Genomic DNA, 72,089 nt, shown 5'->3' on the forward strand with positions numbered 1-72,089 from the left:
GAGGAGGACTGGGAAGGGAGGTCCCAGAAAGTAACCATTGACTGCAGCAGCTGAAAGCCAGGCTAGAGACATGAAATGGAGCATTCACTTAACCTCAGGAGGAAGAGGACGAAGTGCCAACTCAAGCCGATTGCTTTAGGACAGACATGTCAAACACAAGGCCCGGGGGCCAGATCCAGCCCGCAAAGTGGTTTCATGCGGCCCGCAAAGCCATCCTGGAAACAGTGAGGGAACGGCCCCCACTGCCTTGGCCCTGGCCCAGAGACCCTCCTTCTGCCAGAGACCCTCAGATCTGTCCCACTCCTGCCCAGGCCCCCATAGGCACCCTTGATGCGAACGATGTAGAGCTGGCCATGCCCACCCAGTAGGCCACACCCACCCTGGCCACACCCACCCGGCCCCCTGAGGGCAACCGCAATGCTGATGCGGCCCTCAATGAAATTGAGTTTGACACCCCTGCTTTAGGAGGAAAAGGCAGACACCTGCCAAGAGAGACTGGAGGAGGAGGCTGGAAGGGGGCCTCCAATCCAGGACATCTGCCAATACCACAGATACCATGGGAGCCATGACAGCAGCAACAACCCCAGCTCGAGCCTCACCAGCCAGTGGTGATGGCCGCAAAGCCCCAAAAAGCGGACTCACAATCATGAGCGTAAGACTTCCCTCCTTGGCATGAAGTACGATGGGGACCCACAGCAACTGGGGTTCTTTCAGGAGTACAGCTGACAGCTTCCTAGTGAGGGTGCCTGGGTCAGGGTCATTACCCTGACCCTGGAAGGACTGGTGGCTCGGTGGATGGTGACTCTGCACAATGCCGAGGCACCCGAACTTCAAAACTTCAATTGATTCATGGCAGTGCTGAGATGGCGGTTCAAAGATCCCTTGGCCAGCCAGAAAGCCCAGGATCACATTAAGACAGGCAGGAGGGCCGACGTCCAATCCTGGTGGTGAATTTGGGGATTCGTGTAAAGAGACTAAAGAAGCCAATTTAATTCTGTCAATTAGATGGGTCTATTGCTGGGGGCATCCCGGCCACCCTCACCATGGTACCCATGAAATTAACCATGGGGGATCACACTGAGACTTTGACTTTTATCGTGACTCCTAGCATGGAGTGGCCCTAGTCCTAGGACTGGCCTGGTTAAAAAAATGGAACCCATGGGTGAACTGGAGAATGGGAGGCTTGAGATTTCTTAAGGGAAAACTCCTCTCACCCGATAGCCATCACAGCCCCAGAGTGAAGCCTAAGCACAATTAGGTGGCAAAGCAGTAGTGGCACTCAACGATCAAGAAGTAGAAGGCATACCCTGAGAGTACCAGGACCTGGCTGAGGTTTTTAGTGAGAAGGGCTCTGATGAACTACCCACCCCCAACAGTCCCACAGACTGTGCCATTGAAATCATCCCCAGAGCTAAGTTGCCCAAACCCAAGCTCTATTCGATGACCCCCCTCCCTCTTTACATGTATGGTAGAGAGGTGTAGCTATGAGCTGCAGTAGCAAACATTAAAAATCGGTCAAATAAACAAATCCAGGAAAAACATTTTCTTTGAATAAAATAATAAATCAAACTAAAACAGAGGCCAAGCACTCTTGCAATAAAGCAAAAGAATTTAAAACTGTATATTCCTTTAGAAATACATTCACAATAGACCTCACTACAGTTATCAAACACATATTTTTTCATTGCTGCAGTACAACCATATCACAGGTACTGTAATTTTAAAGGATGATAGTGCTATCAAAATTGCACTTTGATCTTGGGCTACAATTCTTCAGTAGTATCATGGGTTTTGGGGGGGGGAATTTGAACTTAATGGGACTTCAGTGTCTTTTCTTAGGAATACCATTTGGTTTCAAGAAATATTATATTAGCCCTTGACCTCAAGAGCTAGAAAAATAATCATTTTAAATATGAATATCATGTACTAAGAATCAATATCTGTCTTTGTCTCACCAATATGCCTGTCCTCTTTTCCTACTAGAAGAAAGATCTTGGTGGTGCATCAGACATCTTTACAAATTGCAGTTCCTTATTCTTAAGTGCAATAATAGGTACGTTGCTAATATATCATCCAAATTGCTATTTCAGTGGAGAAAATTATTGTTCCTTCCTGCCTTGGGACAGAAATAGTAAATCTGATGGGCATATGAGGGTTCTGGGGCACAGGGGAAAATGGCAAGTTTTCTAACAAAACCTGTCCCTAAGATTAGTCTCTGTGCTGAAGAGCAGTCAGATTGGTAGACCAGAGACAAATGTACTGTGTCCATTGTAAACTACAGGAAAAGAAAGGGATGTTTTACCAGAGATTTCAACCAATGTCTTCCAAAGACTTTTGAAATTAAGCTAAATGTTGCATAAAATTGTTACCAATAACTACAGCATTACTAAGGTGGAAATTGTTTCAGCACAGCTATTCTAAAGATAGATCCTGCCTCATAAACCTTTTATGGAGCAATTCTATACCCACTTACTTATGAATAAGCCTCAATGGAACTTGCTTCAGAGTAGGCAGGTGTCCAATGGTACTGTTCATCCTTTGGGGTAATCAGCCATACGGATAATGGTACCAGTAGACGATGGATTTTCAGAAAGGTTTTGATTAAATTCTTCTCCAAAGGCACCCAGAAAATGTATCAGTTGTGAAAGAAGAGGAGAGCTCTTCTAATCTAGTCATCAGCTGAAAACCAGAAAGTAGGATGAATAAATAGTTCTCACTAGAGAGGGGAATAAAAAAAATGGATATGTTGTGCCTGTTTTTTAATTTATTCTAAAAAATAACTAAAGTTAATAATGAGCAATGAAATGTCTACTAATGCATCTATATATTGTGAAGGAGAGGAGAAAGGGAATCAATCTACATTTTAACTTTTTTACAGTATTGCTTTAATATAGAAATATAGAGCAGAAAACTATCAGCTAAATGCAAAAAAAAGTTGTACAAAGAAAAATAAGAAAAAAAAACCCCAAAAAACATGTGTGAAGGGGAAAAAACTCAGTTCTTAATAGCAAATTAAACCTCAACTGCATAAGAATCTTTGAATTTTCCACAACATCAGTGTAAAGTATCTCTCATATAAAGACAGCAAATATCTTAAATCCATATTTTAAAATAAAGTGTAGCAGACAGTAAGACTCATAATCTAGAATGTATTGGCTTCTCCAATAGTATGATATGTCAGGATTGTTTCTGGTGTAAAAGAGATACTCTCATATATCCAAGTCAAGTGTTGATCAGATAGATGCTACATCACAAGTTCACCTGATATCTGCAGCCGTAGACTAAAATCTCAAGCATCTAATGGTCATTATTTAATAATTTCCCTGTTCCACTTGATATTTTCTTGCAAAATATATAACGAGGCTCTTACAAAGTATGTAAAGAGTTAAAAATGAAAAAAGTAATTTAATAAAACTAGGACGATTTTCAGCCCAGAAGACCTTTCAGACATGTTTCTTTTATGTGATTAGTTACTATACTTTGTATTTGAAATAAATCACATCTTCTTTACAGAAAAATAAAATTTACCAGGTGCTTATTTTTGTGACACACCTTTCTCCTTCAATCTGCTTCAAAACTCTACTAGATGTTGCAAATTTTCATGTATGGGGGATCCAGTATCATCAGGATGTATTACCATGCATGAAACCTCTTGCACTTCATAGTTCTGTAAAAGACCACAGATGTGAAACAGTCATCAAAAGATAACCACTGTATGTGGATGTTAACATATTGTTTAGAAGCCTTGTCTATTGTGAGCTACTGTGAGCTATGACTGAGATTTAAATATGGGGATGGTTAGCCTCCAGTCCTGCTGATGCTTCTAAGACATCTTCAGCGTTGAGGAGACAGCATGGATGTGAGGGCGATCTGGTTGCAACATCTGTCACCCCATTGATTGCCAGGGTTGATTTGGATGATCTGACTGGCTAGGCGGGTGTCCCCTTCCTCCCTCACCACTCCATGTGCATCCCTCCCAAAGCTTCGCGCTTGGTGAAAGAGGACAACCATCCCAGTTAGAAGGAATGTACCGATCTTCGGTCAGGGGTATATGATAGCTGCACTCTCCTGATAGGAGACAGCATTTGCTGAAGTAGTGCTGCTTGACTTCCAATTAGAAATCACACTATGTGTGTCCAAAGACATCTCATATACAAGAACTTCCACACAGTCTTAATACCACTCATTATGGCTGGTCATTATGGTTATGGTTGGTCACATAGTCAGCCAGATGTTCAAACTGGACTTGCATTTTTATCCACCTATTTAGTTTTTCCCAATCATCTGGAACAGACAAAGGTTGTTGATTGATGGCATTAAAAGTATTATTGCAGGATATAAGCAGATCCAGGTAAATTATAATTATTTAAATGTGTATACCACTCAACTCTGTGTGGTTAACAAGTAAAAATATAGAAAAAATTAAAACAGTACAATAGTAAAAATAGGAACTGACACGTCACAATTGTGTTACTTTTCATTTCTAAACTTGTGGCCTTTTATATAGGTTTCTCTTCAGAATTTGAACACCCTTTAGGAAAATATTAATTTCCTCTTCAAGTTTCTATTTATAAAAGGTGTCTTTCATGATTTTGAAGAGTGGGGCTTTACATACTTTTAGCAGATTTATGAACAAGGAGGATTATTGGTACTTAGTCATAATGATTACATAGTGCCTTCAAGATTAATGGCAGAATATACCAATCTGAAAATGATCACCCCGCTCAAGGAAGAATAAACAACTCCTCACCCCATTATTGTCTCCATTACTAGATTTTCAGCAAATCTTAAGTTGACTCTCCTATTATAAAGATAACTTATTTTGGAAATCCTCTTGCTTCCTTTTATGTACTTGTAGCATATCCATGGAGAATTTCAGTGGAAACACTCTCTCTTATCCTATTTATGAGTATCCTAAGATGCCCAGTTGGATACCATGGAAAAAAGGACTCTTACCTAAATAGAGCTTTGTTCACATCCAGCTTGATGAATTTCTTGGCAATATTATTCACAAAATAATTAAAATAATATGAATGATATTATTGTCAGTTCTCCAATGTAAATCAGATTACAAAACCAAAGTCATGTAAACTAGTACTGTCTTACTTTATTATAAGGCTAAAATAATAGAATCTTGCAAGTCAGAATGCATTTCGGCATTTCCTTCCTTTATGTGAACTAGTGAGGATCTCATAGGAGATGATTACTCAGATTATAGTCCCAGACTCAGATTTTTTTAAAAAAAATCTGACCATTTATCTTGGTTATAGCTCTTCTTCTTGTTCCTCAAGATTATTCTTACTACACAATACAATTGTTATGAAGGTGTGCTTTTCCATTACCGGTATTTACCAAAGAGAAATTCAAGAAACAAAATGTTGATAACCTATTTGCAGATACCCCTCTATACACCAGAGGGAATTAGCAATAGTTTAACAGCAAATTATTAGCAGTTAGCTATGGATTGGCAAATACACTTCTCTTTCCACCAGAGTGCAAAAAGTTGCTCTGCATAATTAGATGCAGCTTGGATGACTATTTTTTTTATCCCATTTATATCCCGCCCTTCTCCGAAGACTCAGGGTGGCTTACAATCTAAGAAGCACAAATCAATGTGCTTAGCAATAGCCTTCATTCTATGTATATCCCTGCTTATTAGGGCTTTCGGGGGCCCCAAGCAGCATTTTTACAAAGTCAGCTTATTGCCCCCAACAATCTGGGTCCTCATTTTACTTACCTCAGCAGGATGGAAGGCTGAGTCAACCTTGAGCCTGGTGGGACTCGAACCTGCACTAATTGCAGGCAGCTGGTGTTACTTAAGGAGGCATTAGCCCACTGCTCCACCAAGGCTCTTATTGCTTTCAACTAGGAGGCAAACGTTCTCCTTGTACTGTATGTCACTGTTGTTTAATTACACTGTAACTACCAATCTGTTGCTCTGCACCCACCACTTAGTGCCACTCTAATTACAGACTCCTTACCATTCTCTAGGAACAAATGAGAGTCCACCAACATTGCTTCCTGTAATTGAGCACCATGATGGTGGAAAACACCATGCTGACTTCCTTATCACTTTGCTAGTTACCTTATCATTATCTTTAGGTCTCTCTACTGTGAGAGATTTGACACATCATTATGTGAAGACCAGGGCTCCTGTCAAATATCTGTGTGTCTTTTGTTTAATCTGGTAATACTATTTTTAAAGGCTATTAGCTAGAAAATAAGGCAATAATTTTCACCCTTTTAAGAGGATGCAGACCACAGAGTCAGCTTAGTTTTAAAATGATTTATTTTGCTTTGAGGGTAAAACAATACGTTCTACCTAGCTACTCAAGATTGGTTACCGCTGTCAGCTCTGCCAAGCCTGTAAGACCTTGAGGAACAAGAATGCTGAGTCTGATGCTATGATTTCAGGACAATGTCAGAACCGATCTGCAGGAACAGACAGAGCACAGGCTGATTTCATAGATGCCAGGTCCGAGGCTGCAAGATATATGTGCTGAAGAGAAAAACCTGAATATATGCCAATGTAACATGGAAATTAAGTCTGTAGAGTAAATGCAATTTGCTGAAATCTCTTTTTCAGTTGCTTCTGTACTGTGGACTAAAACAAGGAAGGATGAATGATGCTTTGGAGAAATAGGCAGAGGGCTTCAGGCAATAGGACATTAAACTGATCCTGCTGGTGGCAATTAAAGGCAGCATCTAGAGTAAGTCAGCTCTCCATTCCATGATTGCAAGAGGTACATCTGGGATCCATAACCAGGCAGAATAGTGCCATGGTGAACTGGACCTAGGTTTTAACCAGGAGCATGCAGCCCACATATTGAGGACCCATGTAATTAAAAATGCCTATATATTGCCATTGTTTTATGGCAATGAAGGATTGGGGTTTTTTTTATATCCCTTGGCATCAGATAGCACTAGCATTAGCACTTAGATTTATATACCACTTCATAGTGCTTTACAGCACTCTTTACAGAATCAGCATATTGCCCCCAACAATCTGGGTCCTCATTTTACTGACCTCAGAAAGATGGAAGGCTGAGTCAGCCTTGAGCTGGTCAGGATTGAACTTCTGGCAGTGGGCAGAGTTAGCCTGCCATACTACATTCTAATCACTGCACCACCACAGCTACTTAAGAAAAGGGAAAAATGCTAAGATATCTCATATATTCTTGTGCTTAAAACCTTTGGTGCCAATCTCATGCATCCAGGGATGTGCATCAGGATACACAACTGAATCCTAAACTTTCCTTCCACTCTGCCTTCCTTCCTCCCACCTTTTCAGTGTCAGATAGAAACCCAATTTTCCATTGCAGTGCCCTTTTTTGCAACAGTGTACCCTAATGATTAGAGCAGCTATAAACCCTCTAGCTTTTTGGAAGACCATTAAGACCCCCTATAGAGGATGACTTTTGCTTCTCCTGGAGATTTGGTCCCTGTTGAATACTGTAGTTTGATCAGTCTTATCTGTTAATTCTGCTTTGTACGAGCTTTGTAACCTGAGGACTGTTTATGCAGTATAAACTGTTAATAAATAATGGCAATTGGAGAGGCATATATAAGACTAAGCAAACAAATAAATGAAATTTAAAGCCTATTTAATCTTCATTAAAACACAGTAATAAAGCAAGCAGCCTCCATTCATCTCATCAACCAAAGGAGATTATCTACCAAAGGTCAGACTGAATAAAATATGAAATACTCCGAGAACATCCAGATTCAAACCTGAATGTTTAGGATGAATATAACTCTACTCAATACATTTAGACTGACTATTTGCTGTTTCCCCTTTTTCTGAGCAGAACCATCTCCATCTTGTCTGGATTTCAAGTTATCTACTTAAAATATCTAAATATCTATTTCATTATTTACAAATTTAGTTGCAGATACAAATACACTTTCCTACCATTATAAGGAATGCTGATATAATAACTATCAGGACTTGTGAAAGACTTTCTATAGCTAAGCTGCCCTGTAAACTAGCTTGCAAACTTTTTTTTTAAATGCAAATTGGCTAGAATCAGTTATTGATAACTGGTTGGAGTCAAAGGTCAAAGCTTTGAATATTTCAGATGAGCAGAAATCCAGCCTCTACTCTGGAATCCAATTTGCATTCATATGTGCATTTTAGTTAGCCTATCATCTCTTAGCTTAGCTTCAGCCAACATTGCAGCCCTGAGAGTTGATGGAAATTTGGTGGTATGGGTTCTCCTTCAGTCCTTCAAGAACCTTTGTACACCCAGGGCTTTTTTTCTCATAGAACGCTCAGAACGGAATTCCGGCACCTTTTTGGGATGGAACCTTGTAGGCTAGGCAAGGCGGGTTGTATGGCATGTGTGAGTTCCGGCACCTTTTTCTTATACAAAAAAGCACTGTGTACACCATTAAATATTGTCAGAAATTTATTTCTGTTCTAGCAGTATCCAAGGCTGACTCATGTAACTAATTACATTCAAATATAAACTTTCCTTCCATGGACCTTCTTGTACAATATAAAAGGAGACTGCTACACAATGGTTATGCTGGGGCTGGGCAGCAACTTGCATTAGAGTTCATTAATAGTAGCAATAAGGCAAAGTGTTTCAGAGTCTTAGCACTGAATTCATAGAAATAGTCTTTTCTTTCACCAACAGATATAATGGGTATAAAGGACTATTTTTCTAGCCTGCCTGTTAATTAAGTGATAGCTATGCAAGGCATTTTCCCTGAAAGGAGTACAGTTAATTTGGGTTTTATAAGGTGTTCTTTTCTTCCTTTTTTCTTTCATTTCTATTTTTATTATTCAGAAAGAAAATGCAGATGATCATGTAGAAAAGATAGAGAAAACTGGCTACTTATATACAAAGGAAAAAGAGGGAAAAACTAAAAGTTAATAAAAAGGCTGTTAGGTAACTACAAATTATACTCTTCCTTCCCATTATACCCTAGGTTGAGATTTGTTGGGGGCAATAAGCTGACTTTGTAATAATGCCGCTTGGCGGGGGCCGAAAGCCCTAATAAGCAGGCATATACATAGAATGAAGGCTATTGCTAAGCACATTGATTTGTGCTTCTTAGATTGTAAGCCGCCCTGAGTCTTCGGAGAAGGGCGGGATATAAATGGGATTAAATGGGATTATAATAAATAATAAAATAAATATATTTGCAAGCATTAGCATGGGACAGAATTGTTATTGCAATGACAATTTCATTATTTATTTTATATCTTTCTCTTAAATTATAGCTTTGTGCGAATTTTATTGATTTTTCCATTGTTCCTGTGATTGTTATATTATGCTTCCTCAATTTTTTATTTATCATGCAGTTTTTTATTTGTATATAATATTTTAATAATAGCTCATATATATATCGTAGCAGGTGGTCTTGATTCTGTAAAAGTGTTTCAAATTCTGTCATCCTTCCTAAAATTCTATCTCCCAAGATCACTTTTTATTCTTCTGGCAATTTTAAAGTGCATCAATCAGTTTGGGTTGAAATTGGCACCATTTGAAATAAAAAGTTCAGCTTAAGTAGTGTGTTTATTCTGATAGTAGCAATTGTTCCTAATCTTGGGAATTCCATATATTCCATCTATCAAGATCTTTTAGTTTCTCTCCAAAATATGATTATTTTGAACTATATTTTTAGTGCTACCTGTCAGTTACAGTCTCAAATATTTCACTAGATCTTTGTTATCTCTTGTTATCTTCTTCTCAAGTTAAATGTCTTATTTTCTTTGGCTTTTCTGCACTTATTTTTTTATCCAGAAAAGTCAGTGTTAAATAGCGGATTCTTTGATGCAGGAATGAAGACGAAGGATAACTCACTGTTTATTTCGTGCTGGAACTGTACTGGGGAAATGTCTGCAACTAGCCGCAATATATAGTCTAGCCCCTAGGCAGCAGCCAATAGGTTTGAATCAACCATTGCCACCTGGAGATAGCCAATTGCAGCACAGGAGACTTAAAGTCTGAGTTGCTGGAGAGCCATTAGCTGCTTCAGCAACCCACGTGGTATATAACAAGAGCCCAGTACATAACACCCCTCCCCTCTTAGATCAGACTATGACAATGCCAATTAGTCCCAACAATTGTCAAGACTCATTATTCAAACATACTAAAGTAAAGTGATAATAATAAAAAGTAAAAAAAAAAACAATGTAGGTTACAATGAGATTAAACAATGTCTCAATAATCAGGCTTCTATTTGCAGTAATAGACAGTTACAACATAGTACTAGTTTCTGTAGTCTAGTGGCAACAGATTTTACAACAATATATAGCTCTTTATTTTACAACATAATCTGCAAGATATGAAGGAGGCCTGTCTTGGAGTTCCCGTCACTTTGTGGTCTACCAGCTTACCCAGTGGGCTGGTTAGACTTGTGTCCCTTTGTGCTCCTGAGTCAAGGGGATTCGATGCACTCTGGCTGGCCTCTCCAGGTTGGCCCACCCCAGAGTCAGACTGTTTGGCAGAGTAGGCACAGCGGTTGTTGATGTTCTATTGGCTTGCTCTTTCAGGGGGTCCATGTTGTACTCCAGAGCTCCCCAGTTCTCCCTCTGGTTCCACCTCAGTAAAGAAGGAAAAGTCCTGGTAGTCCATGTGAGGGCTGGCTTGGCCACAAGTTTGAGGACCTTGAGAGGGACTTATGATGCAGTCCTTGCTTAGTGGCCATTCTGGAAACCATTTCCTGAGCTGATCAATGTGTCATCTGACAACTCACCCTCCCTCAACCCCCACTTCATAAGATAGGGGTCTGGATGCCTTGGTGATTTGACCAGGAACCCACAGATTCCCATGACCATAGTTCCTGGCCCAAACCCAATCGCCCATGTGCAGCCCCCTCGGGGGCTTTGGTTGAGAGGCTTCTGCTGCCACTCTATCTGGATGCAACCTGTCCAGTTTAGTAATCAAACACGTCCCCCAACGTAGTTCTTCAGGACTTTTATCTGTAGCAGTGCAGGGTGTAGAATGCTGGCAGAGTAAAAAATCTGCCAATCTGTGATGCCAGTCACCTGTAACAATGCGCTTGAGTGCTTTCTTCATTGTCCTCACCATGCGTTCAGCTTGGCCATTAGAAGATGGATGAAAAGGCGCAGACGTTGCATGTCTGATGAGATTAGCTCTAAGAAAGGCCTGAAATTCAGCAGCAGTGAATTGGGCCCAATTGTCTGAAACTAAAACATCTGGCAACCCATGTGTGGCAAAGAGTTTTCTCAGCACCTGGATGGTCCTAGCAGTAGTCATGTTAGGAACTGGAATTACTTCCAGCCATTTTGAGTGGCTATCCACTACTATCAGGAAGAACTGCCCCTGAAAAGGCCCAGTGTAGTCTATGTGAAACCTAGACCAGGGAGTATGCGTTTCCTCCCACCTGTGAACTGGAGCCTGTGGCATTTCAGGCCTAGATTGCTGGCATGTATAACAACCATGGACTTGACCCTCAATGGCCTTATCAAGGCCAGGCCACCAGAGGTAGCTTCTAGCTAAAGCTTTCATTCTGACAATGCCTGGATGGCCTTCATGTAATGATTGTAAAACCCTGTCTATTAGGGAGGTGGGAATTATGACTCTGTTCCCCCATAATATGCACCCTTTATGTGCAGATAACTCATTCCTCCTGACAAAATAGCTTTGAAATTCTGAGCCTGGACTTTTTTCCAAAAAGCTCATGTATACCCATGACAACACTCTACTAAGTATTTTATCTGTGGCAGTTTCAGTAGCAATGTCCCCTGCATGGAGGGGAAACTCAGGTATGTCCTGTATGGACAATATTTTAGCAGCAGGAGCCAGATCTGGATCCATTAGTGGCAGTGGTAGTCTATTGAGGCCATCAGCACGGCCCATTTCTTTGCCCGGTTTGTGAATTAATTTAAAATTGTATGCAGATAGGAAAATAGACCATCTCAGCATTCTTGGAGATAATATGTCGGGGGTTTGTTTGTCTGTTGTGAAAAGTCCCAACAGAGGTTTGTGGTCAGTGTAGACCATGAAATCCCTGCCATATAAATAGTCATGGATTTTTTTATTCCAGCAATGATGGCTAGGGCCTCTTTGTCAATCTGAGCATAGTTGCGCTCAGCAGAAGACAATGTCCTTGAGTAAAATGCTATTGGAACCTGTTTCCCATTTTTTCTATATGACTTAAAACTGCCCCCACCCCATAGGGAGATGCATCACATGCAAGACATACAGGTTTAGACTCTTTGTTGTGAGTTACAGTGGACTTTTCTGACAATAGTGCTTTTAATTCCTGGAAAATTTTCCATATACATTACTCCATTTCCATGGATCTTTCTTATCCAACAGCCTGTGGAGCGGGGTCTGCTATTGCAGCCTTATGAGGTAGAAATGTGTGATAGAATTTTAGGAGACCCAAGAATGCTTGTAGCTCTCCTTTTGATTTGGGCCTAGGAGCCATTTTAATGGCCTTCACTTTAGAATCAGCAGGGTGAATGCCATTAGCATCAATTCGGAAACCCAGGAATTCTGTTGAAGAAACCCCAATACCACACTTGTTCTTTTTTAATTTGAGGCCTGCTTCATGAAGCCTCTGCAAAACAGCCTTGAGCCTACTGGCCAACACTTCTGGGCATTCCCCTGCAATAAGAACATCATCAAAATAGGGGCAGACACCCTGAATATCCTTGAGTGTATACTCCCTGATTCCTGAAAAATTCCTGGTGCAACACTGACTCCAAACTGTAAGCGTTTAACTTTGAAAGCCCCCCTGTGAGTCACGATTGTTTGAGCCGTGGCTGTGGCATCAACCGGCAATTGCTGATAGGCCTGTGCTAAATCAAGTTTAGCAAAAATACAGTAGTTCCCCCTTGCAAAGAGGCTAAAATATGGTTGACCACTGGGACCAGGTAAGCATGTTGCTTGAGGGCTCTATTTAGTGTGCATTTATAGTCAGCACAAATGCAAACTTCCCCGTTGGCTTTAAGTGGGGTGACTATAGGAGTTTCCCACTCCCCACCATCAACAGGCTGTAACACGCCCTGTTCAACCAGCTTATCAATTTCGGAATCAATTTTATGTTTTAAGGCAAAGGGAACCCTACGAGGCTTAACCCTGATTGGAGCTATGTTGGGATCAAGCTTAAATGAGATAGGTGGGCCTGTGTATGTACCAAGGATTGAATCAAAAACATCCATGTATTCCTCACACACTAACACAAAGTTTGTGTCTGGTTTATGCCAGTAATCTGAATACCTAAGGCATCAAACTAATCAAGTCCAATGAGACTCGTTCTCTGGCCTCCTACTATTATTAGATCCAGGTGCCCCCAAAACCCTTTAAACTTAACCAACAAGGTGTCTTCTCCATTAACTTTAACATGCATGTTTTGGAAATCTGTTAGGATTATATCTGAGGGTCTTAGTTTGTCCCAATTGTTACTGTGCCTGCACACGAAGTTAAAAGTGTCTTGAGAAATGATTGAGACTGCAGAGCCAGAGTCCAATTCCATCTTACATGGAACTCCTTGTAGCTCTACCATGAGCTTAAGTTTGGGCTTGAGTGGGCGGTGAGCCCTGGCACAGCATACACTTCTACAGCTTCTGAAGAATCCCACACTAACTGGATCCTGGGCCCCAGTACCTCTCCTAGTTACTTCTTCCGACTGGTGTTTGGGTTGCCGGTCTCTCTGTCGGGCTCTGCAAACCACCGCGATGTGGCCTGTCCGTCCACAAGCTCTGCACGTGGCTGATCGAAATCTGCAATTGTCGCAAAAATGGTTGCTGCCACACACCTTACATCTCAGTAAGAGAACTGCCTTGTATCTGTCCTCTTCCGGCTGGCCATTGCGGTGTGGCACGTTGGGTTGCTTTTGAAGTCAGTTGATTTCAGATTCTTCTTCCTCGGAGGGTTCTTCGGTGCATTTGGCGTCCTCATGGTGGAATGTTTCTTTGAACTTTGTTGATTTGTCAGGCTGTACAGTTTGAACGGCACCCCCAGCAGCTTCGTCGGCCATCACCTCATCTTGTGCTTTGGAAAACGTTAAATTAGGCCTAGCAAATAGTCTCTGCTGAAGCATTCTGTCCCGTAGGCCACAGATGAGCCAGTCTCATAGTCACTCTTCTAAATTTGAAAACTTGCATAGGCGTGCGGCCTGCCTTAGGCCCACTATGAACTCTGATGCTGACTCCCTGGGAAGTTGCACTCTCTTGTCGAACTTGAACCAAAAAGCCATCTCAGACATCTTGGGCTGGAAGTGCCTGGTTAGCCTCTTTTTGAGATCTGTGTAAGAGACCGCTTCGATTGGTGTTGGCACGAAAAGGTTCTTAGCTAAGTCAAAGGTAGCTGGGCCGCACACAGAGAGTAGCGTTGCAGCCTTCATTCCTTCTTCCGCAATCTGGTTGGCTCTGAGGTAGTTTTCTACTTGTGATAGATATGATGGCCATTCCTTCGGGTGTTTCACGTCAAACTCTCTCAATTTGCCAACCTTTGGCATTCTTCTTTCTGGTTCCTGCATTTTCTGGATCCTGCTTCAGGCTCAGGGAATGAGTCCACTGAGCACAAGATCACTAGTGTAGCTTGCTAGCTGACCTTGAGAGGGGGGGGAAGTGCCTCTTCCCTCTAGCGAGTGCTGCCTTTCCCTCATATACTTCAGCTCTTTAGTCGGTGAAGCAGGATCCCATCCTCGTCGCCACTGTTAAATAGCGGGTTCTTTGATGCAAGAATGAACACATGGAACAGAGTACAGGATAACTCATTGTTTATTTCGTGCTGGAACTCTACTGGGGAAATGTCTGCAACTAGCTGCAATATATAGTCTAGCCCCTAGGCGGCAGCCAATAGGTTTGAATCAATCATTGCTGCCTGGAGATAGCCAATTGCAGCACAGGAGACTTAAAGTCTGGGTTGCTGGAAAACCATTAGCTGTTCCAGCAACCCACATGGTGTATAACAAGAGCCCAGTATATAACAGTCAGCATAACCAAAATATAATTGTTTTCATTAGTTGTCTTACTGCACTTTATTCTTTCATGAACTATATTGTGTGCATAATATTTTAATTTATATTCCTCTCCTTGAATCTTGATACCTTCTATTGCTTTATCCTTTTGAATCTTGCCTGCTGATACTTCTAAAGCAATCACAAATAGTACAGGAGAAATAAGGCATTCTGGCACTACAGTTTCTCAAAAACGGAAGGAATACTTAAATAAAATGTGCCCACTCAAGCCAAGATCTCTTTGTTCATACATCATCTTCCCAACAAAACTCTGGCACCAGTGGCAGCGCAGAGGATACATTTGGTAGCATGAATAGAAGCAGTTTCTAGAACTCCAAAAATAAACAGCATAGAAACTGTTCAGGGCTGCATACCTGGTATACATTTTTCATATACATTTTTATTTATTTATTTTATTTTATTTTAATTCCATTTATATCCCGCCCTTCTCCGAAGACTCAGGGCGGCTTACAAGCTTAGCAGTAGCCTTCATTCTATGTATATGCCTGCTTATTAGGGCTTTCACACACACCCCCAAGCGGCATTGCATTGCATTCTGTAGAGTACAGGAAACCTGACTCTGCCCCAAATGGATTACTGTCTAAAAACTGTCATGGCAAAACTATAAAAGAAAGGAGAGAGGGATAGAAGCAGGAAAATACCATTCATGCCCTATGCTTATTATTCCAAAATTGTACAGGCAATCCCCATGTTACAAACGAGATCTGTTCCGAAATCTATCTTTTGGTCATATTTGTAGCTAAGTTGGAACAGATACACACGGCAGTGTTAACAACATTATTTGAATTAAAATGGAAGATGGCGGTCTCCTTTCTCAAACTGATGAAGCTGTGCAGAAGTCACACAAAGTTGTCATGAGTGTCATGAGCATTTAACACAATAAACTTTATGGCAGTCTGTTTGTAAGTATGGGTTGTCTTTAAGTTGGACGTTCTTAACCCAGAGATTGCATGTACAACTCATTAATAAGGTTCCATATTGTGAAAGACTGCCCAACTACCCATAATTCTCTGAGTTTGAAACAAAGGCAATTTCTAAATGTATGTGAAGATAGTAGCTTAAATTAGGGCCTGTTGCATATTTGTGCTCTGTATTCAAGCTACAACTCTCCCCACAGAGTTAGCATGGAAAGAATGTGTAATTATTTCATTTAATGCAGGGCTTTTCAACCTTTTCACTGACTGTATCACTTTTAGGATATGGCAATATCCGAGTACCACCAGTCGCCTAGCAAGGTGTCAAAAACTTGACCAAACAAAAAAGGAAAAAAGTGATAAAGTACAGGTAGTCCTTGACTTACAACAATTTGCATAGTGATTGTTCAAAGTTACAAGGGCACTGAAAAAGTGACATGACCATTTTTCACACTTATGACTGTTGCAGCATTCCCCAGGATCATGTGGTTTACATTCAGATGCTTGGCAACTGATTCATATTTATGATGGTCACAGTGTCCCAGGGTCATGTGATCCCCTTTTGCAACCTTTTGACAAGCAAATTCAATGGCTGGGGTGTGTGGCCAGATCAATGTTGCTCAGGTCGGGGGGCACCTGTGGGAGGCAGGCAAGGCTGTGGGGGGATCAGGGAATCTCCGGTGGAGGGGATGGGTCTGGGGTGGGCATGGTCCACCAGAGGAGCCTTGCTGTCCCTCTTGAGGTGCTCTGGGGACTCCCAGATGGTGGTGCAGGTTGTTCGGAGCTCTGGGCAGTGGAGGGCAAGTGCCCAGCCTGGCCCTCGAGCTCCCAGGGCATCAGGACCCAAAGCCCAACCCACCTCAGCCCAGCCTTCCCCGAGGGGTCATGCAGCTGCACTTACCTCCTTGAGTCTGCTACTGTTGTGCTCACTCTCGTTGGCCTGATTGCTCATGGTGGGTGCAGAGGGCAAAGGTCAGAGGGAGGCCCACTCCCTCTCCATGCAAGGAGACCCAGCTTTGTAACCAAAGCATCCTCAGCAATAGGATAGGAGACCACCCAGGAGAGGCCAGGAGGAGGGGCCAAGGGGATGGCTAAAGGGCAGCAGGACTTCCCTCAGACCCTCCCTCTCATTCCAATCTCCTTCCTTCCTTCCTTCCTTCCTTCCTTCCTTGTTTCCCTTCCTTCCTTCCTTGTTTCCCTCCCTCCCTCCTGCCTCCCTCATTCCCATCTCCTTCTTCCCTTCCCTTCCTGTTTTCCTCCACCCATCCTTCCCTGCCTCCCTCTTTCTCATTCCCATCTCCTTCCTTCCCTTCCTTTGTTTCCCCCTCCCTCCTTCCCTCCTTCCCTCCCTCTTTCTCATTCCCATCTCCTTCCTTCCTCCCTCCCTCCGTGCCTCACCTCCATCCGATGGTGCCTTTCTTCATTCCTTGTGGAGGGCGACCCCTCCCCAGCTACATTTCTCCCCAGTTTTTCCCTGCCATGCATGTGCGCACCAGGCATGCATAGCTGCCACAAAGTTGTAGATCAGCTCCCAGCTGGCCTCTTTTATCTACTCTCCTATCTCTCCCCTCCTTCTTTTCTCTTTGGTGCCGGCACAGCTGATTCCTCCTCCCAAGGCTGCATCTTTTTTTTATCTCCCTCTCCCACCAAAACTGCCTTCTTTTATAGCCTTCCCTCCCACGTATTTCTCTTCCGGTGTGCTGGAAGTTCCTTTGTCTAGGCCCAGCAGCCTGCAGCTCCCGATGGTTCTCTCTCAGGGCTTGTCCTGCGCTGCGCCACTTTAGCTCGTTCTCTCCCACCGCTACACTTGTCTAGGTTAGGCAGGGTTGCCTACCGCCTGCCAGGTGCCAATGTACCACCAGTGGTACATGTACTGCTGGTTGAAAAGCCCTGATTTAATGAATTGAGGATGATTCTAGTGTCACCTGTTTGTAAATACAAAATATCCATCTTGAATATTTATATAAGAACAAAAATCTGATAAACGTCAGCTATCCAATCCCACAAACAGTTTTGTTAATTTGGAACCCATAATTATGTTTTTTGTTGATTTGGGGGAAAAAATCATCTTTATTGCAGTCCAAGATTGCAGATTGTTACATCTGCAGAATGTTGTTGCTTCTTTTTTAAAAATCTGGCCTCAATTGGCCATCATTCAACTTAATTGACTCACTCTAGGCCCAATAACTTTGAAAGAAAACACTTTCCCCATCCATTTTTATACTAATATTATATCTCTCCATTATTTCCATATTTCTGTGTCTTTTCTTTAAACGAATATGCTTGGTGACATTTACGGAATTCTAAAAGGTTAATGAAATAGAAGTTCCCTTTGCAGAATCTATGCTGATTCTCTATGTTGTTGTTATTGCTTATAAAATGTGCATGGTGCTAAATCATTCCAATGCTGGACAGTTTATGATAAATATTTCATGCAATCAAGTAAGCACTTTTTTAAAAATCAAAATTTCATTATAAGAAATGGGAAAAAGTAAGCAATTAAAAAAGTACTCCCCTGCCCTCATTAACACCTCAGTAAACCCAAACCAATAAAAAGTAGCAATTAACATAATAAAAATAAATAATGATGGTGAAGGATCACATTCCAGATATCCTCTATAAGAATTCATCCTTTGCTAGTTTCCAAATGGAATTACTGAGGCGGGCAATCCATCTAGTCAGAGGCTATCACTGGGAAAAAAAAAAGCCCATAGGTTTTAGCTTCAGGCCAACTCAATTCACACGAATGGGGCACTACTGCATTTCTCAGGAAGATCTTCTTGGATGAGTCAGTGCTGGTTCAGGCAGCCAGTCCTGCAAATACTTTGGTACCAAACGTTATAAGTAGAAACAAATATTTAAAATTGGACCCCCAAACATATTGGCAACCAATGTTGATATTGTATTGTAGGTACCCACAAGCAGGATTGTGCTTCAAATTTAATTTCCAACAGAATCCTGTAACAATAGCAGATTTCAAAATGAATCCCATGGAGCACATTCCAGAAGCCTAACTACATGGTCATAAGGGGATGAGTTACTGCAGATTGCTGCTTCCATTCCATGAAGGGCTGCAACTGATGTACCAGAATTCTTGTAGCATATGTAGAAAACATATTTCATAAGCATAGGTCCCCATTTATGTTTTCCCACTACCAACAATATTCAGGAGAAAAATGTCAAAATTTAGCAATGACACATTTGTTGGTGTTCTTTAACAAGTGATAATTAATAATCCATTAACTTATTTAATTTATATCTGACCTTTCTGCTCATTAGCCTAAAAAAACACATAGCCCTGACTAACATTAAACAATGGCATATTTATTTATTAAACTTGTATGCCATGCATCTTGCTGGAGGCGACAATCACCAAAATGATTCCCTGGAACATCTGCAAAAATTATCATGTGCTAACACTGAAAACTGGTGGGAACATAGAGTTGAAAAAGTAGTTGAAAATGAGCAGGTTAAAATATTGTGGGATTTCTGAATACAAACTGATAAAGTATTAGCTGATTAAACTGTGGTTGAAAAGAGGAAAGTGTAGATAATTAATGTGGTAATACCAAGGGATAGTAGGATAGAAGAGAAAGAATTGGAGAACATCACAAAGTATCAAGATCTGAAAACTGAAATTAAAAGATTGTGTGTTATATTTTATTTTTTTATATTATGTTTTCTTTCTCCATTTCTTTTTTCTGCCCTTAATTTCCTATTTTTATCTTTTTTTGTATTTTATACATTTATAAAACAATAAAAGTGATATAATATGAAAGATTATGTGTTGTGACCCAGGTGGTTAAGGCAAAGCAGGCCTCTAGAGAGTCCTTTATTTATCTCAACAAATGGTCCATCAAATTCCCCTCCAACTATCAGTAAGTCTCCACTCCCATGCTATCCTGAAAGCAGCCACCCTCAGTCCCCCAAATAAATAAAGTCCCAGAGTAGGAGCACGCTTATAGGGCAAAGTCCAGGGTTCCATGTCCAGTCCACAAGGCAGAATAAAGGCACAAGACAATGGCAATCCTCAGGGCAAATAAAAGGTCCAAGGCAAGAAGCAGTTCCAAGGACACAGAGAAGCAAAGGCAAGGCAAAGAGCAACCTTTGAAGCAAGGCAAGGTAAGCAGCAACAGGTAGAAGCTGAAGCCGCGGGAGTGGAAGCCAAAGGAAATCATTGTTCCTGGCAAAGACTAACTTCCCACGACTTCTCCTTAAGTTGCTCCACTCCAGGTATTCCTTGTGAGGAGGGTTGGGGTGACCTGCTTCTGAGTAGCCTTGCAGCCCTTCTCTGGGCTTGGCTATGCTCCCTTGGATGGGGTGGAGGAGGCAGCTGTTCCTCATCAGAGATCTCAGCACCACTGCTTGTCAACAGAAGCCATTCCTCCCCTGTGTCTGTGCAGGCAGGCAGCCTGATAGGCCTGGGATAGCATCGTCCTCACCCCTGGCCTCTCCAAACATGCCAAGGGAGATGTGCCATCCCTGTCAGACGGTCCCAATTCCAACTCCTTCTCCGAACCGGGATCTGATGGGGCCATGACATTATGGCATAAACTGGCCATTTAAATCCCAGGATTATTAACCCACTGAATGGCACTTAGGAAATCTTCACATCGACAAAAAAAATCTATCAATTACACACTGCTTGGATCCACATATATTCTACACCAACACATTATGATATCCTAGGTTTTTGGGAAGAACTAAATTCATATGAAAACCAATATGAGCTAAGGAACCGGCACTGTGAGTTCACATTTTTGTGTATATAATACTAGTAACAATGGCCTCTGGTTGCAAAATGATTTCCCTGCTCTGCTTTACATCAACAACAGTATCCTATACCAACAGCTTCTTTGCAGTTGGTTGATACTTACTGTTTTAAATTTCAAGGAAGGGACTTTTCTGACTTCTAGCAGAGGCATATTTAAGTGGACCCAGCACTGCCTCAACATCTTTTTTTTTTGAGATAAAAGTTATGACTCTAGATTCAGGCACCATTTGCAAAATTTCCCAAAACCTATTAGTAGGATGGGAATTTTGGAGAGACTCAATTGCAGATAGAAGGCAACCAGGCAAGACTGTAAAGGCAGCAATCTGTGGGATCTGTTGGCAAAATCAGTGTACTTGCTTAGCCAGGATGGGAATCTTCCCAGGCAGTTAATTACATTAGATAAATCTTAGTAGAGGAAGAAGTTCAAAACTATTGTGTGTCCATTTCAAATCTCCAAAATGGAAATGATGGCAAACTGTGGTTCTCCCCATCCCACTCTCCATAAAGCTACTTTGCATTTCAGTATTTACACAATTAATTACAGCTCAGATACTTGATGATAGGGCACTGCACTGTCCTACAAACAGAAAAACATGTCCTCTCCTTAGGGGAGAATACTAACATTGTTCTGTTTGTATTTTGCACATCTGAAGATTTTCCAGTGCTAATGTATGATCAAGAAAAGAAGGTAGAATTTCATATACCTAGTTTTCTCTGGGGACTTTCTTCTTTCCTTGCTCCCTCCTGTACACATTTTCCATGGGTAAATTTCACTAAACTCAATAGGATTTACTCCAAGTAGACTTTGCAGGATTGTACAATGTACCCGGGACTGGGTTTTGATCATAAATGCTCCTATACCCCGATTTCCTAGTCCACTTCCTTAGGGTTGGAAGGCTCCCCATAAACATGGAACATTTAACTCTACTCTTGATTTATAATTGCCTAGGAGACTGAGGAGCTGAAAAACAGTAAAGCTTTTCCCTCCCATTTTCTATTAACACACTTCCAAATTAATTGCTGCAAGCAGCAAATCAAGATTCTAACAGAAGGCTAAAATTTAGGAGCTTTATTTGGCACTGCACATCACCTTGCAGCATTTTCCTCACATTGTAGAACCATGAATCCTGATGGCAAAGCCCCTGGCCTGGAATACTGTTTTGAAATTGCTAATTCTCAGTTGAAAGTACTCAGGAAGATTTGTTATGGTCCTGACAGGGGAAGGTACCCTCATACGCTTTGTATAGTGTGTGTGTGTGTGTGTGTGTGTGTGTGTGTGTGTGTGTTTTATATAATATCTGCTGTACTGCCTTGATAATAGCATTTGGAGAAAGGCTGAACCAGACTGTATCAAGATGTCATACTACACTGCCATCTCTTCTACTGACATATAGATTGCAAATTCCTTGGGACAAAAACCTGGCTTTTGTCTCACTCTTACTTTCTCCCCTACAAAACAACATGGTTGGATTCAAACCTAATCATCTTTAGAATCAGTTCATTGAAATCAGTAGGGCAAACTAGTCACAGTACACTTCCATCCCATTGTTTGCTATCAGATATGCTAAATAACTTTGTATATTGTACATTGTCTAATCCTTTGTACATTGATACCCCCAGTGCTTTTTTGTAAAAGAAAAAGGTGCCGGAACTCACACATGTCATACAACCCGCCTTGCCTACCCTACAAGGTTCCATCCAAAAAAGGTACCGGAACTCCGTTCTGAGCGTTCTATGAGAAAAAAAGCCCTGGATACCCCTGTGTAAATCATTCCAGCAATATAGCATGCCAGCAATATACATACATACATACATACATACATACATACATACATACATACATACATAGTTGAATGGTGTGCTAAAGGTATAGTATTGAAAAGAAAGTTCTAGGATTTATGTATAAAAGGGGTTGGGAACTTCCTTGGAATTGTAATCTGGGGACAGTGTTACACTGCAGACTTCTTTGTGTTTTATTATTAGTTTAACTTAACTGTTTCTTCTACAAAAGTATATTTGAAATGGGAATGGGTAAAAAGCTTCTCAAAGATTCTGCTGTAGATTCCCAAAGCAGCAACTGCCTTTGTTTCTGAACTTACTGAATGGCTCACAGTCCAATCTATGTACAATTGTACAATCTATGATTTTTCTAGATGCAATTTTAACTGCAAAGCCCTCTATAAAAATCTCAGGTTGCTTATGAGAATTAGTCCCAGTTATTGATGGAGAACACATTGCAGAGCAGGTGCTTTTATTATTATATCACAATTTATTGCTAAATAAAATCAAACTCCTCATTAGGTAAGGCTGAGGGTATCATGATGCCCACACTACTTGCTGTTCTGCTCAGCTGCTCATTCCAGGTCAATAGCTACTGCCTCCACTAGAAATGCAGGAGAGCAGCATTTACCAACTCATACCATGGGCTGTTCATGCAGCCCATGCGAGGCAATTGGAAAATGTGGCTGTTTACCAGAAGAAGATTGACAGTGATTACTATGCAGCAGAAACTTTATTGGCACACAGATAAACAACTAAAAATCAATTCCAAAGTCAATCAAGAATCTCCTTAGGAAATCTGTACTGCAAAGGATCTTTTCAACTGCCATCTTTGGGAGTATCAAAATGACTTGACAAAAAGCATGGAAGAAAAATGTTGGGGACAATTTTTAATTGGTCACCGGAGGCTGAAGATGTTAAATGAGATGGACAGGAGCCATTTTCTCTGCTGCTGTGTGAATAGGATGTGCAAGGCAGGTAGAACTGCTGAAACATGAATGGAACATATTAGCATAGAGTGGCTAATCTTAGGGCAAGGCATCATTTGTCTGCATCCCATAAGGGAATGGTTTCTGCAATCTCTTCACTTATTGTTAAAATCATGTTTTCCCAATATTTTTTAAAGCAAATTCTATGCAAGACTATCCTTGGGATACATATATTTGTAATGTCAGGTTTTACTCCTGAAATAGACATTAATCCTGATAAATAAAGATGGTTTTTAGAAATATATGCAGCCTGCTTTTCACAAGCTACAGAACAGTTCCTTAGTCTCAACTTACTGCAGTTATCAGAAAAAGTGGGCTAATTATGGGAATTAAGGAGATAAGATATGGGAATGAATTAATCTGTCTTGTTCTCTTTTGTCAGTTTTTACATGTGTTTTCCCAGACATCTAGCAACTGTATTTTTATATTGATCCTGTTACAGAGTGAGACAGAGAGAGGTCCTGCATGCAGGTTTGTAAGTGGAGATATGTAAATGCAAATTGTTCATCATATTTCAATTTGCACATTTCCAAATTTGATATTTAAGAGCTAAGGCTAATTAGGATACTTCATATTTTCATGGGCCTGGAAGCCTGTTGGTTGCCAGTGAAATGAGGTCAACATAGATGTCATTCCAAAATAATGGGTTGATGCAACCACTAATTTAACTGCTGCATTTTGCATCAGCTAAAACTTCTGGACTGTCATGAAAAGAAGCCATAGGCAGAATATGTTGCCGTTCAGCATCTAGGTGTAATCAAAACTGGAGTCACTGTTGATAAGGCTTCATCATTCAGGTCAGGGTATAGTTGGCAAAGTGGGGAAATGGCCATCCACTCACAACTTCCATCTGTTGTTTTAGCAAGACCACTAGAGGCACCTCAAATGTTGGACTGGCAACAACTATGTAAAGAGGAAACATTAGGACCAATATTACTGGATAGCTATGATATTTTCCCCAATCACAAAATGATGCCAATGTCTCTTCTGAGATGAACCTCTAGGATGCAGTGTCTAAGTCAGAGAAAACCTGGCTTTGCTTTAGGAACTACTACGGCCCTATTCTTCTATGTTGCAGTGCACCAAGAGAACAAGAAATCTTATTGATGCCCTCATCTCCTTTCATGCTTTCTTGCTTACTCCTGAATGTGGCAGAATTCAGAGGAGTAGGATTTCTAACAACTTTCTAGCTAACATGAAAAGTACCTCTACTTTTCTCCATGTTCCCCATGTGCAAGGCAGAAAGAAATTTATTTTCTGAAGACCAGGTTTTTCATTTAAAGTAGACTTGGCAGATTTAGTCATTGTTTTTCAAGTGCACATGTAGCCTTATATCTAGTTCAGCTAATACCTGGCCTCTTGTCTTGCAAATTGAATGCAATAGTTCCTAAATAAAACTGCTATTTATTTATTGCCCTACTTTTCATTCAGGAGCAAGTGACATTCTTCTCTTAGTTGTCTCCACAGTAATGCTGTAATAGAGGTTGGGCTGAGAGGGAGCAAGTGAGCACAAGTCACCCAATGAGCTTCTATGGCTGAGGGAAGATTTGAGCCTGTGTGTCCTCAAGGACAGTCCAACATCTTAAGCATTACATTGACTTACTTCCTAGCCTCCTTTTAACATCCTCATTGGATTTACCTTTGAGTAAACCTGCAGCACATACAGTATATACCAGGGGTGTCAAACTCAATTTCATTGAGGGCCGCATCAGCATTGTGGTTGCCCTCAGGGGGCCGGGTGGGTATGGCCAGGGTGGGCGTGGCCTACTGGGTGGCCGTGGCCAGGGTGCGTGTGGCCTACTGGGTGGGCATGGCCAGCTCTACATCATTTGCATCAAGGGTGCCTATGGGGGCCTGGGCAGGAGTGGGACAGATCTGAGGGTCAAGGCAGTCGGGGCCGTTCCCTCACTGTTTCCAGGATGGCTTCGTGGGCCGCATGAAACCACTTCACGGGCCGGATCCGGCCCCCGGGCCTTGTGTTTGACATGTCTGGTATATACAATATCTATTCTATCTATCTATCTGTCTGTCTGTCTGTCTGTCTGTCTGTCTGTCTTTCTAGAATTCCCACTCTACACCCTGTCTAGATTGAAACAAAACGTTGGTGCTATTTTATCCATACTGCATTAAAAGAAGCCCACAGAATGGCCAATAATGAAGGGATATGGTGCTGAACATTTGTAATCTGGATCCAACTTGACCTAAAAAAAAACTATGCTTATTATTCTGCAAAATGGTCCAAAACTTTGCTAGTGTGGAAAACCATTTCAGCCTCTTACCATTTTTTAAAAAAAAAACACAGAACACTAACATTTAACATTTGGGGCAGTTTGGGTCAAGAAGATCTGGGGCTCCAGATGACTAAATTAACTTTTTTGATTAGAGAAAAGATAATTTAGTGTTAACTGGAAACCCTTTACAGTTTGTTTGTTTTTGTTTTGTTTTTGCATGACACAGCAAAAAAATGAACTTTTGATTTAGCTTTTGATTATTAGAAAATATTAAGATAATAGAAAAGGGGGGGTTGTAACCATAGACTGATAATTTTGTCATTATCCTTGTATTTGCTGCAAAAGAAATCGGAAGCTTCCTCTATTTCTTTCTATCTTTTCTTACTGTTTGTTTGTCCTTTTCTTTATTTCTGCTTTTGTCCTTTCGTTTTTTTCCTTCCGTACTTTGCGTTGGTTTCTGTTAGTCTTTATCTCCACTCTAAAACGAGAGAAAGGGAGAGAGAGATGTGGGGCTCCAAATCTAATGCACATCTTGTTCTCTTTTATACTTCTATTAATTAATTTTCCTTCAGCAGCAGGCAAGCATTTGCAGGCAGGCTAAATCCATATGCCACCCCAGACGTGAGCAACCTGGAAACAAACACAAAACTCTGTGCAACAATGAGGGAGCCCTGGGGAAATTTTCTGTGGCCCCTCGCTTAGTTCTCCAGAGTTCTGCCTCAACATGCAACTGCCTAAGCTGCTCATCAATCACCTCTGCCTCCCAGAGCTACTTAGCAGCTCTGAGCTGTTCTGCCTTTGCTGCCATCTCCTGCTTTTCTTTCCCTCCCATCAGGTAACAGGATAGGGAAGCCTGCTAGGCCATGTGATGCTAAGAAAGATGGAGCGGGGAAGCCAATATCTGCTCTCACTGGGAGCAGGATATGCACCTCTCTGGAGTACAACCTGCTGCACTCATGTCACAAAGAGAAGATAAACTAATGCCACCATAATCATATTGTAAGGCTTGAAGCTCAAAGTTCCTGTCTCTTGATCTCTGCATGGCTTATAGCAAGCAAGAAGAGCAGATATGTAGACCAAGGCAGGCATTACGGCACAGTACCCTGCAACTGTTGTGCCATTTCAATTCTTTTTATTTCAGAGGTCACAGATTTTTCCTCCAGTGCAGGCTGGCACAAGTATTTCTTGTGACAAAGTTTTCCAAGACCGCTCAGCTGTTAACCTCTTGACTGTTTAGCATCTAAGCTGATATTTCATGCAGATTTCCATGTATTGCAGGTCCACTGTGCAGGAACAATTCTACTCATAAATACCATAAGGCTGAAATCAGGTACTGGGAATGCTGACAAGCTATCCTTTGGGATCCCAAGTCGGCTCAGTTTTAGATATTTCTGCATAACTGTAGGGAAATACATTGTTCTGGTTCTACAGCTTCCTCTTCCCACTGTTGTTAGATTAAAATTCTCATTATCCCTCATGGTCAGAGGACATAAATCTTTTTTCTCAGCAATCACTAGGGAATAATTGGGAACCATTGACCAATAAAGTCTCAGATCAAGGAACACTGATATGTTGAGATAAATATTTCCACTGGTTGTAGAAGGAGGGGAAAAAGATTATTAATGTTATTCTTGGCTAAGGAAAAGCAAATTGGCATCGAATTAGCAAAAGTGTGCAGAGGATATCTTGCAAAATTTCCCGACACCTTTTTTTCCTTTCTGATTGATATCAGTCAGTCAGAACAGAGCTGTAAGAGACGTTGGAGATATTGTAGTCCAGCTCCCTGCTCAAGCAGGAAACCCTAGTTTCAATAATCATTATTTTAAAGTAGAAAGGGGTTCTGTGGAAATCCTTTAAGATAGGTTAGTACTGTGGTGGCGAACCTATGGCACGTGTGCCACAGGTGGCGTGCAGAGCCCTCTCTGTGGGCAAGTGCGCCATTGCCCCAGTCCTAGGCCTTCAGCTAGGTTTTATAAAACCTTTTCGCTTTAGGCCTTCGCCTCCTTGTGCAAAAAAAAAACGTTTCAATCAATCAATTTCAACTTCTCATGGGAAAAAAAAAGATCTCGCAATGTTGGAATTGATTGATTGAACTTTTTAGTCCCACGCAGTCTGCCATTACCACTACAGCCATGCCCACCCAATGGGCCACACCCACCCAATGGGCCATGCCTTCCCGGTACCCGACAATACATTTGTGGGTTTTGGGTTCCAGTTTGGGCACCCAGTCTCTAAAAGATTCGCCATCACTGTGTTAGTAGTTATATAGATAGCTTCCCTTGAACCAAGATAACTATTTCTACAATAATCAAGGAAGAATTATTATTCTTGATCAATGGTGGCATTCCCATTACAGCAGCAAGGGACATTCTTTTTTTAGAAAAAAAATGGTTTCCAGGTGCTTAAAAAGTAACCTTCATGAGAAAGGCTATATATTCTGGAAATTAGAGCCTCATTTTCCTAGATACAATAATGTGTAAAGGCACGTAAAGTCTTCTAGCACTATAAAGATTATAATATATATTATGGCATAAACTTCTATAACCTACAGACTGTATGATCAAATATTGGTTATCCTCAAATGGCTGATAACAGAGTTTATTAAGGAGAAAATAATGTTTGAGAAAATAAATTTGAAAATAAATTATGAAAATAAAATTTGGAGACAAAGGCTCTGACATGCAAGAGGATTGGCAGGGATACAAGAGTAGAAATGTACCCAAAGCATGCATTTCTGTGTAATGAGCCTGCTTTACTATTGAATAACTAGTTGTTTTGCTATTCATGCAATATCTCTGGTTGCCTTATCCTAACAAGAATTTCTGAAGGCCGAACTGCACAGCCTGAATCTGAGTTAATTGAAAATACAGAGAAGTTGGCTGTACTGAATTGGTCATGTTGGCTCAGGCTTGAAGGGAATTAGAGGGCATTGAACTACCTAGCCTAGCCTAATAGCAATAACACTTAGACTTATATACCACTTCATGGTGCTTTACAGCCCTCTCTAAATGGTTTACAGAGTCAGCATTTGGGTCCTCATTTTACTGACTTCTGAAAGATGGAAGGCTGAGTCAACCTTCAGCCGCTCAGAATTGAACTCCTGGAGTGAGCAGTGAGTTAGCCTGCATTACTGCTCTCTAATCACTGCTCTTCCAATCAAAGGTAGATCATATCAGTTCTGCGACTTCCATTTTCTTTGCTGCAGAGTTCTTTTTTAATGAGTGGGAAGGAGGAGAGGGGAGGAGGAGACAAAAATAGAAAAGAGAAGAAAGTGAAAAAAATGAGACTTGGGGGGGCGGGCGGAGAGTTGACAATCATACTGAATTGCAAGGTGAGGTTGAAAGTGTGATCCGAATATGAAAATATTGGATACTAAATAAGTTGAACATATTGGAAACACAAAACCGTAAACTGAACCTAAATGTTATTCTGGATTTCTTCCATGCCAGCCATTCTCAAACATTGTTTTTCATGGTTTATTATTATATTACTGTTCTCTGTGGAGAGGTTTGACATCATGCCAGCAGAGCAAAACACAGAATTTATTCTCTTCCTTCCATTATGACATGTTTTATGTTTGCTTATATGTCCATACAAATTTTATCCCATAGCAGATCTATACCAGTTCAAGGGCTCATGTTTTTATTCAAGGGCATGTCTGAGGGCCAGAAGAGCTAGTCATTTTGCTGTGGCCCCTCCCCATAGTGCCTCATAGTGCCTCATTTCATTTTTTCCAATAAAGAAATTATGATATGGGAGGAATGGAGACTATGAAGCAGTTTCCCAGGTCAGGTATCCTTCTCAGTGGATATATTTCTCCTGCCAAGCTTCCCCTGCTATGCATTTCTGGAAGGGACAACTGCAATACAATCTCAAACAAACTGGGAGGCACTAGTTTAGGAAGGTTTATAGTAATGTCACATGTACTTTGGTGATGGTACACAGGTAGGAAGAAATAGTGTTCCCACTCTGGTGTCCAACTTCCAAGCATCCTGAATCCCAATCTGTATATGAAGACAAACACAAGCTACACGAACACACACACATTCTACTGCATCCATTTATCTGACATTTGGATCATATAATTGAAGACCATGCATCTTGAAGATGACAGTTAGGTGATGAAGCCAGCAAGTACAATAGGCTGGAACTGAACCTCCACAACCTCACATTATAGTGTACATTTGCCCATTCTTACTATTGTGTACTGGGTTCGTTGTGCAGGAACGAAGACGAGGTGAGTGAGTTCAGCAAAGATCATGGTTTATTGTTTGCAGTATCTGAACTAGAGAACTGGGCTGCAAATGCAGCAATTTATACCCCTGGCCCCTAGGTGGCAGCCAATAGGGTTGAAGCAACCTATTGCCGCCTAGGGACAGCTGGAGACAGGTTGTCTGAGGTGCTGGGAGCCGTTAGCTAGCTCCCAGCTTAAACAGCCTACCAGCCATTACCACGTTGTGTTACAAGGGAGCCCAATACATTACACTTACATTGCACTTCCTTCATCTAGGGCAGAGGTTAGGGAACCTTGGCTCTTTTATGACTTGTGGACTTCAATACACAGAATTCCTGAACCAGCCATGAGGACTCAGGAACTTTGGGAGTTGAAGTCCACAAGTCACAAAAAGAGCCAAGGTTCCCTACCCCTGATCTAGAGGAGCTGTGGTAGCCTTAGGACATTATTCGAAACCTGGGGATAAGAGGAAAATGTGCGCTGGATGAGTTGGTTCTCATAAGAAAACTGGTTTTCAATAATTTACAGGTGAAACTTGAAAAATTAGAATATCGTGCAAAAGTTCATTTATTTCAGTAATGCAACTTAAAAGGGGGAACTAATATATGAGATAGACTCATTACATGCAAAGCAGGATAGTTCAAGCTGTGATTTGTCATAATTGTGATGATTATGGCGTACAGCTCATGAAAACCCCAAATCCACAATCTGAGAAAATTAGAATATTACATGCAATCAATAAAACAAGGAGTGTACATAGAACAATATTGGACCTCTGAAAAGTATAAGCATGCATATGTACTCAGTACTTGGTTTGGCCCCCTTTTGCAGCTATTACTGCCTCAATGCGGCGTGGCTATCAACCTGTGGCACTGCTGAGGTGTTATGGAAGACCAGGATGCTTCAATAGCGGCCTTCAGCTCTTCTGCATTGTTCGGTCTCATGTCTCTCATCTTTCTCTTGGCAATGCCCCATAGATTCTCTGTGGGGTTCAGGTCAGGCGAGTTTGTTGGCCAATTAAGCACAGTAATCCCATGGTCATTGAATCAAGTTTTGGTGCTTTTGGCAGTGTGGGCAGGTGCCAGGTAGTGCTGGAAAATGAAGTCAGCATCCCCATAAAGCTCGTCTGTGGAAGGAAGCATGAAGTGCTCCAAAATCTCCTGGTAGACGGCTGCATTGACCCTGCACTTAATGAAGCACAGTGGACCAACGCCAGCAGGTGACATGGCTCCCCAAATCAACACAGACTGTGGAAACTTCACACTGGACTTCAAGCATCTTGCAGTCTGCGCCTCTCCATTCTTCCTCCAGACTCTGGGTCCTTGGGTTCCAAATGAGATGCAAAAGTTGCTCTCATCAGAAAAGAGGACTTTGGACCACTGAGCAACAGACCAGGTCTGTTTTTCTGTAGCCCAGGTAAGAAGCTTCAGACGTTGTTTGTTGTTCAGGAGCAGCTTGACAAGAGGAATACGACATTTGAAGCCCATGTCCAGGATCCGTCTGTGTGTGGTGGCTCTTGATGCACTGAATCCAGCCTCAGTCCACTGTTTGTGAAAGTCCCCAACACTTTTGAATGGTCTTTTCCTGACAATCCTCTCCAGGATGCGGTCATCCCTGTTGTTTGTGCACCTTTTTCTTCCACACTTTTCCCTTCCACATAACTTTCTATTAATGTGCTTTGATATAGCACTTTGGGAACATCCAACTTCTTTTGCAATTACCTTTTGAGGCTTTCCCTCCTTATGGAGGGTGTCAACGATGGTTTTCTGCACAGCTGTCAGGTCAGCAGTCTTCCCCATGATTGTGATTCCTACTGAACCAGACTGAGAGACCATTTAAAGGCTCAGGAACCCTTTGCAGGTGTTATGGCTTAATTAGCTGATTAGAGTGGGACACTTTGAGCCTAGAATATTGCACCTTTTCACAATATTCTAATTTACTGAGATTGTGGATTTGGGGTTTTCATGAGCTGTACGCCATAACCATCACAATTATGACAAATCACGGCTTGAACTATCTTGCTTTGCATGTAATGAGTCTATCTCATATATTAGTTTCCCCTGCATTACTGAAATAAATGAACTTTTGCACGATATTCTAATTTTTTGAGTTTCACCTGTAGGTGGAATCTGGGTAAATCAATCAAAACTTATCAAAACCCCAACATTTACTGTAAATGGTAAATATAACACCAGAACTCCAGTAAACATTCACATGTTCTTTTCAGAAAAAGCATATTTTTTGTTTTCAACATGGCCAAACACAAGTTGTTTTGATAGAATGATTGGTGGGACATAAGGAACAAAAGATTGAGAACCAGTGCTCTATTCTCATTGAGGTATTACTCTCCTTTCCAGGATACTGTTATTACCATTACACTATACTACTACTATTTGTGAAGGAAAAGCACAAATAAGATGTAAGCAGGAGATGTATTCTTCTTCTGAGCTGTCTTTTTATTGGCTGAGTGAACCTGAGCATTCAAGCCATTAGGACACATTTTAATTGGAAGAACGGAAACCTATTTTTTGTGTTTGCATTCCTTTCCATAAACCATAATATATATTTACATTGTCTAATCTGTGGAGCACTACATATAAACGTGCAGTTTTTCATTTTGTAGAAAGTTATAGTATTTAATACTCATTTTTCCTATTATTCTTATAAGATGGATTTTATTGTAGTGGCATTTTGTACCAAGAAAGCAACATGATATTTTGAGATCATATATATCCCATGCCAGCATTAATATCTCTTTCTTTGGGCATGTTTTTTCTTCAGCAGGAATTTCATTCATTTGTGTGTGTGTGTGTGTGTGTGTGTGATGCAGAATGGCTGAAAGAGTATAGGAGAACAGGTCCCCCTGTACTAAGGAACCTTACGAGCTAGAAATTGTGACAAAGGCTTTGTGGTGGAATCACACTTTTAAATGCAGTTACAATAGGGCATAGGAAATAGTAAGCTATGCAATACTAGAAAATTCTGATCTGCATTGATTCATATATTACGATTTGAAGCTGAATAGGAAAAACATCTTTCTGCCCAATGCAATTAATAAAATATAGACACAATTGCCATAAACTGAATGCCACAGATATATTTAAGTGATACAGATTCTTTTTAATCTCTACATGGACATGAGGCTGTTTTAACACTGGTAATTCACAACGTAGTTAATTTACCCTTTGAAGAGGTTAACATTTTAAAAATAATTGCTTTGTTTACACTGATATTCCCATTTAATAAAATTAAATATAATTGATAATACCGCTTGCCAGTTGTGCATTTAAACATTTGCCCTATTTTAACCTTAAAAATTACCGCTTGATAACTTCCAAAGGTCTCTAAAGCTGCAGCAAATATGTTTGGAGCCCAAGCCCTGGTTGTACATCCCTTTTCTAACTAAATCTACATTCTGGTTATGCCAGTTCACCTCACATCTGGGGACTCATATGATTAAGATGAGCAGAGCAAAGTAAAGTAAAGTAAAGAGAATTGTCATTTTCTTATCATCCCACCTTTTCAGAATGTGGAAACAGTTCACCGTGTAAGTCCTGACCTGGTTGCAATCTAAAGCAGTATAATCCAGATGTAAACTGCACTGATTAAACTTTAGCTATAGACTAAAACCTGTCATTTTTGAAGCATTTTTCTCTTAAAGCCAGAACTTGACAAACTGAGAGCTGGTATTAGAAATGAACCTCCTGAATCAGTTTTTTCCTCGTCCTCTTTAAAACTCTTCTGCATATCATGACATCATTGCTTTATGCTTCTGCCTACCCATCAGCAACAATTATATAGTGGAAGACCCCCAATTTAATGAAGTCATCGCAAGTGGGAGAACTTAACTCAGGACTACTGGTTTTGGTGGTAGCCTAGTGGCCTATGTAAAGTGAAGTTCTGCCCTCCATTTGTAAAGCTGAAAACCTGATTATCTTGGTCTGATTGATCTAGTCTCAGCCAAGCATACTGATTGCTTTTATTAGCTCTGCATCCTTTCCTGCTGCCATGTCTACTTTAGAGTTTTACACACTGCTAGCCCTCGGGTTAAATTGCTCTGTCACATTTCAGCACAGCCTGTGTATCTTCAGCACTGTTCCATTATCTCTTAGCAAAATTCATTTTCCAGCTGTGATACAATCAGGAACCAAGTGCTGTGTGTTCTTTTACACCTTAGGGGACATATATACATTGCTCACATGATAAAAAAAAATCCTAAACCATGATGAAATGTAGACATCTTGAAAGAGTTTTCTTTGGGGTACAGCAGACGAAATCACTTGATATTTCTGGGAATGTAAAAATGGACAATCAAATTTTAGAAGCTCTTTTTCTTTACTTTTTCCCAGCACAAACCAACATATCTAGCATATATGCAACACTGAATGTTATGAAATTTCTCAACTCCACTTTCTTCTAACAACTATTGCTAAATTCTGATTTGCCATTAGAAATGTAAACTATAATTAATTTAATTTCAAGTTTAGTTTCTGGCTCAATTCTCCTGAACCATCATAAAAATACTACTGCTACATGATGTCTGGGCGGTGATCTTTTTTTTAACTATTAAAAGGTTAGAAATATCTCTTGGATGAAACCAGAAATTACTTGTATTTATATTCTTTTGAATATAATTATTTTGTATGTGAAATATGACAGATAAATAATTTTACTGTTTTATTTTTATTTATTTTATTAGGTTTGAGTTCTAGTCATGTCTGAGAAGCTTTGAAGCCTCCAGAATGCTAATAAGTTTAAAAGCTAAACAAGAATATAGCAATGTTACTTCCCAATCGTCAAACACTATTTGAGAAAAGGAAAGCCAACCACTTCCTCCTTACGCAAAACATTTTAAGTGCTTATGTTTAAAAATGCTAAAATAGGATTGCTCTCTCTCTCTCTCTCTCTCTCTCTCTCTCTCTCTCTCTCTCTCTCTCTTCCCGTCCCGCCCTTCCGGGGCTTCTTATATCTAATAAGAAGAGAGCAAACAGGTACAACATGCTTCACTGGGAATAGTTGCCTGGATTGAACTAAGCAGTAGAGAGTGCTTATAAGAACTTATTTAATTATAAGAACTTCTCAAAAATCACATGTTTAAAAAAGTAAACAGAGGATTCAAAATGGAGAAGAGATAACTATTCTAAGACTAGTTAAAAGTCATAGGAAGAGCTTTACTATCCAGTTACAGGTCACAATCTTCTCCATAACAGACAGACAGACAATGATAGATGATAATTTCAAAACTTTAAATAAATTAGTACATCAAATTTTACACAAATCCACGACTTCCAACTCTTTGGGTTGGGGGCAATGTGTAAACCATACTGTAAATCTAGATAAGGGATCGGATCAGAAAACCTTCTTCTCTTCCCAATGCAAACCAAGGCAAAGCTCTCCCATTTAGCCCTGTGAGATTGGAAAACATAGTCAAAGCAGCATGGCACAAGCAGAATTCCTTTGCACTGTTTTTACTAACATCTAACTGCTTATGTAAAAGGAACGAGGTTTGTTTGTATGGAAGATTACTCACAATCAGAACTCACATCTGCAGCCTGAAGTGGCTTCTGTGGCTCTTCCAGTGGAGCTTGGCAAAATGAAGAGTCTTATTAATAAGCAAATACTTTCTCATTCAGACTTGATACTCCAGATCAATTTCCCCAACATTTCAGGAACCTTTGGGAAACCATTGATATATGGTCTTATTGTGTTTTCAACCCTGTCCTGTACATGGTCCTATCACGCAGCCTTCTCAACACATTTAGCTAGATTTGGCAGCTTTGTGCCTCTGTTCCAAACTATTTGCCAGTGGCTTTTGCACTCCTTGATATATTTCCCTGGTATAGCAGTAGAGTATGTGACTGTTGCAGAAATGAATTGCATCAGCACTGCAACTGAGGTACAGCTAATCCCATATCAAAGACTTCAGGCAGCTGTACAACAACTGTTTTGTTTGTTAATTGCCTCAAGCTGGAAGTCATTATATACATTAAGCTTAAGGAATGGCATTAAAATAGGCCCAATGCAGTGGGAAAGGCCTGTGATTGAATAAGTACTGTAATCCTTGCACTGACTAGTGTAAGTCATGCCATAGTAGTAATCATCATGTCAGAGATCTGTGATGAAAATGCTTATGTCTTAGGCAAGGGAGCCATTTCAGTTTCCATGCCAACTTAATACAGATGTTGTCATTTTAGTTGCAGGAAATAAAAGTTACACCAGAGGGGGGGGAGATATATGTATATTACTTGAGAGCAGTAAAACTCCGCTCTAGACGTTATACGGAATTGCTCTTTGACATTATAAGTAAAACACATTTGACATATGATGAAAAAAGGCTACAGGGAATAGCCAGCACTCATTCTTTGTTCTCTGTGTTTGCTTCTGGGAAAGAGAAAGTTTCTAATCTTCCAGAATGTGTTCCACACTTTGACATTCTGAGTTGCATTCGCTATTTTGGTTAAGATGCTAAGCAAAATAAATAGAGGTCAGAAGGCCAGTTCTTAATAAATAAGTCTACAGTTTTAATATATGACATTGGGCTACTCAGGATAATAATACCTTAGGGTTTGAGTCAATAGGGGAGATCAGGCTCCTTGGAATGTAAAGGTTTTTTCTTATGTAGAAGTATGTAGACATGATCATTCTCGTGCTCTCACTATAAAAGATTGTTAAAATGTACACTCATACTACCCAAGAACCAATTTTAAAAATAAGTGCATAATAGGAAGACATGCCAGAGAAAATATTACTCCATCCATTGTGCAACTCAAAAGTCATAAACACTTCACGTCTCATGGCATTTTGAATGGTTCTCATCTAAATATCTGGTCTTTTTTTTTAAAGAATTTTGACATTCATAGCTTCTCTTGTGTTTTTATTTCACCGTGGAACAAGTGTTGGATTTTTTTTTCTTCAGGTGTTTGGCACAGTTAGGGTTATGTGCTGATGATATGCAATCCATGAATGGGATTGGTAATGCAAAGGCTGACATACATTTGCATACAGGGAAAAAAAACCTAAATCTTATTAAGAGAAATACGGGAGTTTGGAAGAGGGATTTTTCTATCTGAAAAGGAAATGACCTTTTGTCTGCTAAGACTTAAGTTGTCTTATAATTCCACTGAGCTCTCAAAAAATTATCTGTATTGAGACAGCATGCACATTTATTTGTCTTTGGTCTTTATTACAACCTGAATCCACAGTGCCTGATTCTGAATTTGTCTCCTTCCACTATTTTTAGCTCAGTGTTAACAGTTATATTTCAATGAATATAGAAAATGTGTAAGAATTTTAAAATTAATGAAATTCTTTTAAGTTCTGGAAGCATAATAAAACACATTAAACATGAGGATTGCAGATGGGCATTCAAGGAATAGAAGTCAGCTAACAGAGGGAACCCAACTTAGTAAATTGGGGTCTGATTGGAATGGTACCAGGAAAGATGGGCCATCCAATGAAACAAAATAATGAAAGCAAAATGTGCAATTTCAGAGAGAGAGAGAGAGAGAGAGAGAGAGAGAGAGAGAGAGAGGGAGGGAGGGAGGGAGGGAGGGAGGGAGGGAGGGAGGGAGGGAGGGAGAGATCCAAACAGGCCAGCCTAGATACACACAGAACTCTCTAAAACGTTGAAGAGAAAAGGGGACATAGAAGGACCTCAGCAAAGCCTTTGACAGACTGTCTCATCTTATTCTCCTTCACTGAATGCCATAGTAGGAAACGTACGGTACTATTTGTCAGATGGTCATTGCTGGCTGAATGGATTACACTCAAGGAGTGCTCATTAATGGCTTGGAAGGAAGCATCAAGTGGAGCGTGATATGGCTGTTCAACTTTCTTATCAATTATTTGAGTGAGGAAATTGAGGGGACACTTAAAATTTTCAGATGACACAGCTGGAAGGAATAGCTAATACTACAGATGAAAAGAGAAGCTTGAAAAAGACATAGACAGGCTTGATCAGAAATGAATATGATGGAATTTAATAAGGGGGAATACAAAATTCTAGATCTGAATAGATAAGCGCAAATACAGAATTGGGAAGATTAGCAATAATACATGTGAAAATGATCTGATTTTCTTGTTGAACATGAACCAACAGAATGATGCTAACAGGACATACCGGTATACTATTTTGGGCTACATGGAATAGGCAGCATTTATGGAAAGCATAGAATCTAGATCAAAGAAAGTCCCCACTTGAAGTTCTATGTCCAGTTCCAGTGCTCATAAATGAGTCATTGAATATAATTAAAATACAAAGCTGAAAATTATAAAATTAAGAAGTGCCACCATAATATCCCAATCTCAAAGGCTCTCTGGAAAGTTCATGTTTTCACCAATTTCTAGAATGCCATGAGGGCCGGGACCATTTATGTTCCAGATGCCTGAAAAGAGAGAGGCCGCTACAGAGAACACTTGTTGTTATCTCCCACATACCACACTGCCTCGCTGGCCAGATAGGCAGGTTAGACACGTTTGGGAAAAAGTAATCTCTAAAATATCCAGAATCTGAGCCATGCAGCATCTATTCTCTACCCTGACTTTCCTAGCTGGCAGTGACTTTTTTGAACTCTTAGACAAAATACCTTTCTAGTCCTGCTTAAAGCTTGCTCTCTTCACAATGGAAAAAAATATGCCCTTTAGGGAGAAATGCACACCACATAGGAAGAAATTTGCATTTTGAACAATCTTATATTTTTCTATGCAAGAACTGCTTGCAAAAGCACAGAAAAGTTCATACAAAAATGCATACAAATATGTATGGCATCTTTTTTCTGTGAAATTTGTCTGTGGCAGGGAAAACAAAAATAAATTGTGCTAGAGAGACTTCCGGTTTGCCATCGGCACCTGCGGATGCATGGAGGCAAACTCTGTCTTCAGCATCCAATTTCTTCCCACTGGGGGATCCTGGAAAGGGTCGAAAGTCACCCTGTAGGGGCGATGAGTGAGGAGGGGACCCATGCTTGATCACAGGAGGGTGGCAGCCCTTCCGTTTGATCCAGGGCAGCTCTCCAAACCAGCAGGGGAAAGACCGGCCATAGCAATATGGCTTATCATTAAGCTGCTGAGAGCCGAAGTCAAAATTACTACCAAGCACCTTTAAAGCAACATGGATGAAACTGCATGATATCTAATCTTCTCTTTAAGACTCTAAATATCTTTCTTGCAAAAGCTGCCCAAAGTATTTTTCCCCCTGTGAGGAGAGAGGGAAGGGAATTTCTGCCCCACCCTATAAGAACAGTGGTGACTGACTACCTAGGGGAAACAAAACAATTATAAAAACAACTTTAATCTAATTGGATGCATATACTTTTGAAACTTGGGAACTAAAAAGTTTTCCTATTCCTATTTCTACTGGAGACATTCATCTAAAGAGACATTCATTGATTTAGCTGGCCTGGACTGAGGGGTTTTAAATTTTTAAATTTTAAATTAAATTTTAAAGTTGGGCTAACGTTATTTAATTCTATTTTAATTTTAACTGTATTCTAACTTTTGTACTGTTTTAACTGTTTTTAACTTTGCCCTGTAAACCACCCTGAGTCCTTCGGGAATAGGGCGGTATAGAAATCTAATTAATAAATAATAAATAAATAATAAATAAAAAGAAAAGAAATAAACTTTGAAAAACTATTATAAAAACACGGGACTGAAAAAGTTTTAAATGGCATCGGTGACATCATGTGGTGAAGTATGGTATTACAACTTGTTATTGACTAAAAGAGACTTGGCTTGAAGCCTAGAATTTAGAAAAAACTCTTTGAACTTATCAGGTACTACCTGTGGAAAAACTCAGGTGTAAACAAGGAACATTAACTCCCCATCGTCCTGTGTGCTCCCACAGGGAGGGCCTTCTTAGGGTACCGCCGATGAAGGATTGTTGATGGGTGACTCCCAGAGAGAGGGCCTTCTCTGTGGGTGTGCCTGCCCTTTGGAACCAACTTCCTATGGAACTTAGGACTGCCCCCGACCTCCGTTCATTTCACCGGGACCTAAAAACTTGGATCTTTGAGCTGTCTGGCCTAGACTGAGGGGTTTTTAATTGGGTTTTAAAGTTTTAACTTTGGGCTTAAATTTAATTAATTGTTTTAAATTTATTTTAACTTTTGTATTGTATGGTTTAATTGCCCTGTAAACTGCCCTGAGTCCAATGAGAATAGGGCGGTATATAAGTCAAATAAATAATAATAATAATAATAATAACTGCAGGGTGGCATATCTGGCCTGTTTGAACTATGAAGATAAACCCTTACTATATAAGGGGAATTGTTTTCCTATTTCTTTATATGAGAAGTATCTGTTTTATACAAGATGATGGAATACTTTGGAGTATAAATTCTTACTTGGCAAACAATTTCCACTATAAAGACTACCTACAACATGTGAAATAGATGTCCCATACCTAGCTATAAAAACAAAAAACTATTTTTAATGTTTGGTTTTAAAATTTTCAACTTAATACATTATCAGGAGAATATGGATGAAGATCAGGAAAAAATCCTTTTTATGTTGAAATCAATATTCAAAACCATTCTTTCAGCATGTAACAAAATTAGAGATAACATAAAGGAACAAGATGCCAGCTTAGATAAACAAACCCATTTCTTAACTACAACCAAAGAACTAACAATGCAGAAAGTAACAGGAGAAGTGGAACAACTAAATACTAAGACAGAAGACCCAACTGACCAACAGATCCAGCCAATGGGAAAATTAGAAAAGAGAGTGACAACATTGAAAATGAAAAAGATTTTTTTACATAATTCAGAAGAAATTTGAGGAAAAGGAAGAAGAACAGATTGAATGGAAGATAAATTTATCAGGACAATTGTGGGAAATTGGAGTAATAGGGAGAAGACTAAATGAATACAATTGGGCTAGTCCTTCCAAAAAACTGTAATTAAATGGTCTTTCTTATTTCAGATAATACATATAATAATAGAGGGAGAACTGTTTGACAATTCAAAAGTACTGACATGGAAGGTTAGTTTGCAAAGGAAAAAAGGCAGAGTAAGGCTCCTGACCTTCGCTCCTTTCGCCGCAACCTGAAAACTTGGTTATTTGAGCTTGCCGGCCTGGACTGAGGGTTTGGGATTTTAAATTTTTAGAATGTGATTTACTTGTTGGGGCTAATTTAATTTAATTTATTTTTAACCTTGTATATTGTGTTTTAACTGCCCTGTACACCGCCCCGAGTTCTTTGGGAGAAGGGCAGTATATAAATCCAATAAAATAAATAAATAAATAAAATAAAGAAACTAGGGTTTTGATCTAGTAGAGGGGATTTTATACTATTGGTTAGTGGGTTGAATATAGTGAAAAATAGATAATTTTTAGAAAATAAAGTAACATTATAATTGAATAGGTAAGATTGTAATAAAATTAATAGACTTTTGGTTTAAAATGATGAAAAATAGATAACTTTTAGAAAATAGAATAAGATTATATGCAAACAGACAAGATGTATATTTAGATTTTTAATAATAATAATAATAATAATAATAATAATAATAATAATAATAATAATAATATAAAGTTGGAAGGGAACCTGGAGGTCATCTAGTCCAACCCCCTGCTCAGGCAGGAAACCCTATACCATTTCAGGCAAATGGCTGTCCAGTCTCTTCTTAAAAACCTCCAGTGTTGGAGCATTCACCACCTCTGGAGGCAGGTTGTCCACTGGTTAATTGTTCTAACTGTCAGGAAGTTTCTCCTTAGTTCTAGGTTGCTTCTCTCCTTGACTAGTTTCCATCTGTTGCTTCTTGTCCTGCCCTCATGTGCTTTGGAGAATAGCTTGACTCCCTCTTATAAAAAAGGGGAAATGTACAAGTTGAGATAAAGGAAACTCTGGTCACCTAAACCTTGGAAATTATAATATACCAAATGTTAACTTGAATACTGAGGGGAAATTAAAGCCTGAGAAAACAGCAAAAACAGGACATTGATTATATATAAGAATTGAAAGCAAACATAATTAAGATATGTATAAGCTAAAAACTATTGATAAATGTAACAAAGATGGTTTTACTTAGTTGATAACAATAAGAACTATATTAGCTCAATACGAGATAGTAGATATTAAAGGGAAAAGAGAGGAAATATTTGATGTTGTAACTTCAGATTTGTGCTAAAGATTTATATATGTTATTGAATTATTGACCACCCAGCCACCAAATTGCTTTTTAAATGTTTAATTGTGAAATTAGAAAACTAATTGTGTGTGTGTGTGTGTGTGTGAAATTGTGCTAGAAAAGAGAATTTAGAGGAAATGATCTTGACCATCAATCATCCAATTCTTGTTATTTCTTGAGGTATTTTACCAAAGATGATAAAGGGTGCAGCTAGGCTATTCTGCGCATATGTATTAATGGGCATGAGAGCTGTGGATTTCAGAAAAAAAACTGCAGAAACATTTGGACGATCCTTGCTCTGAGTAGAGAAATGAAGTATCATTAGGATAATCTATGACATTCTAATACAACGCTCTGAAACCTTCTGCTTTTCCACAAATTGAACAATTTTTGGAGACTACCTATTTCTCCCAATAAGCCACTAGAATTATAACCTTCAGTCAGCCTGCCCACTGAAAGCTCAGGGCCAGTCTTAAGCACTGTGGAGGGCCAGTGCCACACAAAGTCTGGAGCCTAGTCCAAACACAACAGCCCAAAGTTAACACTGCAGATGGATTCCTATAAAATTAGAGGCCAAAATAAGATGTTTTGAAAAGGGAATATTCATTCATTCATTCATTCATTCATTTTTTTATAGCCACCCATCTCAGGTCATGACTCTGGGTGGCTTACAATTCAAATACCTGTAGAACCTCAATTAAATTGTAAAGATGTATCTAGAAGAAACATGTTCAATATAAAATGTAAATGTACACTATACTTTTTTTTTAAAAAAATCAAAATTTGGGGAAAGACTCATTTCTCTTGGCAGAGAAGTAGAGACTGAGAGAGAAAGAAGTTGCTTTTATTTATGAAAAGCTATTTTCTTTGCTCTCTGTCCTCTTCACTTGCTGTACCAATTACCTCCATTTCAGTTCCACAAAGAAACAGAACAAAAAAAAATCCATCATGATGAGAGCCTTTTAGTGTCCATTTATTCCTGTCCTACTTCCTGTATATTAGCAAGTCAACTATGCAGAAGAAATCCTGTCCTCTTAACCCGCAAGTACTAAGCTTCCTCAAGTGTGAAAAAAAATCTGAAGATCCAAAATGCAGATTCGAGTGGATCACTTTGGCCTTCCTGCTTGTGCATGTAAAGCCCGTTTCCCTTATCTCCTCTTTCCTCTCTGGGCCCCACCAAGCTACAAATGGAAGGAGAGGAGGGAATAATGTAACACTGTGTTGCTGGACTCAAAATTATTGTCAAGCCTTGGACAATTGTTCTAATGGGCCCAGAGCAATGCGCTTCTCAGTCTCAGCTCAGTCCAAAAAAAAAAAAAAACAATAGGGAGGGATGTGAACTGTCTGGTAGGATAGCAAGATAATTGGAGAGGGACTGGGGCCCAGTGCAGACACAGTCTGATAAGCAAATAGGGCAGTTTCCTCCTCTCTCAGCGAAGGCTGCCAGAGGAAAATGTTTTTTTCTCATTCTCCTTGGTCTCTGCAGAGCCATGGCCATCGCATAAGCTACCCTACCTTGCCCTCGTCTCTTCCTCCGTGCCCCGCCTGGTCTTCTGCATTCGACAATACAGACAAAAAATAAAACATAGGTCTCCATTTTAAACTAGGGAAAATGGTTTGATTTTATGTTATTATTTTGTGTGGGGGATGAAGTGCTGAGAAATCTTTGTGCCTCTTCTGAAGCACACTGAGCCAGATCCCCTCTTTTCCTCTTTCCTGTCCCCCCACCTTCCCCTAAATGCTTATGTTGCTTCCAGGAACTCTTTGGCTGGCTGCCCTTTCTCTTTCCTCTCCTATTACATTAGAGCCCGGTGGCTTTATTCCAAGCAAGGGAGAACAATGTGCCCATCAAGCATACGGCTTCAAGGGCACCTCTGAGGAAGAACGCTAGGTAGGAAGGCCGTCTGCATCGTTTATGCAAACACTGCAAGCAAATCTATGGAAAGTTTCACAGAAGTAAAAAAAATCTTCCTGTGGAAAAAGGGGACTACTTACTGTTTCCTTAGTCCCTCTGTGTGTGGGGGGGGTGTCTCCCCAGATGAAAGCACCCCGGTTTCCCAAATCTGCTTGTTTGCCTGAAAATTCAGTCCATTTGTCTTCTTCCTGGGTTCCTCAGTGGAAAATGAGAGTTAACCTAAGGGTTAGAAAGAGTTTCAGACTGAGATATTTGGCCATTTTCTCCAGTCCATCCATCCTGCTTAGTTCATCAGCTTCCCATGGGCAACTTCATCTTCTTCCCTGCTCAACTCCATTGTCAGATGCCACTCTTTGTTTTCAGGCTCTGCCCCTACCTCTGAATCTCAGCCACAGCAGATTTGTGGGGAAACCTTTTCTGACTCAATGGCTGCAATTTTCCTCTTTGACTAGAAAAAGTACAAGGAAGGGAGGATTACTGCTGAGAGCCAGCGGTTTGAAGACAGCTATTTTTGACATTATAACCCTGCATTTTGACAATTTGTCATGGAAACTGTAATGTATTGGACTTTTTATTTGAACTGTTTTCACGTGTCTTTGAAAGCTGCTTGAGATTGCTTAATTAGGGTGAATGTGTAACAGTCGCTGGCTGCCCAGACATGCAGTCTCCAGGACGATCATTGGTTGGCTCTGGGGTGGGAATAGGTTCCTTTAAACCTATTGGCTGATGCCTAGTGGCCAACCGTATAAGTAGCTGTGTAGAAGCCTCTGTTCTCAGTTCTGTTCCTGTTACTACAATAAAGCAATGTTTGAACCCTCTCGTCTCGCCTCCTGCTTTCCAAGAATCCACTACACAACACTGGTGACGAAAGTGGGATCCTGTTTCTTTGGAAGAACTGAAAGTCACTAGGGGGTGAGGCCAGTAAAGCGCCTGGCAGGGAATGCATTCCCCTCCCCACTCAGTCGGCCTAGCAAGCCACGCTAGACCACCCACGCTGCGGACCATTCAGGGCCTACAGTAGAAGCAGGATGAGGCAACGAGAGGCCCAGGCCATGAAGACTTCCCGAAGATGGCGAAAGTTGGAAAGCTTGAGGAGTTTGATGTTACTTACCCATAGAGATGGGCATCCTACATCTCAAGGGTCAAAAACTACCTCCACGCCAACGAAGTCGCTGAAGATGGCCTGAAGGGCGCAACACTCCTCTGTGTCTGCGGGCCTGCAACCTTTGATATCGCGGAGAACTTGGTCGCACCAGCGCAGCTGGAGTCTGTTACTTATGCAGACCTGAAGAAATGGCTTGGTGACCATTTCCAGCCCAAATTGTTGGTGATAGCATGGAGGCACGCCTTTGAAAAACGAGTTCAACAACCTGGAGAGACAGCAATGGAATTCATCGCGGCATTGAGACAAGCTTCACGCCTGTGCCAATTTTCAGACTTAGAAGGCTTTGAGACCAACTCGTCTTGGACTTCAGAGCAGAAAGATACAACAGAAACTTTTTGCAAAAGAGACTTTCTCGCTCCAGGAAGCCTTAAAAGAAATCATAGCCGATGAAGCTGCCGGAGGATCCATGAAGGCCATGCAGCCCGCCAAGAGCACTCAGCATGAGAAAGCTGTCCACCATGAGGATGCCGAACTTCCCAAAGACATCGACTTCGACCATGAAGTTGACAAGATCCAATGGCACCACAACAAAGAACCAAAGACTCCTTACAAGGCAGTTCCTTTCCCTCAGTGTCCAAGCTGTGGTGGCCACCACCAATGAGCGAACTGCAGGTTCCGGACAGCCACGTGTCAGGCCTGTGGGAAAACTGGTGGGAAATCAGTCTGTAGAGGTCACCAGAAGGACTGCCAATCGGACGTTCCGACCAAGAGAGATACCGGGGCCCCTTGGCAGCTTAGTGTAGGGTTTTGCTCCAGCTGTGGGAGCATTTGCCACACGGGAGCTCACCGCCCCCTTAAGCCCGAACTGTGACTTCAAGTCAAGCTGCAAGGCATTCCTTGCAGGATAGAAATGGACACTGGTTCAGCTGTGTCCATCATTTCCCTTGAAACCTTCCGTTTCATCTGCAACTGCAGCAAGAGGTGGGCCAAGCTTAGGCCATCCAACATCATCCGGACTGACTTCCAAAACTCCTGAGTTGCTGTCAAAGGCAAGGCCACTTTGGCCGTCAAGTTCAAGGGGTTCTCAGGGACCCTGGATGTGATTGTGGTGGAGGGCCAGAGAACGAGCTTAATATGGCTCGATTGGTTTGATGCTCTGGGCATCCAAGTCAACGGAATCCACCGGACACAAGCGGCGAACTTGGCATCAGTATGTGAGGAGTTTGTGGATGTTTTTGACACAAGCCTGGAAGAATACAAGGGCCCTCCGATAGCCTTTAAACTTGATCCTGCCATAATGCCTATTAGGATCAAACCCCACAGAGTGCCATTTGCACTTAAACATAAAATTGATGCAGAGCTGGACAAGCTAGTGAACCAGGGGGTACTACAACCCGTAGATGGGGGTGAATGGGAAATCCCAATTGTCATGCCACTTAAGGCCAATGGGGAGGTCAGAATTTGTACTGATTACAAGTGCACCAAAAATAGGGCACTTAAGCAGCATGCGTACCCGGTGCCAGTCATTAGCCATATTTTGGCATCGTTGCAAGGGAGTGCTGTATTTGCAAAATTAGATTTGGAACAGGCCTATAAGAAGTTACCTGTGGACAAGGCCACAGCAGCTGCACAAAACATTGTTACACCCAGGGGGGCTTTTAAAGTCAAACATCTCCAATTTGGGGTTAGCGTAGCCCCTGGAATTTTTCAAGGAGTCATGAAGCGTATGCTCAAGGGCATTCCGGGGGTTTGCCCCTATTTCAATGATGTGCTCATCACTGGGGAGTCCACTGAGGTGCTTGCAAGGAGGCTCAAAGCTGTCATTCAATGGTTCCATGAAGTGGGCCTTAAACTCAAAAGAAATAAATGTAACATTGGGGTTCCTTCTACTGAATTCCTGGGATTCTGTATTGATGCTGAAGTCATCCACCCTTCTGAGTCCAAGCTGAAGGCCATTCAGCTGGCTCCAAGCCCCAGGTCAAAGGGAGAGCTTCAGGCATTCCTGGGTCTCCTTAATTTTTACCATGTGTTCCTTCCTAACAAGCTGCAGTGGCAGAGCTGCTACACCGGCTCTTAGACAAAAAACACCACATGGAAGTGGACCAAGGTTCACGAAAACAGCTTTAAGGCAGTAAAGTCACTACTGTCCACCAATTCAGTGCTTACACACTTTAAAGAATCCTTGCCTGTATGCCTTGCGTGTGACACATCCCCTTATGGGGTGGGGGCTATATTAAGCCATTTGGAAAGTGATGGGACTCAAGTCCCAATTGCCTATTATTCAAGGACATTGTCCTCAGCTGAGTGCAATTACACTCAAATTGACAAGGAGGCTTTGGCCATTGTGGCCAGGGTGAAGAAATTCCATGATTACTTGTATGTCAGGGAATTCATGGTCTACACTGACCACAAGCCACTGTTGGTGTTATTTACTACTGATAGGCAGACACCTCAAATTCTGTCCCCTGGGATGTTAAGATGGTCCATTTTCATGTCAGCCTACAGCTACAGGCTGGTTCACAAACCCAGCAAAGACATGGGCCACACAGACAGCCTTAGCAGGTTGCCACTGCCACAGATAGAGCCAGATCCAGCCCTAGCAGCTCACATTTTGTCAATTCAGGATTTGCCTGAATTTTCCCTCCATGCTGGGGATGTGGCTGCAGAAACTGTTGCAGACAAGGTTTTAAGTAGAGTCTTGTCATGGATTCACACTGGGTGGCTTGAAAACAGCCCTGGACCCGAGTTCCAGGGCTACTTCACATGTAGACACAAGCTTTCAGCTCACAAAGGTTGCATTTTATGGGGGACCAGGGTTATTGTCCCAGTTCATTAAGGAATCATGTACTTCAATCTCTGCATGAGGAACATCCGGGCATAGTTTGGATGAAGGCATTGGCACTAAGCTACCTATGGTGGCCAGGGTTAGATAAGGCTATCGAGGCCCAAGTACCCGGGTGTTACATGTGTCAACAGTCCAGACCAGAAATGCCACATGCTCCTGTCCACAGATGGGAGGAAACTCATACAATGTGGTCAAGGATTCACATCAACTTCGCTGGGCCCTTTCAGGGACAGCTATTCTTGATAGTGGTCGACAGCCACTCTAAATGGCTGGAAGTAATTCCAATTTCAACCATGACTACTGCTAGGACTATCCAGGTGCTTAGAAAGCTGTTTGCCACACACGGGCTGTTAGGCATATGGTGATAGCCTACATAGTTGGGTTGAAAATATATAAACTATCATGTTGTGTCTTTAAGATGTTAATTGGCCAATGGGTGTGTAAGTGTTCTCATGGCCATAAGAGGGAGCTAGGAACGTAGCTTCTCTCTTTTTGAATTCACTGCTCTCTCTACTATTGCTGTTTTGCTGTACTGTTGGTTTACTACTGTGGTAAATCTGAACAACTGTGTATTGACCTCTGGACCGGTAAGAAGACTTTTTATTTGGAATACTCCTTGGACTGTTGCTATTTTGTATGACCTGGACTGTTAATTTTTGACCGTGCATTTTTGTTTTTACACCACCTCAAAAGTAAAATACTTTCTGTTGGCCAGAGCTGGAAGAAACTTTGCTCTCTACAACCCCTTACCACATTAGGAATGTTTAGTTAAGACATCTCTCAAGCCCATTTTGAGAGATCTACATTGGCTTTCCTAAAGCCATCTTTATAAAGATGGCATGAGATTTAAATCCAGCTGAGTACAAATGGGTTCATACTATTTCAGAATACCAGTGAAGGAGGATGTGTTTTCTATATCTGTATTCCAGTCTCCCTTTGAGAGCACTAATCAACTAATCAACTGAGAATAAATAATCTGTTGGGGTCCAGGAGATGCATTTATCTTTGGGGTAGGAGGACTGACTGTTATAGTGGATAGTGTGATGAAGCATCATCAATGTGGCTGAGTCATACACATGGTAGGAGGCACTGAGATTTTCAAATTGGGGGTAATAAGTCGATTTTTTTTTCTTGTTAAAAATATGTTCAATGTACTTTTGAAGTCATCCTGCTGTCTTCATATTTTCCAGCTCAAAATGATACGTGAAAATTGAATTGCCATGTTTGTAAATGGAGGAACTAAAATGCAATGTTATGGTTAGTATTGGTTGCAAGGAATGAGAAGGAGCAGCTCAAGGCAGTTGTTGTCAGAATCCATTTATATCACATTTCATAATTGTATAGGTAGAACAACGTGCTATTACTGGGGATTCTGCCATCTCTCCGAGGGGGGGGGGAGAGGATGGTTACTAAAGCGATTTTCAAACAACAGGGGATGTTTTAACGGGGGAAGGGAGGGGGACAGACAGATATGGTTTGTGTCTTCATTTACAACTGAAAAAAGGGAAGCAATAACCATAAAACCAAGGAGAGTTCCCTTTCCCATGGAAGAACCTGACACCTAGCAACTGACGACAGCCTGACCAAATGGATGAGGGGAGGGGCTGGAATGGGAATGGTTTATATAGGATTGAAATGTAACTTTTCTCAGATTCCGTCTTGTATTCCCACAATCAATTCCTTCCTAGTAAACATTTTCCTTTTGGACTAAACTTGCATCCAAGAGTTCTTATTTCCTAAGATGTGGATTGAGGTGGGTCCTGACAGTAGACGGAATCTGCTTTAAGAGTCAACCTGGAAGGGAAAACCTTACCGGGGGACTTTGCAACAAATACAAATGTCTGGCGACGAAGCAAGAGAGGAGGGAAGCCCCATGGAGGGGGAGTCTTCCCCCCAAATGGAATCCCAGAGACAATGGGAAACTGAAGCAGCATATTCCCCCGGGGAAGAAGCGGTGGAGCAGTACGACCGAAAACCCCGGTGGTCGATGGGCGTTGGAAGGAAAAGTGAGTGGGAAAAGGCTTCGGGAGAAAAGACCCTGAGGCGTAGTAACCACCAACCGGAATGGAGGCAAGAGATGGAGAGTTCCCTGCACGCCAGCGAGGAGGAGCGGATCCTGGAAAAGGCCATTGATCTGATGAAAGCAACCCTGAGTTCACTGAGGGAGGAGAGAGCTGAAAATCGCAACCGAGGCAGCGCCTGGGGACGCAACTGGAAAGGTAACGGAGGGGATCCAACACCTGAAACCCCGGGGCCATCCAATGGAACAGGAATTGCTGCCTCAGCAGTACCCACCCACCCCCCCAGAACCACAGATGGGGACCAGGATGAGGAGCGATACCGGCCACGGCGCAGACAACGCTCCAGCCAAAGACTCCCGCCCCTGGAAGTCAAATTCAAGGGGGAGCCATCACGACTGGGATTTTTCCTAACCCAAGTCCTCAGCTACATGGAAGAGTATGGACGGGACATCCCCAGTGACAAAACACGCATCCGAATTGTGCAATCTGCCCTGGACGGGATGGCTGCAGACTGGGTGGTGAACTTGCATGACTCCAACGCCCCAGAACTCAACGACTTCAACCGATTCATGTCATCTTTGAGGCGACGGTTCGAGGATCCTTTGGCTGACCGTAAGGCCCGGGAGAGAATCAAAACGGTGAGGCAGGGCAGGCGAACAGTGGCTGATTATACCCAAGAATTCCGAGCCATTGCCAGCAAGCTGAACTGGCCAGAAGACATCCTCCTTAGCCATTTCAAAGACGGTCTGAACTACGACCTGTATGATGCTTGCCTGCCTCGAGGAGACCCACCCCACCTCGACGACTGGTACATCCTGGCGGAGGAAGTGGAAATAGACCTACTGAAGAGACACCGCAGAGGAAAACCATGGGGCCGCCTGCCACCCGAGCAAACACGTGAGGGGGAAAAACCACCAGCCACAGCCAAAAAATCAACAAGTTGTTTCAACTGCGGGAGAGAGGGCCACCGTGCTGCAGAATGTCGTTCAAAAGCCCCCCCCCGAAAACCAGAGGCATCATCCTCCAAGAAGCCGGGGAAGCCCCAAGGCAACACAAAAGAATCTTCCATGAAGGGGACAGAGGCTGTAGAGTCCACAATTCCTGCCAGGAACTGGGACTGGACTCCGGCCTGCACCGCAGGGACGGTGGACAACTCGGAAGACAGCTCAGAGGGAGAACCATTGGTAAGTGGACCCCTTCCACCCATGCTTAAGACAGTGACTATATTAGCTTCCCCTATGCCTGAAGCAGCCAAAATAAAAGCTCTGATAGACTCTGGGTGCATCCGCTGCCTTATCAGCCCAACGCTGGTGGAGAGATTGAGCATCCCAGTGAGGAGGCTAAAACATCCAATCTCTTTTAGTCAATTAGATGGGACAATAGCAGGGGGAGGACCAGCCACCCTAGCCACTTTACCAATCCACCTATCACTGGGGCCCCATGAGGAGGACATAACGTTTATAGTGGCCCCAGGCATGGAATGCCCAATGATCCTAGGACTGGAATGGCTGAAGAAATGGAACCCCGGGATAAACTGGAGGACAGCAGAACTCAACTTCCCAAAGGGGGGGCAGAAGAACGTAGACTCCAAAAGCACCCCCCCCAAAGCAGAGGGAGGAGACAGCAGCAGTGGGGAAAGAGAAGGGATTACCAGAGATACCAGAGGAATACAGGGACCTGGCTGAGGTTTTCAGTGAGGAAAGAGCAGATGAGCTTCCCCCCCACCGCCCCACAGACTGCACCATAGAATTCAAACCTGGGGCAAAACTCCCAAAACCCAAGATGTATGCCATGAGCCCAAGGGAAATGGCAGAAATGGAGAGATTCATAAAGAAAAACTTAGAAAGAGGATTTATTGAGCCTGCCAAACCCAAAGTGGCCGCCCCGGTTCTGTTCAGGGAGAAGAAGGATGGATCCTTTCGTTTGGTTGTGGACTATAGAAATTTGAACACAATTAGTGAATGTAATCTGTACCCCCTTCCCCTAATGAAGGATATGTTATCCCACCTATCGAAAGGAAAGATTTTTACCAAACTAGACCTGAGGGAAGCATACTACCGAATTAGGATTAAGGAAGGAGACGAATGGAAGACTGCATTCAACTGCCCAATGGGGTGCTATCAATTCAAAGTATTGCCATTCGGACTGCAAGGGGCACCCGCAGTCTTTATGCAATTAATTAATGACGTGCTGAGAGAGCACCTATATAAGGGGGTCCTGGTTTACCTCGATGACATCCTTATCTTCACAGAAACTAAAGAGGAACATATCAAACTAGTCAGAGCAGTCCTGAAGAAGTTGCGAGCTGCCCACTTATATGCTAAATTATCGAAGTGTGAATTCCATCAGGAAAAAATCGACTACCTGGGATATCGCATATCTCCAGAGGGCATCGAAATGGACCCTGAGAAGGTCAGAGCAGTACTAGAGTGGGCACCCCCCCGCACACGGAAGCAATTGCAAAGTTTCCTGGGGTTTGCAAACTTCTACCGCCAATTCATCCCCGCATTTGGCCAAATAGCCATGCCCCTCACAAATTTGTTGAAAACGAAGGGGGGGTCACCCGTGAAACCCAGCCAGCCTCTGAAATGGTCAATGGAATGTCAAGCAGCATTTGAGAGGCTAAAGAGACTTTTTTCTGCTGAACCTGTCCTAAAACACCCAGATCCCGACAAACCTTTTGTAATACAGGCAGATGCGAGTGATGTAGCGGTAGGAGCCGTACTATTACAAGAAAATGATGGGGGGACATTGCAACCATGCGCATACACATCCAGAAAACTCACAGAAACAGAACAACACTGGCCAATATGGGAAAAAGAGGCATTCTCGCTGAGGTGGGCATTACTAACATGGCGCCAATTTTTAGAAGGAAATAAAATACCTTTCCAGGTCTGGACAGACCACAAAAATTTGGAAGCACTAAAAACGCCCAGGAAGCTCACTCCTAAGCAAGCCCGCTGGTCCCAACATTTTCACCGATTCAATTTCACTCTCAAACACTTACCGGGGGGAAAGAACTTCCTTGCAGATGCATTATCCCGCATGCCCCAATATAACAGCACAAGAGTTACTGACTTTAAACCACTTGTACCGGAACAACAACTGGCAGCACCAGTCACCACCAGGGCACAAGAAAAAATGAAGCCGAAGGTAGATAGCCAAACTGGAATAGAATTCAGGAAATCTTTGGAAAGTGATGAATGGTTCCAGAAAAATAAACATGTGTGCACAATTAAAGATGGACTACCGTGGGTGGGGGAGAAGCTATATATACCTGCCACACAGAGAATCAATTTCATGCAACTGTGCCATGATACAAAATCAGCAGGACACTTTGGCTTTGTAAAAACCTTACACTTAACTAAAAGGCAATTTTGGTGGCCATCTATGAAAAAGGACATAGAAAGCTATGTGGGTAGCTGTCAAATTTGCGCGATGGCCAAAAGACTGCAAGGGAAACCGCCAGGTCTGTTACAACCGGTGGCAAACCCCTCAGCCCCATGGAAAGAAATAGCCATGGATTTTATCGTAGAACTGCCTGAAAGTAATGGAAACACCGTAGTCTGGACTGTCACAGATCTGTTCTCTAAGCAAGTACACTTCATACCTTGCCAAAAAATCCCGACTGCAAAAGCATTAGCAAAACTTTTTGTACAGCATATTTACAGATTGCACGGGGTACCACAACGCATCATATCTGACAGAGGGGTGCAATTTACGTCGGCATTTTGGAAAGAATTTTTATCCCTCTTAGGAACCACCCAAGGACTGTCATCTAGTCACCATCCTCAGACAGACGGAGCTTCTGAAAGACTTAATAATATACTTGAACAATATCTGAGATGCTATATTAATTTTCAGCAGTCCGACTGGACGGACCTACTGCCTTTTGCAGAAGTAGCATATAATAATGCAGTCCACTCAAGCACAGGTTACACTCCTTTTCAAGTAGCTACAGGCCAGAGTTTCAACCCAATACCAGAACTAACCCCAAAAGAACCGGTTATCCCTGACCTGAAGGAATGGATTGCTCAATTACAAAATACATGGCCAATCGTTAGGAAAGCGTTGGAAGATGCCAGAAAAGCATACAAGACACAGGCAGACAAAAAAAGAACCGATCCCACACCATTTAGGGTAGGAGAGATGGTATATTTATCCACAAAATACCTGAAATCACTCCAACCCTGTAAAAAACTAGGACCAAAATATATTGGACCCTTTCCAATTAAAAGAATCATAAACCCAGTAACAGTTGAATTAGAACTACCCAAAAATCTTAGACGAATACACCCAACCTTCCACTGCAGTCTATTAAAGAGAGAACAACAATCTCCACTACGAGAAAAAATCCCACCACCACCACCCCCCATCATGGTGGAAGGAGAACAACATTTTGAAGTGAAAGAAATCTTAGATTCCAGAAAACACCATGGAACGATACAATATTTAGTGGCATGGAAACACCTCCCCTCCTCAGAAAACGAATGGGTTAACAAACTCCATGTTAAAGCACCCAAGTTGCTTAAGAGGTTTCATACAGAATATCCAAACAAACCAGGCTAACAGTTATATGTTTTCTTTCCCCACAGATGGACTCATCTTTTTTCTGAAAGGAGAGCCGAATGTCAGAATCCATTTATATCACATTTCATAATTGTATAGGTAGAACAACGTGCTATTACTGGGGATTCTGCCATCTCTCCGAGGGGGGGGGGAGAGGATGGTTACTAAAGCGATTTTCAAACAACAGGGGATGTTTTAACGGGGGAAGGGAGGGGGACAGACAGATATGGTTTGTGTCTTCATTTACAACTGAAAAAAGGGAAGCAATAACCATAAAACCAAGGAGAGTTCCCTTTCCCATGGAAGAACCTGACACCTAGCAACTGACGACAGCCTGACCAAATGGATGAGGGGAGGGGCTGGAATGGGAATGGTTTATATAGGATTGAAATGTAACTTTTCTCAGATTCCGTCTTGTATTCCCACAATCAATTCCTTCCTAGTAAACATTTTCCTTTTGGACTAAACTTGCATCCAAGAGTTCTTATTTCCTAAGATGTGGATTGAGGTGGGTCCTGACAGTTGTCTCTAGAGACCCTCATTGTTATAGAATAATGGTAACAATCCTGTCAGGTCTTGCAGGGTTTTTTTGTTTTTTGTTTGTAATTGAAGAACATTGAAAACATTAAATATTTTTTAAAAATCCTAAAACACTTCAGCTTAATGGCTAAACAAAAGACTACCATATTAGTGGTGTCTGGAAAGTGACCAAAGAATAATTAAATTATTGTAATGAATGTCCCATAGTTTAAAATGGAATTTATGCTGGGGTCCTTCAAGAATGAGATGGGTGCTGGCCCAAATGCAAATGGGGGGGGAGGCTAAGCTGGGGAACTTGGAAAGTTAGTTCCCACTTGTTTCACTTGTTTCAAGCCTGCTTGGGTTGGCTGCAATATCATGTTCTCTTTCTCTGCAAGACTTTTAAGATAGAATCCCTTTTAAGATAGTTCTTGATTTATTGCTATAATTGAGCCTGGAATTACAGTCGTAAATTGTTACAGTTGTAGATTGAGAAAGTCAGGTGACTGGAAGTAATTTTTCAGATTATTATTTTTGCAGCAGTTGTTAAGCGAATATCATGGTTGTTAAGTGAACACCACGTCATTAAGTGAATGTCCTTTTTGTTAAGTAAACCAATTCAAACCAGCAAAAAACATTGAAAATTAGGGTACAATGACTTGTAAAGCTGTCCAATCATATAATTGTGGGCAGGGGTGGGTTTGATGTGACTATTTATGATGGGCAGGAAAGCACCTGTTCTGTGGCCCTCATAACTTTGAATGGCCCTAAAATGACCTAGCATTAACCATCTGCTGCACTTCTCCACCATAAAAGCATTGTTCCTCATAGCTTACTGTACGGTTGGGTAGTTACTAGGATGTTCTGCAAAATTCCAACCCTTCCCTATCTCTATATAAATGGAAAGCTGTAATATGCTAAAAACAAGCAACCCTTCCCATAGCTCCCAGGGAGTATTTTTTTGATGAGATGGCAAGGCAGAGCCTTTCAGTATGCAGTTTCATGCATGTAGAATAAATTCAACATTGTTCTAGAAGAAACAAGAATTTGTATTTCTCTGCATGCTATGAGATGAACAAAACCCTTCAGGGATGGAACCTGCTCTCCATGTTATCCAAAATGAATCTGTGACCAAAAACAAAATACTGTCCAGTTTCAGACATAAGTAACACCTAGCTATCCTCCAACAAGATGTTTGTTTGTTTGTTTGTTTGTTTGTTTGTTTGTTTGTTTGTTTTCCAAATCACAACATCTCCAGAGCCAATTATACCTGAAAGTTCACACCTCTGGAATTGCTGTCTGAAAACAATTTCCTCACAGCTATGGCAATTCCTAAGCCAACCTCCCCTCGTTCTGCTCTTAAGTTTTTAGATACTTTGAACAAGAGCAATTTTAACCTAAATGTCTTTTAATGTGAATAACATTTAGACATCAATGGGAGTTACTTAAAGTCTACAAATCAAAATTAAGTAACCAGAAATGCACACGTCTGAGAGCTGACTATGAACTGAAGGAATTATGTAAATTGCATGCATTATGCTAATATTATTTGATTGTGGATACAAATGCCAACCAGAATCAGTAGAAATATTTATTCAGCTTGCCAGTCATGATGGGTTAGTCCTCAGTATAAAAATAAGGGACTAGCAAAAGGAAACAGAGCGGGGAGACACAACATATGAAGAAAGGTAGAAATATTAAGAGTTTTTTTTAAAAGGACGGGAATTGTAAACGTTTTTGCTTGAAAGCAAACTCTGCAGATTTCAGTGGGAGGTCCAGAAAATGTCTATTCAGGATTGATATTTGGCTAAAAGATAGTTCCATTTTCCCCAGATTTTGGGAGCCCAGACTATCATTCTGTTCCAGACCTTTAAAAATTATGCTGATCTGCCCCATCCTCAGTTTTCTAAGAGCAGTTGCCAAGTATAGTACAAGTTTCACTTGGCAGGTTACAAGTCCCAGACACCAGCAACAAGGAATATTTTGGAATAGATATTGGGAGAAGAGAAGGAGAAAGACAGATTGAAATTTGCATGAGTGACAAAGGATAGAATCAATGAATCATAAGGCTGGAAGGGACCTTGGAGGTCTTGTAGTTCAACCCTCTGCCAAAATAGTTGTCCAATCTTTTCTTGAAAACCTCCAGCAATGAAGCACTCTCAACTTTAGGAAGCAAGTTGTTCCATTGATTAATTGTTCTCACTGTCAGGAAATGCCTCCTTATTTCAAGATTGGATCTCCCTCTGATAAGCTTCCACACATTGCTCTTGTCCTGCCTTCAGGTGCTATATAGAGAATAAATTGACCCCTCTTCCCTTCAATCATTGGAAGACTGCTATTAGCTCTCCCCTAAGTCTTCTCTTAAATCTTCAACGTGCAGCAGCAGCCAAAAAAGCTAATACAATCCTGGGCTGCATAAACAGAGGCATAGAATCAAGATCACACAAAATATTAGTACCGTTTTACAAAACCTTAGTAAGACCACACCTGGAATAGTGTAACCAATTTTGGTCACCATACTACAAAAAAGATGTTGAGACTTTGGGAAAAGTTCAGAGAAGAGCAACTAAGATGATCCAAGGCCTGGAGACTAAAACATATGAAGAACAGCTGCAGGACTTGGGTTTGGCTAGCTAGTCTAAAGAAAAGAAGAAATAGGGGAGACATGATAGCAGTATTCCAGTATTTGAGAGGCTGCCACAAAGAAGAGGGTGTCAAACTATTCTCCAAAGCATCAGAAGGCAGGACAAGAAATAATGGTTGGAAATTGATCAAAAAGAGAAGCAACCTGGAATTAAGAAGAAAGTTCTTAAGAATGAGGAGAATTAACTAGTGGAACAGCTTGCCTTCAGAAATCATGGGTGCTCCATCACTGGAGGTTTTTAAGAGACTGGACAGTCACTTGTCTGAGATGGTATAGGTTCTCCTGCTTGAATGGGCCTGGACTAGAAGACCTCCAAGGCCCATTCTATTCTATTCTATTCTATTCTATTCTATTCTATTCTATTCTATTCTATTCTGTTCTGTTCTGTTCTGTTCTGTTCTGTTCTGTTCTGTTCTGTTCTGTTCTGTTCTGTTCTGTTCTGTTCTGTTCTGTTCTATTCTACATTTCATAGTTTCCATCTCCAGTAACAGGTTAATAATCAGCAGCTATAAAGTAAATGTATCTTCAAGGCATACAGTAAATGTATTCTCAAAAGCAGAATGTCTTTTTATTCGTTCCACTTGGCTAATGTTACCTAAAGGCCAGATAAAATTTGGATGGGATTTCAGATTCATAATGAGTCCCTCTATATACAGAAGCCTGTCTGCACAAAAAAGAGCCGGGGTGGGTGGGTGGGAGGGCTCCTTTGGTTCAAGACAAAAACTCTTTGGATGACCTCTTATTTTTGGCTGCACAATATTCACCATAGTAGCTAAATCATATTGTCATTTTCCCATTACAAAATATAGCTTCTTCTAGACTAACCCAGCCACTGTACTGCCAAAATAACAGTAATGGGAAAGGTCTTAATTCATATCAACAGTATCTGGATGATGCTGTGGACACGTAATAAATTACGAATGAGCAAATGCCCTTAGAGAACTTCCTGTGGTAGACAGCTGTTGGGCTTTGTTCTTTTCAAACATGTTTCCTATACAATAATTTTTAAAAAGAAAGCATATTATTAAAATGAAAGAGCAGAAGAATACCAACTCTGGCAGTGGACTTTGGTGGACTTGTCCAAGTTGACTGGTAATTTAGTGGTGATGTGGTAGAGTCAACTGACAGAGCCAACTTGGACAAATGTAAATGGATGCTGGGAATAAAGGTTTTAACCATGTTTCAAACTGCCCAAGTCACAGATCACCAGCATGAACATATAGTCACTGCTGGTGGAAAACTGCCACTTAGGCTACTTTTGAATATGGGTCTACTACTCTCCTGGAATACTAGTACAGGAAGAATAGAACAGAACAGAACAGAACAGAATATTCTTTATTGCCCAAGTGTGACTGGACACACAAAAAAATTGTCTCTGGTGCATAAGCTCTCAGTATAAGAAAAAGGAGCTCACATGGCATAATGAGAGAGCCTTGACTCACTTCATCCTGGTCCAGTCTGTAACCTATCAGCCTGACAGAGGTGCTTTTTTGGTAAATTTCCCAAATTAGTAAGAGCTGCAAGGAAGCACATGGTAATATCTTAGAGTGCTACGTCCAAGCAGTACTTTAGGAAGCATGGGTCAGGCACTACATGACCAGACACCTCTGAGGAAACCAGTTTGTTTTTGCAGCAAGAATGTCAGTGGAAGGCAGTGTCAAATGACGGAAGATGAGGGGTATCCCTGCCGCAGCCTTGAATTGGCCAATAGGAACCTAACAGATTCCCACTCCAAATGTCATCATGAAGGTCATGAATGAAGCCTTATCAATTGTTTGTACGTCAAGACTTAAAGTAACTAAGGAGATATTTTGGCTGGGTGAACTGAGTAGGTTGGGAATGAGAAAAGGCTACATCATGAGGACATGTTTTCTAAAAATGGTCAGTAGAACATGTTTATGCCACAATAAGTAGGATGTGTGGATAAGCCCAAAGGGCAAGGGTCCCATTGCTTGATATATCTGCCTTGATGAAAATCCCTAAATGCTTTATTTCCTTATTATTCACCTTATTTCAGCAGATTCCTTCACCTGGTTGTTCCTAAAGCTAGAGAAACTTCCACACCCAGGTATTATTTAGGTAGCTCAGTCCATTTCATCAGAACTGTCTATTAATGTCTCATACAAGTTGTAAGTTAAAGGTAAAGGTAAAGGTTCCCCCGCACATGCATGCTAGTTGTTTCCAACTCTAGAGGCCGATGCTCATCTCCGTTTCAAAGCTGAAGAGCCAGCGCTTGTCCAAGGACATCTCCGTGGTCATGTGGCTGACATGACTAGACGCCAAAGGCGCACGGAGCGCTGTTACCTTCCCACCATAGTGGTCCTTATTTTTTTACTTGCATTTTTTATGTGCTCTCGAACTGCTAGGTTGGCAGAAGCTGGGGCAAGTAACAGGCACTCACTCTGTTACGCGGCACTCGGGATTCGACCCACCAAATTGCTGACCATCTGATCGACAAGCTCAGCATCCTAACCCACTGAGCCACCACGTCCCTCATACAAATTGTAGCTCAGCCCAGTTGTCCAGGCAAATTGAGAAGGATCTCAGTGTTATATGTACATATGCCTATTTAATTCATTAAGATTCTGGACATAAAGCATACTTACATCAATCCAGTTTTCAGCAAAAGTTGGCCAGTGAGTATAGGATTGCCTTGAATGCCTCTTCATTACCACTACTATTACTGCTGCTGCTATACTATCACTATAGAACTTTTAAATTTGTTTTATTGTTTAAATATGTGTACCACATCAACAAAATCAAAATGTAGGAGAGCTAAATTTGAATGGTAAAAATCCTTGAGCAGTAATACTTTCATGATTATTCACGTTTATCAGGTTTCAGCCTACTTCTATTTCAGTAATCTGAGCAAAGCAATTAAGATCACATTTTCTAAATTTTTGTTATCAAGAAATGGGAATTCTGCAGTGTATTTGAAAGGTTTTCCATGGGGAATGGAAACATCTCTTCTAATTTCCAAACTTATGCATTTCTCAAAGGGTTCATTGCAACTCTCAATGTATTATTAGAGCAGATTCCTGCATCTGTAATATCAAGGTGATGAGAAAGATAAATCCTATTTGAAATTGTAGTGGTTCATGGCAGCAGAAAATTCAAGACACTCCTGTCATTGGTATTTTTGGGACTCACCTTGTTTTTTATATATGTTAAAAAAGATTTTTAAAAGTTGTGTCAGATATGAAGTATTGTGGCATTTCTACTTTTGAAGGGTTAGCATGACATTGTCAGTATGTTTATTGCTTGATTTAAATAACAGCAGAGGGAACAGAACACAAGGAGTAAACTAGGAATCCCCCCCTCTGCCTCAGGAATTGAGACTTTTATCAATTCTGCTGAGGTATTACTTAGTAATTATTAGGTAGAGAAATTATCATGCCTCTTTTGTTACTAGATTCCATTCCTTTTGCTGGAAAAAAACCTTTAGAAATGTATTTAAAGAATGTCATACAAATGCTCGTAGGTGCAGTATGGTGTTCTTGAACTTATTTTGTTTCAGAACAGTCAAATGAGTATGAGCCCAAATGTCCTGTCTCCATCTATTGTGTAGTGGGTCCGACACAAGGAAGAGACGCCAGCTGGTGTGTGAGTTCAGCTCTTTATTGGAAGGGGGGTAGCGAACTGGGGAATGAGGGTTACCTGGCCTCCTTAAATACCTAGCCAGGTAAGCAGACAGCCAATGGGGTTGGCCCTAGGTTTCCTGCCGAAACTGGGTTTCCCGCCGAAACCATTCAGGCCAATGCCCCCTGGTGGCTGTTGCTATGCAGGTGCCTGCATACATAACACCCCTCCCCCTTAGAGAAGAACCACATAACAATGAAACAACTTGCACTAACTATAACTATATACACTGTGTGTCAATAATAATAAAAAAAACAATTCAACTGTGGAAGGCTCATTTGCACACATAGTCCGACAGGTAGGCAGGTGACCTGTGGGGCCGGGTGGACCGTTTGGGTGTGGCTTGGCCCTGGGCTTGGACAGCTGGTTCCTGGGGCCTCTGTGCTGGGTTGAACAGGACTGGGTTCAGGAGGCCCTCCTCCTCTGGTTCCTGCTCTGTGTTGTTTCCGGTTGGACTGGCCTCCCCTGGGGTGTGGATTTCCGGTTGGGCGTGTGTGGTGCGCTCAGGGACCCTTCCTCTGAGCTGGTCGATGTGTCGCCTTATGTGCCTGTCCCCCTCCACCCCCACGATGTAGGAGAGGGGTCCAGTTTTTTCAATCACTGTCCCTGGAACCCATGGATGCCCTGCCCCGTAGTTCCTTGCCCAGACCAGGTCCCCCATGTTGAGAACTCTGTGTGCTGGTGATGATGGCGATGAAGATGATGATGGTGGTGACCTAACCGTCTCGGCTGCTACCCGGTCCGGGTGTAAACGGTCCAGCTTGGTGATGAGGTGCCGTCCCCATCGCAGTTCTGCTGGGCTCTTCCCGGTAGCAACGCATGGTGTAGTGTGCTGGGCAAGTAGGAATTTGGCCAGTCTGTGGTGCCAATCCCCACTAATGATGCGCCGGAGTGCGTCTTTGGTCGTCCTTACCATCCGTTCGGCTTGCCTGTTGGTCGATGGATGGAAGGGTGCAGAGGTGGCGTGCCTAATCCAGTTCGCCTTCAAGAACACCTGGAAATCAGCGGTAAACTGAGGCCCATTGTCAGACACAATTACGTTGTGGAGGCCGTGTGTGGCAAAGAGAGCTCTGAGCACCTGGATTGTCCTCCCCAAGGTCATGTTGGGCACTGGGACTACCTCCAACCACTTGGAGTGGCTGTCCACCACTACTAAGAATAGTTGGCCCTGGAATGGCCCTGCATAGTCAATGTGGATGCGGGACCAGGGTGTGTGTGTGGCCTCCCACCTGTGCACGGGTGTGTGTGGCATTTCCGGTCTGGATCTCTGGCACGTGTAACAGGCCTTGACCCATTCCTCAATGTCCTTGTCCAGTCCTGGCCACCTGAGGTAGCTTCTGGCCAGGGCCTTCATCCTAACCACCCTTGGGTGTCCCTCGTGTAAGGAGTCCAATACCCTGCTCCGTACTGCAGTGGGAATGATGACCCTGCTTCCCCAGAGGAGGCAGCCCCTGTGTGTGGAGATCTCATTGCGCCTGGTGAAATAGGCCTGGAACTCAGGCCCCGGGGACTTGTCCTGCCACCCTGTGCAAACCCAGGAGTGTACCCTGCTCATGATGTTGTCTGTGGCTGTGTGGCTGGCAATGTCCTTGGCATGAACTGGGCACTCTGGTAGCTCCTGCAGTGCTAGGATCTGTGTAGCTGGGGCCGGGTCTGGATCAGGGGTGTCTATGGGTAGCCTACTTAGACTGTCTGTGTGGCCCATCTCCTTCCCTGGCTGATGCACCAGCTTGCAATTGTAGGCTGCAAGGAAGATGGACCACCGGAGCATTCTGGGGGACAGGATTTGTGGAGTCTGCGTGTCCGTTGTGAACAGGCCCAGGAGTGGTTTGTGGTCCATGTAGACAGTGAACTCCCTGCCATACAGATAATCGTGGAATTTTTTGATACCTGCCACGATTGCCAGGGCTTCTTTGTCAATTTGGGCGTAGTTTCTTTCTACACCAGACAGCGTCCTGGAATAGTAGGCTATGGGAATTTGCACCCCATTGGGCTCAAGGTGGCTGAGCACTGCACCCACACCGTAAGGGGATGCATCGCATACGATGCAGATGGGCTTGGACTCGATGAAATGGGTTACTGTGGACTGATCCGACAGTAGTGCTTTCAAGGCCCTGAAGCTATGGTCGTGGGTGGCAGTCCAGACCCATGCTGCCTGCTTGTCTAGTAGCCTGTGGAGTGGCTCTGCAATGGCTGCCTTGTGTGGGAGGAATGCATGGTAGAAATTCAACAGGCCCAGGAATGCCTGCAGCTCTGTCTTGTTCTTGGGTGTGGGTGCTAGCTTGATGGCCCTCACCTTGGATTCTGAGGGGTGGATTCCCCTGGCATCTACTCTGAACCCCAAGAATTCTGTGGAGGGAACACCTATGCTGCACTTCTCCCTCTTAAGTTTGAGTCCAGCTCTGCGTAGCCTGGACAGCACCTCCCTGAGCCTACCTGCTAGTTCTTCTGCCGACGCTCCCGCAATCAGGATGTCATCGAAATAGGGGCAGACTCCTGGAATGCCCTTGAGTGTCCTCTCCATAACTTCCTGGAAGATGCCTGGAGCAACGCTAACTCCGAACTGCAGCCTGTTCACTCGGAATGCCCCCCTGTGTGTTACTATGGTTTGAATGTCAGCTGTTGCCCTAGTAACCGTGAGTTGCTGGTATGCCTGTGCAAGATCGAGCCTTGCAAAGATGGTGCCGCCTTGGAGGGAAGCGAGAACGTGGCTGACTGTGGGGACCGGGTAAGCGTGCGGGTTCAGTGCGCGGTTCACCAAGCACTTGTAGTCGGCGCAGATCCTTATTTCCCCGTTGGACTTGAGGGGGGTGACGATGGGGGTTTCCCACTCCCCCCCATCTACGGGCTCTAAGATTCCCTGGGCCACCAGCTTATCTAATTTGTGCTCTATTTTTTGTTTGAGCGCGAAGGGGACTCACCGTGGCCGGACCCTAATGGGGAGAACATTCAAGTTAAGCTTCAACGCTATGGGGGGCCCTGTGTACCTGCCCAGTGTCCCATTGAAGATGTCTGCGAACTCCTTGCAGACAATCTCGACGGGGTCCCCCTGGATCCGGTGGATTCCGGTGACTGTGATTCCCAGGGCCTCGAACCAGTCTAGGCCAACTAGGCTGGCTCTCCGGCCCTCTACTACTACAACCCCCAGGTGCTCTTTGCAACCCTTAAACCCCACTGAGATGGTGGCCTCCCCTCTTACCTTGACCGGTGAGTTCTGGAAATCGGTCAGGGTTAAATTTGTAGGCCGTAATTTAATCTGCTGCTTGCTCCGGCTATTTATGTAGTTAAGGGTCTCGTCCGAAATGATCGAGACCACTGATCCGGAGTCAAGCTCCATGCTGCAAGGAATGCCTTGCAAGCGGATTGTTAATCTAATTTTAGGTTTGAGCAGCCGGCGGCTGCCCGTGTGATTAATGGCCAGCCGGCTCTCAACATAGCCAATTCACGTTTTGGTCAGGGCCCCAGTACCTTCGAATGGCGATTCCTCCGGCTGCAGCTCGTGGATCTCTTCTCAGGGGCGGTGGCTACGACAGACCGCGGCTATGTGGCCTGTTTTCTTGCAGGCCTGACACATGGCTGACCAGAACTTGCAGAGGCTGCACACATGGTTCCCACCACACCCTGCGCACTTCTGAGGGTTGGTGGCATTGCTGGGAGGCCTGGGCTTGTCTGGGCGTCTGGCTCGCTGGTCGAGGGTTGACTTCCGCTGGAGGAGGTGGATGCTCTGGTCGTCCACCTCTGTGGCACCTTGCTGGTGGACGCTGGTCACTTGGTTGCTGGACCTGGTTTCCTGGCATGCTTGGACGGCCCCGCAGGCCGCTTCGTGGGCTAGGATGGCGTTCTTGGCTTCTTGGTGCGAAACCTCCTCTCTCTCGAACAGGCACTCTTGAAGCCGCCTGTCTCGTAGGCCACAGATCAGCCGGTCCCGTAGCCGCTCCTCCAAGTTCGAGAACCTGCAGGCGACGGCGGCTTCTCGTAGGGCGGCGAGAAAATCGGCACCAGTTTCGTCAGGGCGCTGTTCCCTTTTTTCGAATTGCGACCGTGCGGCCACCTTGGACCGTCGGGGCTTGAAGTGGGCATTGAGTCTGGCCACGAGGTCCCGGTATGCGACGGTGTTGAGGGCCTCTTGGGGGAACAGGTTCGCGGCGATCTCCAACAGCGCTGGCCCCCCAAGGCAAAGCAGGGCTGCCGCCTTCGCCCCATCCTCTGATATCTGGTTGAACCACATGTACAGTTCAACGTGAGCCAGGTAACGAGCCCAGGTCTCGGGGTGGCGGGTGTCGAACTCCCGGGGTTGACCGGCTCTTGCCATGGCGGCGGTTGCGGTCTCGGTCATGGTGCGGTGTGCGGTCTCGGTTGCGGATGCGGTGACCGGCGTGGTCCGGTCGGCTGATCCGGTCGGCTGGCAATCGTGGGGGGGAGAAGGAAGGAAAAATGCCTTTCCCTTCAGCTTGCGGAGCGTTGCCCCAGTGACTTCAGCTCTTGGTCGGCAGCAATCCCATCCTCGTCGCCACTATTGTGTAGTGGGTCCAACGCATGGAAGAGATGCCAGCCGGTGTGTGAGTTCAGCTCTTTATTGGAAGGGGGTAGCGAACTGGGGAATGAGGGTTACCTGGCCTCCTTAAATACCTAGCCAGGTAAGCTGACAGCCAATGGGGTTGGCCCTAGGTTTCCCACCGAAACTGGGTTTCCCGCCAAAACCGTTCAGGCCAACGCCCCCTGGTGGCTGTTGCTATGCAGGTGCCTGCATACATAACACCATCCATCCATTAAACTACAAGGGAGGGCATCAATTCCCTCTAAACATCACAGAGGATGTGCTATTGTTGCCCCCTAAGAGAGAATCCTGCCCTGGATGAGGAACTGAAGCATTTTCCTTCCCCTGGAGAACTCAGCTCCCCCAATTTCACCACTTACTAGCGTTGTGGAAAATATTGAACAGACATTTGTGCCATGCTCTATTCCTAAAAATCTTTTCGTTCACATACAGACCTTCATAGTTTCTTTGTTATCTCCATTAAAAAAAACTTCCCCCAGCCTTTGCAAATACTCAAAGGACTGAGAAAGTCATTGAGCCACAGCAGTGCATGCTCAGATGCTATATCTGAGTAGATATGCCTCTATTGACCCTGCTCCCCCTTATGCCCATCTATCACTCTTTGACAAGTGGTGTTAGTACTTAGACAGGGAGCAATTGCTAAATGTTTAGCACACTCTTTCCTGAGTATACAAGGAATGGAATTCCAGCATCCGGGATAGGACTTCATAGGGGAAAGTGAAAAGGCACATCCCATAACGAAAGAAATGGTTTATATTCTGCTAAATGGGCAAAAAGCTCCAAGATTAACCATTGTAAACTTGATAAATGTTAATAAAGGAATCTGTACATTTCCAACCTTAAACCTGGCAAAGCCATGGACGGATTATAGGCTGCCGTCTGTAAGGCTAGCACAGCTCCAAGTCTGGGCAGTGCAAATGTTGATGATGAAACTGGCAAGAAACTGCTTGCTTGACCGTGCAGATGGCACAGCCAGCAGTTTGCCAATTGGTGTGAAATCTGCTTATCACAATAGTAATTGCTCTGGGCATAAAACATAGATGGAGTTTTGGATAGGTAAAAGGATGCAATAATGGCATTTGGGTAAAAGGTAAAGGTAAAGGTTCCCCCGCACGTGCGTGCTAGTCGTTTCTGACTCTAGGGGCCGGTGCTCATCTCCGTTTCAAAGCCGAAGAGCCAGCGCTTGTCCGAGGACGTCTCTGTGGTCATGTGGCCGGCATGACTAGACGCCAAAGGCGCACGGAATGCTGTTACCTTCCCACCGTAGTGGTCCCTATTTTTCTACTTGCATTTTTTACGTGCTTTCGAACTGCTAGGTTGGCAGAAGCTGGGACGAGTAACAGGAGCTCACTCTGCTACGCGGCACTCGGGATTCGACCCGCCAAACTGCCGACCTTCAGATCGACAAGCTCAGCGTCCTAACCCACTGAGCCACCGCGTCCCTTGGCATTTGGGTAGGGCCATGCAAAATATTCCCATTTCACTGCTTGGTGGGGATTTACTATCTCTGTGGGGTTAAATGATGCCTGAAAACACTGAGATGGCACAACAATTAATGTTGTACTCTGGGGGTTTCAGCGCTATTTCTGAATGGTTGTAAGTCAGTGTCAGTTTGTAAGTCGACCCCAGAAAATGCCCTCAGAGTTCTGTGCAGGTTTTTGGCCTTCTGATCTCCTCCGTTATGTCACAGGGGCAAAGGAGATGCAAAGAGGCAGGACTCCCAGGGCCTTTTGCTCTGACACTTCTGGGCATTGGGGAGTTACCCAGGAAACTGTTAGAGCAGAAACAGCAGATCCCCATTGCTAATACGGCAAAGGAAGGGCTGGGGGGGACTCTAGGGAAAGATGCATTCTCCCACTCATGAAAAAGTCAAAAGAGTGGCAGGAAGAATAAACAGGATTGATAAATGGATTAGAGCATCTGTAGGTGAGGTGGAGGAAGACGTAAGAATGTAAATATTCTAAAAGCTGGGGATTGGGGTTGGGAAATATGCCATAAAAGGGTGAAGATAAAAGAAGGCAAGCACAATATGGGGACGTGACAGAAAAACAAAACAATTAAATAAGCAGCAAGACAGACAGAAAGCGTGGACAAGGGAGACATGGCCGCTAAGAGGCATAGGGAGATGAGTGACCTGTGTGAAAATAGAGGGGAGTGATGGAGCCAGCAAATGTAAACCCCTCAATAAACAAAATCCATATAAAAAGAGATATAGAGTTCTTAATTGCACTGGCAGAGCCTGAATTGTTCATGAACTTTGTAAGGTAGGAGGGACTTTGTCTGTCCCTTTCACATTGTAAAAAAAGGAATTCATCAAGAAAATGCAGAAGGTCTCTGAAAAGTCATTTCCATAGATTACAACAGGACCTTTGCTCATGTGCATCAAACTACAGTTTACAGAGCATAATTGGAAGGGCACTATACCCTGGTTTTAGAGCATGGCTTCCTCCAGTCACTCAGGAAACCATAGTAGGGGGAAGGAAATCCGTCATAGATGACGCATCAGTCTTTCAAAAATGCCGCTTCCAGAGTTTGTGAATAGAAAGGATTACAACTAAAGCAGCTAAATTACTGGGATGGCTGCAGCAAATAAGGAGATTGACTTTTTGCCCCCTCATGAGTAAGCAAGTCGTAAAAATTTCTTGCATTACCAGAACAGCTTTAATGTGAGGGCTTAGGGAACTCCTGCCATGACTCCATTGTATACTGGATGCAGAGAAGCAACTCATTCAGGATGTATCTACAGCAAATTTTAATGTGGATTTCACATTTTGAAATCACTGAGCACCCCTGCATTGTTCTTCAAGTTTATCTAGCTTTTTCCCCCCAAACTTTGTGATTCTGTTTGCTGTTAAAAATGTATGCAAAGCATGTATTTATAAAGACACCATAAAATATTATTTGAGGGGAAACTTTTGACAAAATGATTATACACAATTACAAATTAAAAATGCATACATTTGAAGAGATATGGACCAAAATAATTGAGAAAGGTTTTGGTTGTTGTTTATAATATCAAGTCTGATGAACCAAATTTGACAGATATAGCTGAGCCCAGGAAAATTGATTCTGTGGTGGCTCAGTGGAAGAACAATGTGTGCTTGGTGAAATAAATTTAATTTTCTACAATTGCTAGTAAAGGATTTCTGTCTTGTATAATATTTATTGAGAGTTTTGAATAAACAATAATGAACAAGAGAAAAAAAGAAAAGAAAGAAAGAAAGAAAGAAAGAAAGAAAGAAAGAGAAAGAAAGAGAAAGAAAGAAAGAAAGAAAGAAAGAAAGAAAGAAAGAAAGAAAGAAAGGGTTAGAAAAAAAATTAAAGAAAAAGACAAAAGGTACAAATGAAAAGAATGAAAAGAAGTAGTTTCCAACTGCATCAAATATAAGTACAATTACAAAATTACAGTTACAAAATTACCTTTTTTCCTATGGTCACAAAAAGAAAAAGTCTTTTTTTCCCATTATCTATTTTTTATAATCTTCATAAATCATAAGATCATTTTTTTCTGCTTAATGCGAAAAGTATACAAAGGATTTCCAGAGAGGAATAAATATAGATGTTGTTGTCCGAAAGGTGCTTTCTTTCAAGAGGCATCAGGTTATTATTTCCTCAAACCATACAGCCTTAAGTGCCCCCCAAACCCTCCTTTTTCCTGGTTTGAATAAGTCTTTTTTTCTGATACATTTCTAGTAAAGGTTTTACAAAGAACATTAAAATTAACACAAACTAATGAAGGGTAAAAGAAATGAAGAAAAGAAAGAAAGAGAAAAAAGTGCAGAAAGAAAGAATAAAAAGAAATAGAAGAAGAAGTGTCTGATTTCCTTAGCAGCAAATATAAGTACAGTTGCAAAATTATCTTTTACTGTATGATAAAAACTTTTTAAAATAACTCCTTTTTCTCTGTTATCCTGGTGTTTTTTTTTTCCTAATAAGAAAATCACAAATTATTAGTGGGTTTTTTTTCCTATTTGATATAAAAAGTCTATAAAGGGGTATTCAATCTGCCATCCGTGTAGATATTATTTTTCTCTCTTATCAATGTACTTCATTTAGCCATCTCTCCAAATTTCATCATTTACATCAACAATTCTTCTGTGGTGAGTGGTTTATCTTTCCACTTTTGAGTATATAATACTTTTGCTGCAGTTGCCATATAAAAAACGAAGTTTCATTAGTTTTTTTCTAGATGCCTGTCAATTAGTCCCCAAAGAAAAGTCTTTGGTTTCACTTCAACCCTTAAAATATTCTGAATTAAGTATGTATTTGTATCCAAATTATTTTGCCTTCTTTTTACATGTCCACCAAATATGTTAAAATGTCCCTTCATGTTCACATTTCCAGCAAAGATTCAAAGTACTGTACCTTCATACATTCTAAACTGTTTCTCTCATGATAAATAACCATGATACATCCTTTTATAAACATTCTCTTTAAGGCTAGAACATACCGTAATGTAAATTTCAATCCTTTCAACCACCTATTTTCCTATGGATGCATTTATATACTGTAGCCAAAATATTTAGCCCATATTAACACACATTCTTTCAGTTTTTCTTCTGCCTCATATTTCAACAGAAGTTTATACGTTTTAGTAATAACATGTTCATCATTAGTACATAGTTCTATTTCAACTTCAGTCTTACGTAGTTCAAAATTACAAAACATTTTATCTTCTTTAGACCTTTCTGGTAATTGTACGTAAGAAAACCATTGACAAGAATATCCTTCTTTTGACAATATTCTCTCGATTTCATTTTACAATGTAATGACCCATGAGAAAATCTTACTACATCACAGTAAATTAACTGTTTATGTTTAGCTACAATTTCTTGTCTATAAAATTCTTCTTGCACTGAAAGTTGCAAAGGTCTTTTAGACAAAATGTAAGTTTATATTTATTCCATATGCTTAAGAATAGCCTCTGTGACATAATGAGTAGATAAGACTTTTCAAGGCAACCTAAACTGAACCACAATGCTTTCCCTTAATAAAGATTCAGTCCCTTTTTATACCTATTGCATTTTAAATCCAGAAGATTTTTCTTTTGTTTTGTCACAACTTAGCCCTTGTTTGGCATTTCTCCCATTCAGTGGGAAGTGGCATTCCTGCCCTGGGAAACTCTAAGTTCCAACACAACTTCCACTCAAGGGATACAGGACCAGTCTGACAAATCTTTTTCCAGGATGAGCTTAAGAAACATATGACTTTCATCCGAATATATTGCTTTTATTTCACAGCACATTTTGAGCTAAGCAATTTGCAGAAAGTAGCCATCCCAAAGTTGTTTGGTCACTCTCTCTGGCTTCCTTTGACTTATGTAGGCCATTCCCTCACCTATGCAGAGAGTCTATGCAAAGCTAGATTCACTTTCTCTATTTTTCCAGTTCCCTTCTCTGGCAGTCATTTAATGTTTTCCTGTCATTTTCCACTTCTGAGATTTACTCAAGGAAAAGGCTTCATCTGTATTCCTCAGCCATGTAGAAATATATTCTGCAAGCATCTGCATTTTATTTTTATTTTTTTTCATTTTTCAGAGCCAACTACCCTGACATTTATTTTATAGTCTAGATTCAGAGATAAAAAGCAAGATTCACATCACGGTAATTCCCTACAGCAGAAGATGCTAAATGCAAACAAATACATGCTTCCGTTTTCCACAGATTCCACAGCCTGATCACTCACTCTTACAGACATGCCATTCACACAAATGACTCCTTATTAATGGCTTGCCCTTCCAGAGGACAAGACTTACTGGACTTCTCCTGGATCCAAGCAAGGGCTTTGTACTTTGACAGCTAAACAGCCTCAACTCACTGATAAATTTGCTTCCCCTGCAACAGAACGTGTTTGGACAAGAAGATTGCTAACCCATCCATTAGACCAGGAAAGATGGACCTTTTCTTGATGTTCTTTTTTATTATTAAAGAGTTTTTAAAAAAATTACAATACATATCCCCAAAACCCACCCACCCCAAACCACCCCCCTTCCCCCCCCCACTTCCCAGAGCTGAATACAGGGTTATAGATTTCTGCTTATTTGAAGGATCATTCACAAGAAAGATATATTTCAGTTTGGAGAAGATGGATAGATTATATTCAGAATAAATATGGGACTAAGAAGTTTCACTTAGCTTATGAGTAGCTTTTAGAGGGATATTGTTATTAATTTTAGTATTAGTATTGATTATATTTTTGTTTAAGTTATTATTATGTTTTTAATAATTTGAATGTATCTATGTTAAAGGGGAGTTA

This window comes from Vipera ursinii (assembly GCF_947247035.1).
Source record: "Vipera ursinii genome assembly, chromosome: 3".
Taxonomy (NCBI): Eukaryota; Metazoa; Chordata; class Lepidosauria; order Squamata; family Viperidae; genus Vipera; species Vipera ursinii.